Here is a 72089-nt window from a genome sequence, read left to right on the forward strand (position 1 = left end):
CTGGTATGACTAACACTATAGAGTTTTTGGAAGTGTTTGGGAGAGAAGGGCATGCAGTAGTATTTTGGCTGACAATGGAAGCCAATTTGTTGGAAAGGTGACGGGGGACTAGTTGGTACACAGTGGAATTTGTCACAAGACAACAGACCGGTATCACCCCAAATCCGATGGTGCTTTTTATAGAATAGGAGTATAAGCGATGCAATAAGTATGGCGGGTGTGAGATACAAGTAAGAGGCTGTTCTAGAAAAGAGGAAATGCTCCAAGGCTATCACCGCATGCGGCAAAGAGATAGTGCTATTTCAGTTCATGAGAGGGAGGAAGGGACACTTGCGTTTGTGCCACCCATGGTTGGGGTGAGCAAGAGTGGTGAGTGTGAACGTGGAAGAGATGAGGTGGAGGATTGAAAGTAGTTAAACCATGCTGAAGGAGCTGCGCCACAACAAGAAGGGTCTCAAGAACCTGGAACTAAAGGCTAGTGATTGGATCATAATTAATAAAGGTGTGGTACAAAGGAAAGGAGATCCTTTATACAGTGAGCCTATGCAGGTAGAGTGGGTTCACAAAGGGGCTGTGAAGATTGAAGGAGACCAGGTGTGGAACTTGAGTAGGGTTGCAAAAGCGGGTCCACTTTCTACATAGGTTGTTGTGAAATAAGCAAGGTGTATTATTTGTATTAAAGAATTGAGTCAGCATGGATGGAATGTGTGAGCATATGTGTATCCTCACAGAGTGATGGGGCAGTGGGATTTGAAGGGGGTTCCAGCCATAGCGGTTGGTGTTCAGCGAGGAGGGAGCTGGTTGTGGGGCATATTGCTTGTGTACTTATACATGCACAATACAGTAAAGCTAATGAATATACTGCATACATGCCTGTTTTACAACAATAGTCCTGGTCCAAACTTAATCTGGAAAGTTGTGGGTAGTCCTTGATCTAAAATACCTGAACATTTTCACTTTCAATAGGACTGCACATTTCAAGGTAGAAAGGTTAGAGAAGATCCTATCCCCAGTAGTAAAAAGTGACAGCCCAGGCACCAGAAATACCTCAGATTCTGCTTTTGAATGGAGCAATGTCCATACCAGCCAGGAATTTGGCAGAAATCCACCACTGGATTGTTAATGAAGGTACCAGCCCCACTGCTGGTGATTCTTCACAAGGAAGCCATATTGTTTATCATAGCTGATCAATTGAGAAGAATAAGGAATTGGGACAATTGGTTGAGGAGCACCACATCAACCACAAACCTGGCCAGACACCTGCTCTCCAATCACAGCTTTTTCATCAGCTAGACCAATTCTAATCTGAAGCCTTCATAGGAACTGGCTTTCTTAGGGGCTGAGGTTCTATATGAAATCAGGACCACCAGTTGCTTTGTCTCAGGTCAGCTCTGACTTCCTTGCTTACCACACCAGTTTTTGCAAAACGTCAGTGGTTAAAGGTACAAGGAGATACGGCAGTGTGTTTTTGTGTTGTTATGGTCATGCAACTATGGTCATGTATTGGAACCAATGTCCAATAGGTTTTCTGATCAATATGCCAATGTCAAAGAAGGTAACAGAGGGCCTTCAACCAACGCAAAGAATCTTCTTCAAAGGCAGTGCAGTTTGCCATGCTTTTTCCAGGATGATCACTACTGATGGCAGCTCACTGGGTTGGAGAGCTTTGTTAGGGGATGCAAGAAGACAGCAGATGGAGCCACAGAAAACAGGCCCCACTCAAACAGGAAGGAATTAGCTGCTGCATTCAAATCACTTTGGGGGTTTTACCCACTTATACAAGGTCAAACAAATATCAGAAGAACAAACGACTTGCCTTTCTGTAATGTTCTTTCTAATGGATGTTCCTCCAACAGATTTCTCCGCTCTGATATCCCTATCCCAGCGCAGCCATTCTACAGAAACCTTTTGAGCACCAGAGGGGTGCAGCACAGCTCCACATCAGTTCCGTCTGACACCTCCACACACCGGATAGGACATAGATTGTGGTACCACACACTTTGACCTCAGTTCCACCCTTTTTCCCTAGCACTCCGATACCGAGGGACCATAGAACTGAGAGGTATGTTATTTGTTCTTCTAATAGATTCCATCCTCCCACAAATTCCTTCTCTATGATAGACTCCCAAAGCAGTATGTAAACCTGGAGGAAGGAGGGAGCAAGACCACCACCTAAACCAGAAACCTCTGTCCTACTAAAACAAGCATCCTGGCCCGCAAGGGAATCCAAGCAGTGATCCTTTGCAAATATGTGCAAGGATGCCCACTTTGTCACCTGGCGATTATCCAGGCTTGCAACTCCCCTTTGAAGGGCGGAGGTGGCAACTGCCGCCACCCCTGGTAGAATGGGCCCCGATACCTTCAGGCACATGATTACCAGATCGTAGCATTTTGAGATGCAGAGAACAATCCACCTGGACAGGGTTTGTTTGGTCACAGCCATACCAGCATGAGCACCAGGGTAATCAATGAAAAGCTGATCAGCTTTCCTAGCCAACAGACTTAGAACTCAGCGCCTGTACCAGGTCTAGCCGATGGAATCATTCCTCCACCTTGGAAGGGTGAGGAAAAATAATACAGGAAGATAGATCAGAGAGATGGAAATCCGAGACCACCGTAGGCAAAAGTAAGGTCTCACTCTTGAGTACTCGCCCCTCCGATTTGAAAAGCAAGTCGACTCTCCTAGGGAGACACCAGGGAGGGCAGGCGGTCATGTCCAGCAACTCAAGATACCTCGTTGTCCAGGCCCAGTCCAGCTATCCGGATCATCATGGTTTCAAACAGGAGCAATCTCCTGAGAACCAGCAGAATAGCAGGGATTGGCAGGAATGCATAAAGGAGGTTGAAAGTTCACTTGGCTATCAGTACATCGTTGAGAGCTCCTTGACAATGGAATTCCCTGAATCAGAACAGCTCACGGTGCCGGTTGATACTGGAAGTGAAAAAGGTCAACTTGAGGAGTCGCCCTCCAGAACATCCTGACAGAGCTCTCGCTTGTGGAAGGATGAGGTCTGTCTGTTCAAGGCATCCTCTGCGACATTCTCACGCCCGGCCGAGGGGCTGCCGTCAGAGACACTGTTCTCTAGAGCCCAGAATTACAGTTGCATTGTTTCTCTGCACTGAGGCAAGGACCCCACACCACCCAGTTTGTTGAGGTAGTGCATGGCCACCAATTTATCCATCAGGATCTGAACAGTCTTCCTTTCACAGAGGGGAGGAAAGCTACCCGGGCCAGCTCGATTACCCTCAACTCCAGCAAGTTGATGCATTTCCAAGACTACGTGGGAGATCACAGTGTGTTCACCATTACGTCTGATAGGTGAGTGCCCCAGCCAGACAGAGATGCGTCTGTGACCACCGTCACCTGGGGCTAAGGTTAGCAAAATAACGCACCCCTCAGGAAGTTGTCTCACACTGCCCACCACACAAGATCATCAGCCACCCGTTCGAGACCTGTAGAAGGTCCGGCATATGGCCCTGGAACTGAGACCATTGGCAACAGAGAAGCCACTGAAGTGATCTCATGCACAGCCTCGCTTCTGGAACCACAAGGATGCATGAGGCACAGAAAAGCTGAGGCACAGACTTGTTCTTGTGATTGGAGGACATTGACCATCAGAAAGAAATGTGCCAATCGATCCTCGGGCAGGAAAGCCCTGCCCAGCGGAGTGTCTAAGACTGCCCCCAAATAAATCAGAGAGATTGTAACACTGAAACCTGAGACTTTTTGAAGTTCTTGGAAAAGCCCGAGCTGTGAAAAAGAGTACATGTACTGAGTAGGTGCGCCAATACCAGAATGCCCACCCTCCTGAGGCGATCTGCTACCACTGCCAGCAGCTTCTGAAAACCTTGGGAGCCGAGGAAAGAACAGGACCTTGTACTGTTAATGGTGTTGGCCCACTTTGAACCTCGGGTACTTCCTGTGCTTTCGATGAATCAGCACATGGAAGCAGGCATCCTTAAGGTCCAGAGAAACTAACCTGTCCTGCAGATCGAGGGTTTGCAGAATCCAGGCTAGAGGAACCATCTTGAACTTGTCCTTGCATAGGAACAAGTTCAGCAGCAGCAGATCCAGAATGGGGCACAAGCCTCAATCCTTCTTCGGCACCAGAAAATAGGCAGAGTACCACCCCAATGCTCATTCTGAGCATGGCACCAGCTTGATCACACTTTTCACCAGAAACCAACAGCTTCTGTTGACAAGCCCGAGGGCCATGTGCAGGGGGCATTGAAGGAATGGTAGGCAATATCCCTGTGGGATGACCTGTAAGGCCCAAACGTCAGACATAGCCTTTGACCATTTCAAGCTGAACAAGCAAAATCTCCCCCACACTAGAGACATGTGGCAAAGCCGGTCACAGAGTTTTAGCGCCCTGGGATGTGGCAGGGACAACCTGGTCTGGATTTCAGCTGCAAGCCCTGGCATCCTCAGCCACCAGTGTCTCCTGGCTACTGTGCCAGTGACCATGGACCTGCCCACACAGTCCAGTCTGAATTGTAGCATTTGGCATGATGCTTCATTGTCATCAGGGACTAAGGACAGGAAACCATCCCTCGTCTCTGCCTCAGGGACATACTCAGCTGCATTGGTCACCAAAGGCCGAAGGAGAACTTCACCATGGCTCAAGAGGCATTCACGGCACACAGTGCAAGACTGCCCAACACAAACACCTTCTTGACCCATGCGTCAAACCTCATACTCTCCCTGTTCGGTGGAAGGAACAAGAAAATAGACGTTTTCAGGCTAATCATTTTGGCCTGAACCACCATGTTTTCGGGAGAAAAGGACAGGTCAGACGGAGTGGGACAGCGTTTTCTCACTAGATCTCGGTCAACTGTAGAACAGAGGCAGGTTTCCCCCACACCTCCAGTAAAGGGGCCTCCACTACCACATAGAAGTGCAGGAATCTTCCTTTCTTGTGGGCATCGTTCCAAATATCATAGAGTTTGTACTGAACCTTGGACAGAGCAGATACCTCCAGAGTACTGGCCATGTCAGCCATCAACAACTGGAAGGCAGCTTGAGGCTTTACCGGGGTGGATGCTGGCAACAGGTCCATCTCAGGGGAGGTGACATGGCCATGGGCCTCTTGCAGGTCATCCGTGCCTAGCATGTCCTCACCTTCCCTGCAAAAATTCTTCAAGGAAATCCCTCACTTCCCTAGGGCCTAGACCCATAGTGTCTAGTCCAAAGGGGATTTGCTCACCTTCCTCATCATAGAGGTTGTACAGCTTTGTGAAGCACGGTCGTTTGAACGGGTGCCTTGTGTTGACCATCAAATACCACCATTGCAGCCAGCAGGCCCCCAGTGGGTTCCAGACACCTATGGTTGGACAGTGATCTTTACTGGCCCACAAGTTGTAGTGGCTGGACAATAGGTTTATCGACACCAGCACTGTGGACCAGTATGTACAAATGAATATGCACCAAACCACGCATTGTACACATCGGCTGGGAAGCATGTTCTGATTTGCCTTGAGAGGAGGTCCCCAGGCCCCCGGCAAGTATCTTTTCCACTACTGACAGCATGACGTTTATTCCTCTTTGTTCACCATTGTCATTTTGTCACTCACATGTAGCTCACTCACCATAGTAGCAGCTACTTTGGCCCTGAAGAAGGCTTGGCTAATCGGAGTAGATTGAGCCCCTTCAGCCGTAACTAGAGTAGGCTGGTTTTTATTTTCAACCAGGCTGTCAAAAGAATATTCAGCATTAACAGTCAGCTATAATGTGGAAGCTTTGCTCTGTTGTATTGGCATGCTTAAAAGTCACTTGGTAGTAGATTACACTACACGAAGAACTGTATTAAGAATTATATAGTCAGTCCATTGCAGGCTCTATGTATGACTAATTGTGCAAAAAGCGTGTGCTGCCAACTCTCATCTCGGAACAGGTTGTCATGCCATGTTCCTTCTGGAGAGGAGCGCCTGCTACCTTTTTTGAAGTATTTGCAAGGAACTTGGGGTTGGTCACCCCGAGTTACCTGGGGGCAACCAGACGTGAACTCCCTGCTCACTGTGCCCAGAGAGGTGCAGCTTCACCTCACTGATGAGGCCCAACAAGGCTGAAACACGTGTATGGGGTTGCTGTTGATACTCTTATTCAGAGAGGAATTGCCATAGCAATTTGGTGGTCGACTGCCCATGTGGGCGGGACAAAGACTGTTATGCAAATGGATATTTCCCATCTGTGAAAGGTACAGTGAGCAAAACGCGTGTGCTCTCATCTCAGAACAGGTTATCATGCCATGTTCTTTCCGAAGAGGAGCGCCCGCTACCTTTTTTGAGGTAATTGTGGATATAATTAGGTTTTTTACTGTTTCTATACGAAATTCCGACGACTTGGATGCCATTCCAATTCAGTGTGTTTCTAGGTTTTATTTTGGTTGATGATGTGTGTGGACCAGTAATGAGACTGGTTTTATGCATGAATTCGAACGTGAATGAAAGAATACGAGTTTGGATATGCCGCTATGTTAATTTAGCTCATGGTATTCTGATGTTGGTGGTCACTTTAAGCTCCATATGCATGTATATGCATGTACCCAGTGTTTGTCCCACAACTGAGGCTCAAACCAACCTTTGGTAATTTAAATTGAAAAGAATATTTCAGGTGAGATTGCATATATCATGAAAGCATTCTTAGGAATATTCCTGCAGAGCTGTGGTCTCTATGACTTGTCGGTGCCAATGGTACACGACAAGTTGCCAACGGTACACTCCCAAAGGCGGGGCCTGTCTGAGCAGAAACCTTGGTCTCGATCTGATCCAGAAGCGAGCCCTTTGGCATGAAGGAGTGGTTTCCAGAGGGTACCGTGCCAGTCACAACAGACACTGTGGGACCCTGCAGTTCCATAGCTGAAGCAGACACAACTGGCACCAAGGTCAGAGCCGCCAGCACCATGGCAAAGATGTCCAACATCTTCAGGCTGAAACTTTCCCATTCCTCTGGCTTGGAGGTTTGGGTCGGAAAAGGCACCTGTGCTGGCCGCTTAGCAGACTCCTGGAGCGGTGGCCCTTCTTCTTTGAAGTGGCAGACTAATGGCGGAGAGAGGACTCACCTCGGGGAGTGGAACCTCTTCTAATGCCGCTCCTTTTTCCTTTTGCCGAGCCTCTCCTTCAGAGCATTGTTCCACGTAGTGCGAGCACGACCAAAAAGCCTCCACTTCGCCTTGCAGACCAAGATCTTCACTGCCCTTTCCCTGAAGGCCTTCGGGGGCATGAACTGGCATGACCCGCAATCCTGGGTGTCATGAGCCTTGCCTAGACAAAGGCAAATCCAGTACATATCCGAGAAAGACTTATGCCAGCTGTAATCCACACACCATACAAAGCCCAACGCCTTCGAGTGACTAGCTAGACAAGCATGTTCCCAATAGCAAACAGAGTGCTCGGAAAGAAGGAACTGAGGTCACGGGGCAGGGCGCGGCATATATACTGGCCCCAATGTCCTATCCAGCACAGGGCACGTAGAAGCAGCAGGCGTAGCTGCGCTTGATCTACTGGAGGCAGAAAGGTTTCCAAAGAACAGCTGGTATAGGGATATCATAGATGAGGAATCTATGAGAGGAAGAATCCATTAGAACAGACAATCTCGTGACAATAGCCTACCACTGTCAAGGGAGTACCTGGCAGAAATGGCTTCAACTGTGGTAGCAGAGGCACAGAAGCATCTCCGATCAATGTCAGTATCCCACATATGAGTGGAGAATCATTAGGTAGGCCATTTAAGCTGAATTCTCCCTTTCGTCCTGCACCCTTACCCCCAAATCTGGACATATGTTCAGGGGATGGAGCTGGTAGCATGGGAGACAAAGCCCTGTCAATAACATAGCAGAGGCATCCACTTTATGCATTTCCTACATTGGCCACTTAATGATACTGGTTATCATTCCTAGCCACAATTGTCATTTCCCACAGATAATGAAACTGGCCATGGCACCATGCATTCAGCTGCCACATCTGTAGCTGCAGGACCTTAAGGTTCAGGGATTGGTGACTCGCGGAGGGCTACTCCAATTAGCAGCATGGAAATTGAGACTACACCTATAGAATTAGAGATTGTCAAACCAGGTAGCCTCCTCGGTACAAAGGTCTACAAAACCCTAAATGGACCAGTCATATATGATGCGTTGGAGGAAGTCTTTGGGAAATAGGTTTACAAGACACTCGCCCCATCTTATCATACCGCTCCGATACTGCAATTATTACTGGACAGTTTGTTCATTTCAGTTTCACACCTGAGAAGGCAGTTGGAAGTCATTTGGACTTACAGAGATCCATGGGGTTGGAGGTCAGAGGCTTCTGACTTGGTGTTGCACCTACTGAACAGTTTCAAGTTGCCTAGTCATCCAACAAGTATCCATTCTCTTACAGGATCTACGGACCACCCCCACCCATTGTGTTATGGGTTCTCTTGCCACCCCCCATCCTTCGAATCCTCAGACATGGAAGGCATAAAATGCTATAAGGCCCTCTGAAGTAGCAACCCCTTTGGCATGCAGGATTAAGGAAAAGGTTGGTGGGAAAACAGACCAGATACTACATTCCAACTGGTCTGCTCCACTTTCCGTAGGTTTGCAGAAATCATTTTACCATCATATCACACCTCCCACTCCGCAGAGGATGAACCGGCAGCACACTATTGGATGTAAAAAAGGGTGGTTGTTTATTTGGAAAGAAAAGCAAGCTTCAAGAAATCTCAGAACCTCTTTGTGACTTGAGATTACAAGAGGAGAATGGCAACATGTGCATTGCTGAGTAGGTGGATCACGGTGTCATATACAGTACGTGCTTCAGCCCAGGTTCTCCTCCCACAATGTCGACTAGAGGCGAATCAGCTTCCTGGACAGAGCTAAATGGGGTGCCTCTGTCAGGCATGTCACCACGGCTGTTCTGACTATATTGATTTCGCACTTCCAACTGCACCTAATGGAAGAAAGAACGGTTGGGGGAATTGATACCTGGCTTATTTTCCCCTCCAATGTTCAATAAACTTGCGTTGCATTTACCTGACAGTAATGCGTTGTGATCTGTGTGCGGAAAGCTTTTGCTAGGTTATTCCTCAGATAAATTAGGCCAAGGAGTAAGAAGAGGAGCATCAAGGTGATGCCACAATTATGAGTGTCAATCTCTACGCCCCCGCACTACTTCTCTTCATCATCAGAGCTCCACCAACCCACCCTCACTTCTCAGGGAGTCAGCCTTGGCTACTGGTTAGTCTAGGTAACTAGAGGGGAATGTATGCATGAAGCTCCTTGTATCCGAAGAGGAGGAGCCTATGCAACAACAACCCAGGCAAGAGCAATGGATTAGGATCATGCCTGTTAAATTAGGATTGGGGCAAGGAACGTGTGGCTAATGCAGCGTTGACCATTGCACCACAAGTATTGACATAAATATAAATGTGGCAAAGAGCGAACCCTTTTCATGTACACCAAATAATTTTATAAAAACAAGAGTGAAAGGTTACTCCCAAAACATAAAAGGACCAATACCATTACAAGGAGTATTAAGTTGTGGCTGCCCTGCAAACGTGCATCAAGACTTCAGCACCTGGCACCTACTGTTGAACAAGGCTATCAATTCAATAGTAAAAATGGGTTTATGGTCTTTGCATCGAATGCCTTGCATCGACAAGCATTTATATCAATATGTTTCCATCTAAAACATTTCCATTGAATACTTTTTTTGTGGGGTCACCCCCCTAAAACCCCGTTTTAACCCTTTAAAATGCACCTCAACAAGAACCCTTTACCCCCCAAATATGCATTCGATGGACATTTTTTAGATGGAAAAATTTCGATGCAACAACCAAATACCGTAAAAATGGGGTAGTATGCTTTCCAGTTAAGCCCTCCTAGTGGCCATTTAATTGTCCTCAATGCCATTAATTTCATTTGAAAAATGGAACATGCACAATAATTCACATCTACCTCTTCTACAACGTTTGGTTCTGTGTTATTAGGGGCATTTGCTTGTGCGTAGACATTTTATCTTGAGGTGATGCTCCCCTTTAAGTTTAAAATAGGACTTTGTAACACCCCCAAAAGAGATCACATCTCTGAGGCCAGAAGGAATGCCCACTGACTGCCAGTTAATGATTCTCTTTTGAACTCTCTCGATCACACACCGATGCCCATCGAACTCTGCCCCACTGTACCTTGCCCAAAGCTTTGTTAAAGCACAGTCCTCCAGACCCATCAGAAAAGCTTACGTCCACACTTGTCCTGCCTTAATCTAAGCCAGCCAGAAGTCAAGGTGCCAGTTTCCGCTCCACAATGGAGCTCTCCCTCTACACCAGAGGGGGCAGAAAATCTCTGAAAACTTTGCTCTTCACCTAGTGCCATGTACACTACATTACCAGTTATGCGTTTCTTCCTTCCCAGTACCTGGCTGTAACAGTGCCTTGATGCCCCTGGGTTTTGTGGACATAAACTCTTGTTTTACCTTTGTAGATATTTAATCCAAAGAAGATTTTATGTGCAGAAATGACACATGGTGGCGATTTCATTCTGGTCATTTCTTCAGTGGTCGAAGTGAGCGGGAACGGTCGGGAGCAGTGTCCCACTACTTTTATTTTTTACTGTTAATAGCTCCACAACTTTTTGCAACCATTTTCACCAATCCGGAACAGTTTTTGGTGACGTTAAAGCACAGGTCTCCTCCATTTTACCACCAGACAGCGGTGTTGCTAGGTCTGGAAAGGATCCGGGGCTACGCTAATGTCGGGATTGGGGACTAGCTAGCCTTTTGGCTGTAGCTCCTGAGATTCTGTCCGGGTCTACAACCAAAAGACCTGGGGCTATAGCCCCCTTAGCCACCCTCCTCCCCCTAGCAACGAATCTGCCACCAGATATCAGTTATAGCTAAACTGAAATTTGTTTTAACTCAATTAGGTGTCAACCAGCATGACGGCAACCCTTGAAAAATGAGTTGCATGTTTCTCGCTTCCTTCCTACTTTGCCCCCCTGCCGGAGTCACAGTTCCACTACTTTTTTATTAGTAGGGTCGCATTCTTCCTGCTCCACCTTCAGAAAGTTCATGATATATAAAATGTCCCAGATGATAACATTTGCAAGAATTTGATGTTTAGAAAGGAACGTATGGTAATCTAGTTTACCATTTTTATATCATACAGGAAAATCACAGTCCCTCTGTTTTTTTATTGGCAAAGTATGCTGTTATTCAAGCATATTTTTATAATTACAAACAGAAATTTGTATGACAGACAAATAAATTTCCTTTTTTTAAAAATTTGGGCTTGCTCATGAAGGTTGAACCGTACACAGGTTACTATAGGGAAGAAGCAGATTGAACATATCTTTATCTAAATTGGCCAGCAGACTTCTTTAGGTCAATATCGCCGCTTATTCAGTAGCACCAGATTTTCCAGCATAAGAAAATTATAATGAAGCAATATTAGGCATTGCCAGCATTAAAGTTACTCTTCAGGAAATCATTTAATTACGATGTCCATTTGCTGGTACTGCAACCTGTGAAGAGGGGAGGGGGGGGCGGGTGGGTTATATGGAAGATGAGCAGACAAAAACAGAACAACTCGCTGTCAAGGGGTGCAGAGTACCAACACGGCTGAGCCCACATGTCCAAACCACCCTTTGATGAATGTGCGATTGGAGTGGGGTTCATATCCGTACAGGCTATGACTCAACGAATCTGTGCGGACGTTGAGGTCCCCCATTGTGCAGGGCATTGGTGATTATGACTCATACACATGACCTACAGTTTTCCTAAAGTTTCTGAGGAGGTTCTCTCCTAACAAGGTTATCGTTTATCTACACACAAAGCCGTGACATAATATCTTCCCAGAGTGTAGCATCAGTCATTCCATTTAATACAAATTTTGTTTTTTATTTATTTTTAATACCAATAGTTTTGCCAGAAAAAGGGGAGTTTGTGTGCAAGTCTTTTTCTAGATTTATGGAAAATCACTTCATAAGAGCCAAACAAAGCCAATTCAGGAGTGAGCGTGATGAGTAATATAGCAATAACACTCAATCTGGAGGGTGGGATTAAGTGTTATTAGCACCCCGGTTTGTGGACAATCTACTTGTTTGAATGAATGGGACACGCCCACGGAGTCCCATTCATTGAACCAAAAATACTCACCTAAGATGGCCACCATAGCGATGAAAGGTGGGGGGGGGGGGGGGGGGGGGAGTCCATGCAGAGCCCTTATACCATTTCCACGGCAGCCCAGGATGTGGCACCAGCGCCAGAGAAATAAGGTAACTTGGTTGGGAGGGGGGGGCAGGAAGTGGAGAAAATGGCAGGGCCACCACTTACCAAGCAAGCCGATTGACTGCAGCACCCACCCTGGGTGCTCATTTTAGATCCTCAACACCAAACAAAGCCGTTTCTGGTGTAAAATTGATGGGACATTTGAAAATGCAGCCCACTCCACCTTCCCCCAGAACCAGCCACTTTCTTCCTCCTCTAACACAGTGCTGAGTCTCTAAAGCCCAATCTAAATAGCGTATTAATCAAGAGTGCATGTGTGATAAGTTGGCTTGCCCAGTTCCCAATATTAGATCCCATTAAGAAAGCATGTCAAGCTCATCAATTGCAAAGTGCAAGTCCTCCGCCCAGGCTGCTGCTCGAGACCAGTTCCTGGTATCATTGTCTGGGATAAATGGCAGTGGTGCATGGTCTAAATCCCAGTACCATCATCAGGCCTCTGTCGTAATCTTTCTTCCCAGCAAGTCAGTACCGGGAATTGGGTTAAATCAAAAACGAAATCTAATGCATCATGATGTGCTTTAGCTATAAAAATAGCATAAATAGTAAAAACAAACAAATCTGAAGGGGGAAGCATGGAACATATTTTCTTGATGAATTTTAATGCTGAGAATCAGAAAATGTATAGATAAGAATTTAGAAATACGGTTTAGAGCAATTTTGTTATCTATGTTGGTAAGACAAAACCACAAGTGTCACTCTTGATACCGCAAAAGTTTAAGAACTAGCAGAAGCCGACAACCGGTATGTTCACAGAATACACATGGAAACACTCATGCTAAGGCATACTGTCAACTGGCACCCTTGCCATTAAACACTGTGCCTTGTTAGACTTCATCCCTTTTCATCGTGGATTTCAAGCATCCTCTTCTCCTTCGTCCTCTTCAAATTCGCCCTGCTCATCGGCAGTGGCATCTTGATACTGCTGGTATTCCGAGACAAGGTCATTCATGTTGCTCTCTGCTTCAGTGAACTCCATCTCGTCCATCCCCTCACCGGTGTACCAGTGCAGGAAAGCCTTCCGCCGGAACATGGCAGTGAACTGCTCCGAGATCCTTTTGAAGAGCTCCTGGATTGCTGTGCTGTTGCCGATAAAGGTGGCAGACATTTTGAGGCCTCGCGGTGGAATGTCACAGACTGCGGTTTTCACATTATTTGGGATCCACTCCACAAAGTAGCTGCTGTTTTTGTTCTGCACATTAAGCATCTGCTCGTCTACCTCCTTCATGGACATCCTCCCACGGAATATGGCCGCAACTGTCAGGTAGCGGCCATGCCGCGGGTCACATGCCGCCATCATGTTTTTGGCATCAAACATTTGCTGGGTCAGCTCAGGCACCGTAAGGGCACGATACTGTTGGCTGCCACGGCTGGTTAGTGGCGCAAACCCTGGCATGAAGAAGTGCAGACGTGGAAAAGGCACCATATTAACTGCCAACTTCCTCAGATCAGCGTTCAGCTGGCCAGGGAAGCGAAGGCACGTTGTTACTCCACTCATGGTGGCAGAGACCAAGTGATTAAGATCCCCGTACGTCGGCGTTGTGAGCTTTAAAGTACGAAAGCATATGTCGTACAAGGCCTCGTTGTCTATGCAGTAGCTCTCATCTGTGTTTTCGACCAACTGGTGGACAGAAAGGGTGGCATTGTATGGTTCCACCACAGTGTCCGATACCTTAGGAGATGGCATCACACTGAAAGTGTTCATGATGCGGTCTGGATACTCCTCCCTAATTTTGCTGATAAGTAGGGTACCCATACCAGAGCCAGTGCCACCTCCCAGAGAATGGGTCAGCTGGAATCCCTGTAGACAGTCACAGCTTTCCGATTCCTTCCGTACCACATCCAACACAGCATCCACCAACTCGGCGCCTTCTGTGTAGTGGCCTTTTGCCCAATTATTTCCAGCACCACTTTGACCTAAAGGAACAAAAGAAAATGGCATCTTTAAAATTATGCAGTCAAAGAAAAGATGGACTTCTGAAGTGCTCAGTGTATTCAATCTTACAGCAAATTACAGTGCAAGAAAACATTTCAGCTCAATGGGCCACAGAAACCGATAAGAAATATTTCATTGGAAATGACCTAGGATTAACATTGTTTTATTATATAATTTGCATATATGCCCACACCGAAAGTGCTGGATAGAAGCTATATTCTTGACTTTAAAAATATCAACTGCCTGGTCTGCCCCCCACACCTGTTAAAGTCAGTGGCATAGCACAAAAAATATCCCACTCCGCCCCCAAGCTCGGCAAAAAAAAAAAAAAAAAAAAAAAAAAAAAATAAAACACACACACAAGTCGCGCCACACTCCGGCCCTGCCTGGAACACCACGAATGCGCAATACACACGATCGTGCTGCTGCAGGGGCACACCACACAATGCTGTAGGAAAAAGATACATGTGTGCGTTTTAATCGAACCTTAAATCTTTCACCTAGCATAGAAACAAGTGCGGGCAGTACAAAAGATAAGTTTCCTCTTTTAATAACCTTGTCCACCATTCGTTAGAAGACATCCTGTTCCCTTCGTTTACAATTGTCTCCAAGTGCCAAGTAGGCTTTTCTGTAGTGGAGCTATGTTCCCTGCTGGCCTGCACCCAGTCCCCACAAACCACATCACCACGCACCCTCCCACACACAATCCAAATCCCCAAACTCTTGCAGCTGCTGTTTAAGGGAACGTTCAGCTCACTGAAAGTGCAAGCTGCAACGTCTTCCTACACTTTTATTTTAAAACGAAACCATTCTGGAACGGTTTCTTTTTAAACTAAAAGTATAGGAGCTCTAAAACAAAATTTAAAAAAAGTAGAGGAGCACCTCTCCCGCTCACTTCGACCACTGCTTTTCTGCGAATCCAGTGCAAAATAGCAATATATGCTCCAGTGTTAGCCTCTACAAACCATCTCTATGGATCCTTTTGTTTTCCCTGCTACCAGGACTTTTTTTGTTAAATACAAGTTAAAACAAACTTAAAAACTGATTTTCTATACACCGGACTGGGAAATGTTGACAAATACTGCTATTCACTGCTCTTTCTTCATGTGCCAATTGCTGATGAATTAGCTCCCTCTTGGGTTGCTCTCCAGTCCATTCTCAGTTTTCCTTAACCTGATTCTAGATTGGTTACCAATGTCTCTTCATCCACGTCAATCTCTCCACAGCTAGTTTCCACTCTACTAATATTCTCTCTTTGGCCCGTGTTACTGACTCTTAATAAATTATACATAGATACAGTTTGATTCAACCCCGATGCGTAAGAGGAGGGTTGGCATAATGAAGTTCGATCTAGATCCTGGGTGTGGTTTGGCTGCCTTGCGTCAGTTAGCAGTCATTTTAGGGACAAGCACTTGCTATTGGTGCAGTTTTTTTGTGTACAGCCAGGCAGTAGTGTATATTCAGGCTGGCTGCATCACCAAGCTTCATGGTTCACCACCGGCGGATGATGGACAGCCATCGCAAACCAGAGTCAATGATCACCAAATCACCAGACCGTGGGCGAACATAGTCAAATGATCTCTTCAGGACTCATGGGGGTGCACGACCAAAGCAGTTCCCTTCGTAAAAAGGGCAACGGCTGTCTTTGGCAAGACCTGCTTTTTTCTCCCTCTGGCGTGACACAAAATTGCTCCTAAACAGCTGTAATGGGGAATTTCTTGGGATTAAATATAAAAAAATCCTGTTTCTAGTTTTTATTGCTGTGTTAAGATATGGCACTGTTAGACTGCTGTGGGCCTACGTTAGACCATTTTTCTCTTTCAACATGCCACGCTGCAGCTTTTACTTGCTTCAATGAACTTTAAAAAAAATAAATTAAAAAGAAAACCACAAATACCTGCGAATGTCTCCCTGGCTAAAAAGAATGCGTTATTCCACCAATACTGGCTTGAAAAAGCTTGAAGTCACATTTCCAGAAAAAACATTTTTTGTAAAAGAACGTGGTGGTCGTCGACATTCTGCATACTAATGCGAGTGCATTTCATTCCCAACACCGAATACAGAGGTAGGAATACGGTTTTGGCCAAACAACGCAGGATTCTGTTTTTTTTTTTTTTAAACAAGTGAATAAAAACCCAGATTTGCAGTAACAAAAACACCTGCTCTCAGATCGGCTATAAAACAAGTCTGCATTCAACGTTCGCGACTGCAATATTCTTTTGTTCTTATGCATAACAAAACACTATGGTTTGGAACAGTAGCATATACATCATCCATAGGTGCCCTGGTGGAATATAGAGACCCAAACAGCAGTGTCACCAGAGTACAATACGGGGGTTCTACATTTTGTTTGCTCTGCAATTTTTGACATTCAGATGTGTACTGGCCCATGACTCCCTTTGTCTTAGCGGTGTAAAGGGCCGCCAAGTGGGGGGGGGTGAATGTTGGAGATAATAAAAAGGAAGTTAGGGTTGCCAATTAGCTATTTACCAACACATAGGACATTCAACATTGAGGACGTACAGAGTGTAGTACCCGAGTTAGAACAATCAAGTAGTCAATATTTGAGACATCTAATTTTTCAGTTTGCTCATTCTCTATAGGTTCCTTGGGAAGAAAGCTTAGAGACTTCAGTAGAATCATAGGAAGGTAGCCCATGGGGTGTGGGCACAATCAAAAGTTGACCAACAACAACAAATGTCAACATGACAGTGTTTTGGCCATTTTGCGTGGAGCTCGAGGAGCTCTAATGGTGTAGGCCTTCATCGGGACAGGACTGTCTTTAGAGTGGGGAGTCCTATGTGGTCGGATCCGAGGAGCTCAGTGGCTCAAACGTTGAAGTGGAAAGGTCCACTTCCACAGGATGGATTCGTCCTCGTGTCAAATAACGCGGTCATGCCTCTCGCGAGCACGTAAAGTTGCCGAGATGGTTCTTGCAGCGGTGCGGTGTCTCGGAGGCGCAGGATGCACTTGCGTGGTCGTGCCTGTACGTCCTCAATGTTGAATGTCCTATGTGTTGGTAAATACCGGTGTATTACTACACCAACTGCACTTTAAATAAAACCTGTGTTGCAGAAAAACAGTTTAATGAGAATTCTGTGTCCACCCACACATGGGGTGACCCACTCAGGGTTGTAGCAGTGGGCGCTCCACAGCAGACAGTTCTACCTGACCTTGCTCATTTGTTTGTTGATATTACTGTACCCACCTGGGCAGAGCAAGGCAGTAACCAGGTACCCTTCTGAAAACTGGTTAAATACGCTGTTGCTTGTGGCCAGGCATCAAGGCGTTTAGTTCCTTTCCCCATCACCCACATAGGAGCACTCTTGAAAACATTAATGCTGGCGCCTTCCATCACATTCCAACTAATCCCACGCACATTAGACTACGCCCATCTTTCTTAGAGGGTACATTTAGAGGTCCACCAGACAGCACCCACAACTCTCCACCCGGTCCTTTCTTTCTGAAGACCAAGGTTTGTATTTCCCCCCCCCCCCCACCACCCCAACCCCCTGGCGGGGGCCCAATACACCAGTTTCTAGACAAGGCTCGGCCTTTAATTTTTTTTTTTTAAACGACAAATCACAAAGCAGTTAGCACTAAGCGAATTCATGGCAGAGAGACCTGTCCAAAGCTGTGAAGTAGCTCTCTGGGTCCCGGTCCCCTTCTTCCAGCTGAATTATTCAGTAACCCGCATTTTGGGGTCCAATCCCCAGAGTTTACAAGGCTGAAAATGTATGATGTGCTTTCACAGGGGCTCACGATCGTTCAACCAATTTCCTACAGGTAACTAACCAACTCTGTAGGATCAACAGTTTAGGGCTACTTGATCTAAAATATTTGACCTTTTCCCATTTGACCCATTTTATTTTGGTCGTTTTTTGGGTCGAAAATGCAGGACACCCCCTCTGCCCCCCTCACACTCCACCTTAACCTATTCCCTTACCCCCTCCCCATATATTTAATGTTACTGAAAAAAAAGATCAAAACAAGTCAGTCAAATTGAAAAGCTCAAATGTTTGTTGATCAAGTATGCCAATACTGGACCAACAGCATGGCAGCAGCATTACACTTTTTGGGGGCACCGTGGCTCTAAGAATACAAGTGCTCCCAGGAGGTGTACCCCATGTTTGCTATGAAGATGGCCATTATAGTGCTGGAGCTGGCCTGCCTGCCTGTTGCAGATCAGACCTGGGGGGGCAGGAGGGGGGTGTTGCTGGTCACAGATCAGTGTTCTTGGTGGGACCCACGTACCAATTAAAGCCAGCAAATAGTAGAACGTCTGCTTTGTTTGAACAATATTGCCCGCATCTGGTTGGCTGGCAGGCAATGCATCATGTGCATTGGAGCGAATGCACCCCTATGACAGAGGCAGAACATGCGAGCCTTCCCCCCCCCCCCATTTCCCCTTGAAGAAAGGAGGCTTTGCACAGGTCCTCCTGTGGTGCCCCCTGAGGGCAAGGACTTTTAAAGATCCTGGGCGTCCCTTTGGTCAGAGGCATAGACAGGATAGGTTCTGATCGGGCAAGGCCCACTTAAATCTGTAAATGCCCACAGCGCAGTGCTGTGTGGACATATGCAGATGTTAATGTCACTGCAGCGGGCTCAACTACATTAGCTTCAGACCCCACTTTTGACAAACCTGGCTACGCCTCTGGTCCCTTTCGAAGACGTTTTTCAGCTTCTCTGGCAGCAAAGGAGCAGTGTATGGTGCCGAAATACACTATAAAATGTTGAATATCAATTAGCGTTGGTATTCCATGCACAGTCCGTGTTCCCCTTACCACTAACTTTTCTGGGTCAGAACTGGTGAATGATTTTTAGTTACAGACTCAGAATCACCGTTTTCCCCATTTGTTTTGCTGGTCTTGGGTGTGTTCATGAGGAGATATGTCTTGCAAATACCTCTAACTGGAAAGTGACCGTTTTTGCCTGCAATAAAATCATTTCACAAACCTTTGCACTGGAGCAAATCAAGAGTTGCCTTGAGAATCTCAGATTTGCTCCAACTAGCTCGTCCCTGCCTCTCCAAAGCCAGAACTGCCAGGAACACCAGAGATGCCCTTGAGCAACTTTTTGTGAACCATCTCAAAGACGCTCCCTCGCCAGCTCTAGATTAGCTTGGTTTTAGAATTTCTGAATAAGGTATCAGCAAGTGGGGAGAAATCTGAGATGCACCGGGCATTTGCTCCAGTGAACATGTGAATTGGCTCCCTATGTCAACCATTTTCTGATTGATCAGGGTCTCAATGGTTTGATTGGCGTGATCTCCGTGGGTGAAAGGATACAGATGGGCCCAGGGGCTGGCAGTTCTCCTCACCTCCGATCTCTCAGCACTGTGCCGCATTCACTGGCAGGAGTTTTCAAGTCTTCTATTACCATCCAGCTCTGGTCTGCTCTCCACTCCAGCCTCAACCATGCCCAACGCGGGACTGTTCAAGCAAATTTCAGATGACGAACATCAGGGCGAAGACCGGCTTGGCATTTAGTGAAAATGCTCTTCTACCCAGTTCTGTAATGTTGGGCGTGGCGAGGAGGACAGCGGGAGGGGGGCAGGGTTGTTTCTGATTCTAGACATCACCCCCACCTCCATCTGGTCCATCACAAGTTAAACGGCCTGTGAATACTAGGGGTGTCTCCGAAAGGGTGGCTGCAGAGCTTGGTGTAAAACGAGATGGGGGCTGAAGGGACTGCAGTGTTCCTCCTCCCTGTTCTGGCATTTCATAAAGGACTCGAGACTCCTCTGGCTCATCCTAAAAGCTCCATTTAGTTAGTATACATTGCAATTGATTTGCTTTGTTATTTGGTGGGTTTTAGTGTTGTTGGGGTACATTTGAAAATTGTACAGCACGCAGTTAGCCTGGGCCAGGCAGCGCTTCAAAAATAACATTTTAAAAATATTTATACTACCTCCAGGGGTCAATATCACGTGGTTGCCAGGAGAACCCAAGCAAGGCCTTATGTAAGGCCCCATGCAAGGCCCCCTCGGAAGTGATCACAGGTCTCATTCACAACTCCCGAGTCAGGATCTGCACAGGAAGTCACGCGCATGGTCTGTGCTAATGACTACTCGCAGTGTCCACTGGAGTATGGCAGCTTCACTGTTGCCAGTGTAACTAGAATGCTACTTCATGTATTGAGCGCAGAAGAACGAAAACTGCGCTGCCACGTCTTTTGACCGGCGACTAGCACTTCTTTTAATAACACTTCAGCTTTTCAACAAAACTAAAAATAGTGTTCGATTTGAAAGTTTATCCATCAATCATAACCAGTGGCATTGCACCAGGCAAGCCTCCCAATCAATGTTTTAGGCTGGCCTGCGCCATTGTAGAAGACCCCCAGCCATTGGCAAGCCTGCCCTTCTCCCGCCACCAACAGTCCGTTCAGAGCCGATGGGCAATATCGCCCTCTGCATGGGAACACAAGCAACTGCAGCGCCATGTGAATATCTCGCTTGCAAAATGTCGTCGGGGAGGCGATTTTTTCCTGACCCCTAAAATACTTTCCCCAAATATTCTAGGAGGGGTATCATTTACGATTCTAAACTCCAATACTAGAATACTTGAGGAAAGTTTAATTTTAGTCAGGGTGCAAATTTGGAGAAATGTTTGCCACGCCCCTGACGAAATTTTCCTTGATGAGATCTCCACCGAATACCGCAACTAGCGAGAAGCTGGAGTCCTGGAGCAGGAAGCTAGGGACCCACGTCGGAGCACACACTCGCGCTCTGAGCGAGACCATCCAAAACCAAAAAGTGATGGAAGGCTTTGAATCCATTAGTCATAACCAATGGCTGTGCACTGGCCAGTCTTCTGTCGCATTGCGTTCATGCAGATGGCTCCTTTTGATGACAACCATCAAGAATCATTTGTATACGCCTGGTCCATTTTTGCAACGGCACAGGTGTGATATTTTTTTTTCTTAAAGTAAAAGATGGTTTAGCAAGGCTGCCTTCATCAATGATGGGGGTTTTGATTCATTGGACTCTTGCAACCTCCGCTTTCTGATTTTATTCCGCCTTTTCCTACAACTTATTTTCACCCATCCTTGAAATAGGTAGGCACATAGAACATACAGTATGTATATCATGGGCAAGGTTGCAGAGATCTGAGTACAAGCGGAAAGCCGCATGTTCATATCCTCAAGGAGCCAGCTCCCCATTTCATCCTACGGCTGATAAAGATCAGTAACCTGGAGTGGTCTCATGAGCCCTGTCTAGGGAAATGGAGAACAGCAACCAGATCAAAGGGGGGGAGGGGGGAGGGGGGGGGGGGAGAGATTTCCCTACTGCCCAATAGGCACTAGCAGGAGCCGTCACCATACAAGTCCTGGATAGTGGGTGAGAGGAAGAAGTACAGCAATTGTTGCCATGTGGCAAGGATCCGATCCAGGCAAGCACCCCCCCCCCATGCTCGAGTCCAGTGCACTCCTTACCACCCCACTCACAAACTAGCTCTAGCAGACTCCCTCCACAGTCGAAGTCTATGCCCTGGGCAAGCCCTCTTGCCCACAAAGCACGCTAGTGCAGCAGAAAACCAGGACTCACGAGCTATGGTGCTATGAGCAGGCTCAGGTGCCACAGCCTCTTGTGTACACTATATCAATGAGCCAATACATTAGTGCACTAGACCATTATTATTAATATATGGGGCCAAACACTGCAGTCTAATCAACCATGTATTAAAGGATATGTGTGTATTTTTGCAGCCGAAGGGGGAAAAAAAATCTGACCAGTTCCGTTGGAGCGATTTACTAAGGATCACATGGCCGAGATTTTACTAAGGATCACATGGTCGAGATGGGACAGTTTTTATTGCACAGTTGCCAGTTTTTGTTTAGGTTTCAGGCTACATATTCACGGGTTGCGTCGTTAGTGTCCCGGAATAGTAGCTTGGTAAGCGTTAAACCATTACCTGTATACATGTTGCAACCTTTCCCTGCGCCAGACAGGAAGGGGTGACCTACCCGCAAAAGAATGGTTAGGCCCCAAGTAGGCAAACTACAAGTTCAGTGCTAGACTTCATCTGATGCACGCCTGCCACTGCGAGTTCGAATCCCGCAGCAGGGCGGACATAGCCCTTCCTCCGACTGAGATTAATGGAGCACCATGAATTGCATCTATTACTGTCCTCAGAAGATGGAGGACTCGGCCCAAACCACTAAATAAAAAACACAAAGTATTATTTTCAAGGGGTGGGTAGGACAAGTGGCTTGGTTTCAAATGAGTGTCTTTTTAGACTGGACATACACACGCTCGAGTCCTCCATCCTTTCTGTCTTAAACAGCAAAGTAGTCTGGAGGAAGAGAAACTAAGGATTTTTGTATTTAAAGCACAAACACAACTTTAAATAAAGCGTTCAAGTTGTTCTGGGTAACGGATGAGATATTTAACATGCTCTGTCTTTTAGCGCACAACATTCTGTATCCTTGGACAGTGTTTGCGCCCTCAACCCAGATCTAGAAGCACCAGAATGCACTGCGAAAGTAGGCGAAGGGAGCTCCAAAACTAGCAGGTCTTCACCCTTGGGGGCTTCGATGCTGCAGGCCATAAAGGAGATGGCCCACTCGTTGAATAGCCAGTCAACTCTGTAAGGCTCCGACTGCAAGGAGTCCTTCACAATGGAGGCCATGTCTAAACCAAAGCCTGGGAGCCACCTTGACGTTCTCTAGAGCAACCTGAGATGACCACATCCTTACACTGCCACCCCCTTTTCCCAACCCGGTCACCAGTGCACCTGATCGAGAATGAAAGGTTGCACGAGGTGGAATTCTGAGGCAAACCATGCTTGAGCACGCAGTTATTGGAATAACCTGCACACTGAAGTTCGGAAAATGGCCTTCCAGCAGAGGATCAACGCCTGGTGGCAAATGATGAAAGTGTTGCCTGGAAGGATGGCAGATCGCACAGCGAGGCCCACAGGATCCACTATCCGGTAAATACTATTTCCAGTCATATCTGGAGCTCACAAGGTGTATTATGGGGAAGGCACGTGACAAATTCCTCTGCCCAGCGTGGGTCAGACATGGGCCCGCTCCATTCTACTGCTATGGCAGGGGTTCTGGTACCACCCAGGAGGTTCCAGGCGCACGAAGAAGCAGAGGTGTAGCCAGGATTGTCTAACAAGTGGGGCCTGAAGCTAATACAGTTGGGCCCACCGCAGTGACATTAACATCTGGATATGACCACACAGCACTTCTGAGTGGGCATTTACACATTTTGGGTGGGTCTTGCCCACTCAGGCCCTACCCGGTCTACGCATCTGCGAAGAAGTGGGGCTACACACGTCATTTTAATAGTTTCATGGCAAGATGAAAGCTCCTTGGCAAGGAAGGTTAATGGTGCTGCGATTTCGAGGGTATAAATTGAGCATTAACCCAGATTTGGGGAATGGGGGTGTTGAGGGTGGGGGCATTACTGGGTTACGGGGCCAGGTAATGCCCCGAAGCCAAAGATGTGCAAGGGTCTTAATGACAGCCCCAGGGAATTACATGAACCTGGTAATACCCCCATCACCATTGAGGGGTTTAGTGCTATAAGCATCCCATCATGTTACATGGAGAAAAAAAATGAAAACAAAAACGGGCCATGTCTAGTGCAAGGCAACACAGGCCAAAGGCAGGGGTCTCCACGTCTGGTTTTCAGTTGTCGAAATGCATTCTGTTTCTGTGGGGCAATTCTGAGAACACTTGAGCCATTTGGTTTTTGTGAACTGGAATTGGAGACCCCAAGTCTAGGATGTCACAAGCAGGGGGGCACCTACGGGGGTGAGGTGGTAGACATGCGCCAAAGACTGCACATAGCCTTGCATTGGGCCTCTGGGCACATCTCCGAAGGTTGGAGTAGTTCCTTGAAGCAGACAACGGTAGCGTTCACTGGAACATTAAGGCGCTCCAGCGCATTTTCGACCAATCCACCACCGGTTTGCAAGATTTAATTTTTCGAAAATGTGTGGGGGTGAGGGGGCAACTACATTCTGTGGCCACACTGTTACCTTAAGTAGGGATGACCCTTAAATGTAGAAGGCTCCCATGTCTTGTCGCACTGCCACTTGGAGGGGGGGGGGGGTAGGGGAGGGGGGGAAATCCAGCTTTTATCTCCTTACAATCAATGGGCCCAAATAGGCATGTCGGTATTTTCTGGGTCCACAGTAATCACTATTCTGCACAGATTGGGGGTGGTTATGTTTTCCTGTCCCATGCGTACCTCTAGTGAAGGGGATGGACGCAGGTGCCCAGATGCAGGAGGGTTTGGAGATTTGGGCGATGGCCACTCGTAGTTGAAGGTTGTATCCTATTCAGCGAGGATTGCGTTTGCTATGGTTCTCAAGCAGTCCTCATTAGAACTAGGCTAATATATTTCATTATCATATTTGGAATATAACTTGATAATGGATGCTGTATTGTGTCACCCACGTGGGCTTTGTGGCAGCACCTGAGGTGGAGTCCTGAAATACATTGCCCATTAATGGACAGCCAAGGCGAGCATGCTTTCCATGGGCCAGTCAATACCATCAATATACAGCTAGCCATGGTAGGTATTCTAAGCGCTACAACAGGCTGCTGCAAACTGCGACTCCCCAGATGTTTTAGACTCCCATGACTGCACACCATTCAATATGCTGGTTAGGACTGTTGGGAGTTGTAGTCCAACAGGTAGAGAACCAAAGGTTGCAGACCTCTGCACTAGAACAGGCGTCAATATGACCCAATGTAATTTCGAAGGGTGAAGGGCTGGCCCCTGCCAGGATTCAAATAAGCAAAGTACAGGGCAGCCACATGTCCGAGGTGCGCATTGAGTTAATACCCTGTCTGTGTGTGGGCATCAGACTATTTGAGGTTGGAAGTTAGTGTATCAAAATTTTGGGGTAAACATTCGGGAGAGGGAGGGATGCGCTGGCATGTCACAGAAATGATCGGGCTTAATTTACTGAAAACTATAGGGGTGGTTTGTGTGTATGCAAACAGTGAGTAGAACATTTGGTAAAATTACTTCCGAAATTATAAGAAATACCAGCTTTGTGTGAATACATTAACCTGGTAAGTTGTGGCAGACAGTGTTATACACAAAAGGGCATGTGTGAACTGTGTCAAAGCCAATACGAAAAGGTGGAAGGCTCAGTTAGGACACATTTCAGTTGAAGAAAGTCTTTTCACTAAACTGCGTCCTGAGGAAGTGCAAAAATGCATGAGAAACACGCATTGCCTCATCCTTTCTCATTACACCTGGAAAACGATACTCAAATCAATCCTTTTGAAGGTGAAATGGTCTGGATGTTCCCATCACTTGAGAAGAAAATCATTTGTGGTAGCTTGTCACCAGATGCAGTGTGGTGACGGGCAACTCAAGAAGTTACCTTTAATAATAAATAAGAGTGGGCACCAACGCCAAAAGTTAAAAATTGGCTACCATAATTTAGGAGGGTACCGAGGGAGATGAGTAAGATAAGAGACGTCGATGTTTCTTCCTTGATTTTTCTTCTCTGCCAAGTGCTAATACTCGAGGTGGAAGCAAAAAGTGCCATGTTTAGCTGGTGAGCACCAATCCATGGTGGAGAAGGAAAGGAAGCCGACGAGAACTTGCCTGGTTATTCACCTGTGGGCTAATGGCCTACTGTGTCCGCTGATATCATGGCACAAGTATGTGTCTAGACACACATGGGATTATGACACACATCAGCAACTTGGGGGTCTGGCGCGCTCCGCCTCAAATATTATTTACAGGGCCTTTTAGATCATGGTCATGACCCTGTGGTCTTGAGTCTCTCTGAGTTAAACAGAGCTATATTGGAGAAAGAAAACCGCCATTGGCTAACGCCGTATTGTGCAGGAATCGCCCCACTTGATCCATGTGTAGTGTATGTGGGAATGCTTTTTACGCATAATTGCTAAAAATCAAACGAGGTGGAGTCTTGAAGCTTTCAAAAAGGATTCAGTCAAGGTGGGTGCACTGTGTGTGTGTGCTCGGCAAGCTGGGCGGCATTGCAAGCAATTTTTAGGAAATGGCAAACACAGGGAGGTAAAACGCAAAGCCTACCGAAGACAAAGTTGTCTGGTCTGAAAATCTGGCCAAAGGGCCCCGATCTGACCGAGTCCATTGTTCCAGGCTCCAGATCCACGAGGATGGCGCGGGGCACGTACTTGTTACCTGTGGGTGAAACAGAGTGGCAAGTTAGTTAAAATGGAGTCAGCACAGACACACAACAAGGCCCTCGGGGAATGAAAGGGTAGGGTGGTTACATTTAAAACAGGCATGCATCTTTGTCAATAAACATTTCCCGTCTGCATGGCTAAATGCAACCGATTTACTTGCAGAGGTGTTCACGACATTGTCTTCCAAGCTCATTGTGCTTCTACTTGTCTTGCCGGAAACCTAGCTGCGAAGTGCCCGAAATAAAAGCGCTACATCGGCCCATGGCCATCTATTCATCCACCAAGGACACGGGCGTCTTACAGGGACACCGATTGGCTCCTCGAGGGCAGTCTCAGCCTTGCAGAGAAACTGTCAGAAGTAGCCTGAACGGCCGTTTAGGGGAGTTCTCCGACAAACGTGGCTGGAGGAAGAAATGTCCAGTCTGTTTTCGTGACCTCCATCAGTTGGGGACTCACAGTTTAACACAATGCATAGTGTTGTCGAGTGTATTTAAATAGATCACGTTTGTTTAGGTTTCCAAATAAAAACTATAATTCACTGGGATGATGTCATAGCGGGAAGTTCTTTCCTGTAATTCACTACAATGTCATCATTCCTGTGATTTTCAACCAATGGGAAGCCATCAATCTCAAACTGGTCAACTAGAATCAATGCCCTCCAAGCACAGCACCACCTTACATAGTCCACACAGAGCAGCGCAAGAAGAGGTGTGCAGCGCGCTGGCCCGTGAAGGCAGAGGCGGTGAACCAAGGCTGTTTAGTTGGAGACCCACCTTGTTGAGTGTACGAGCCCCTAAATCTACTATATTACACAAACCTAAGGTGGTATCCGCAGGGAGGTGTTGCGGAGATACCGCAAAGTCACAACCAGGAATTCAGTCTACACTAGATTGTGTCTGAGCAGGGGTCTGCAATATTTGGCTCTCCGTATATTTTGGACTGCAACGCCCATCAACCCAAGGCAGCATAGCTATGGCGAGGGATTATGGGAGGCCTAGTCCAAAATATCTGGAGAACCCTAGGTTGCCCCCCCCTTGTTTTTAGAGATTTAATTGCACACGTTTCGTGGCCGAAGAATAAAATGGAGCGGCTCCTGGAAAAACATGGCTTTAAAAGTGGAAGGAGCCCTGTGGTATGAGTCTGTGCATCAACACAGATCAATGTCATGTGCAGGGAGAGCAGGAGGCACTTTAGAGCGGCGACTGATTATTGTGTTGGGTAACGCGGACTCACGCACCGTCTTCCTATAGATGCACAATTAGTCTCATGATTGATATGACATCTCAAAATTTCTATTTCTTAAGGCCCTTCTCCTATAGACAGATTTCTTTATGGGAGGGCAAGAGGGGCACTTGCCCCGGGCCCCTACCTTGGAGGGGGGCCCCAGAAGGCTGGCTTATTAAATAAAAGGCAGTTCCCATTAGTCACCACATTTAAATATCACACCTCGGGATTTTTATGGTGTGCTGCTCAGAGGCTCTAAACCCATTGCCAATCTGCTGTTAAAAAGTACTTTCTGCTCTGATCTTTCATCCTCTAATGCTATGTTCACTGTGGTTTATACAAGGTTTGTGTGGTACAACACCTGTAGCATTCTCACTGTTCTGTGGGGATTATATTGATCATGTGCAATAGCCATATTTGAAATGGATATTGGTAAATATGAGTGCCCCCATGGTTCAGAGGATAGCTCCGTGTGTTAAGCACTCACTGCAGAGATCTGCGTTCATAGGCAATTACAATACCAAATTCCAACAAGGCCGACTCGCATTTACAATGTATGAAGTTGTTATTCCTGCATGTATATGTACTTTGTTTTTTAGCACTCCAGGTTTTATCATCACCAATGTACCTGCAGAAGATAGTGGGTGCAATAGAAACGAACATAGCGTCAGTATGGTGAAAGTCTAGAAATGAGTTTGTTCAGATGGGGAGTTGTAAAACCTACGCAGGCACCTCCAATGATGACAATAAAGTGTTGTTCCACAGAGGTGTTTATCTATCCAAATTCCAGACTGTGGAACCAAAGCGTTCATGCTTGGATGCTGGTTTTGCCAGCAGGCAATACAGTGATCCGAAACAAATCTTATATTACTGACATTACTGTGCTGCCTTCTATGGAAAGGTTTTCCTTCTCACATACTCGTGGCATTGTTTACCAAATACCTGATCTTTCCTAATATGTAGGCCATTTGAGTGGAAGGAGTTCTAGACAGAGAGAGCAGACTTGATATGGCAAGCATATTGCAAAGGTCTGCTTATGTAATTACAAAACAGTTTTCTTTTTTGTACAATTCCAAGGTTGTTCTGCATATTTTTAAATACCATTGCACAAGGTTTTTCTGCAAGTTTTTAAAGACCATTGCACAATCCTGTGTTTGATGTGTATTTAAACCTTTAAAATATAAAAGAGAACCTATATGAAATCTTTTAACACCACAACAGTTAGTATGCTGGTACTTTTATACTTCCCTTGATGATGGAGTCATTTAAGCTAGAATCATTCCCATTTTGTAGAATATGCTTCTATAACATTTTGCTTTTAAAAATGTTTATTTTGGGTTATGTGATTTGTATATTTGCCAAGTCAGTTCTGGAAAATGGGATTATTTTAGTTTGGGGTAAGAACTAGAAAAGAAAGTCGTAAAGTGCAGAAATTGCAGAGTGGGTGCGAAACACAGCTTCACCTCCTAACCAATGCGTGATTCTGGGTCTCTAATTTAACCTTATATTTCCCTGTCAAAATTGCAAGTCCCTAAACCTTTCAAAATTGTCAGCCCTTCAAAGTGATTTCGTTAAAGACTCGCTCATAGTTTCACTTGCTAGATATAGTGTTGCTTCCTCTATAATAGTGAGCATTGATATATTGCACACCACAACCACTTCTTTATTTGCTCTCCAATGGCAGTATGGACACATTCCTGTTAGCTTCTAATCTTCATCCACTATGTATGCTATGTGTAGCTTTTTCCTTGCTTCCGATTGGTCCTCGGTATCCACGCTTGAGCACTTTACATTCTGCGAAGCAGCTAATCTGAGTGCACTTTTTTCCTACGATCTGTATCCTGCATATATACTATGGCCGGTGTACCTTCCTTGTGGCTGCTAGTGATGAAAAGTGCCCCGTCTATGCTAGCTCCCAAGAACCATTGTCATAGGCTGCTAATGTTGCCCTTTAAATGCTACTTGTTTATTATTTTGATTACAAGAATGAAGAGGGTAAGGAGACTGAAAAGGAGTATCCATGCCTATTTTGATCACGGCAAGGCAGCATATCAAGCTCTGGGTTGTGATCGTGACATTGGGGGGGCGGTGCACTACATATTCTATATCCCTTAATTCCTTTGGTCTGGTGGAGGGCCCCCCCCCCCAAAAGGTGTCCATGCCCCAGGCCCCAAAATTACTTAAGAGGGCCCTGCTTATAGACTAGGTACACCGGCCGTGTTAATCAATTGCTGTCACTAGATTGTTGGGCAGGGACTAGAGCTAATGCTGAGAATTTTGAATATTACGGATGCACCTTGTATCTTGCACATCTTATTGTATTACATAAGGTTGCGTCTGCACTGTGGTAACGTAATACGTTGATAAATGATTCTCAGCAAAGGGATGAATAAGTCTGCGTCTCCATTAGCAGTTTGGAGGCGCACTTATTCATCCCTTTGATTGGAACATTTACATTACTACAAAGCAGACGCAACACAATAAGACGTGCAAGATACAAGGTGCATCCATAATATTAAAGATTCTCAGCATTAACTGTAATCCCTTCCCAACAATCAAGTGACAGTAATTGATTAACTTAGTCGGTATACCTAGTTTATAGGAGAATGGCCTTGAGATGGATCTCTGGGTCGAAACACATGTTGGCTGACCATAGCAGGAATAAATAGAAATTTTGAGATCTATTTGGAATATCTTAATTCAATCATGAGACTAATTGTGAATCTATAGGAAGACAGTGTGCAAGTCACCATTATCCAACATAAAACAGTTTTAGTATTACCTTTTCAAGGCCCTGCTTGGGTGGGCCTTGTGGAAGGGTTAACGCTGCCTGTCGATAATTCAATCACAATAGAGTGGTTATAAGTGCACAGGTATACTTCAAATCCATTCCAGATATTTGCTTGCAACCCAGGGCCATGTTCACTTGCCAATAGAGCCAGTTTGCGCAGCCTTTGCACAGCGAAGCAGTACCACCTGTGGCACACTGCTCAAGTCAGTGGGACAGTGAGACCCTTCATTGCCTTGAGCGTTTTGGCTGTCCAGTGGGTCAGCTACTCAAGGTTTTGGATACAGGACAATCGAGGACTGTGGCTGAATATTGGCTTCTTTCAATATGGACACTGCCACAGCAGTAAAAGCAGGAGCTTGATTATTATTAGGTAGAGTTATACAGGCTTAGGGTGTGGGGGCTTCCCGATGCCGCACAAGGTAATAGGCCCAAGCAAAGCAGACTGGAGGGGCTGGGGGTCATTACCACTTTGACTAACATCTGCTTGGGGTCTCTGGGGGCGGGCAGTACGGGTCAGTATTTTGCGTGAAGCCAGAGATGGCTGCCACTAGGGGGGCAGAGCATAAGGAGCAGTGGGCCGCTTGCCGAGAATGTTAGCTTTCATAATTTGGTAAAGGAGCGTTCTGAACTACCCAATTGGCTGCCACATTCATCGAGGGCGCCAATTAGGAATCTCACTTGGAGGAGCATAGATTATCACACGCACTACTGTAAACATACAGCAAATGGAATTGTAGCTATGAAATCTCTCGACTATAAATACAGCTCGCTGCCAAAATCTGGACCACCGAGTGGTATTCATAAATGCAGCAGTGGAGTGGTCCAAATGATCACAAATAAACTAGGGGTGTACCAAACTTCGAGTAAGTATTCGGCCGAATTCCGGCTGAAAAAAAATAGCTTCTTGCCGAATACTTTGACATTCTCATTTGAATACAATGCAACATGAACTCAGAAAGGCAAATTTAGACTTCAGTTTGCAAAACTGATTAGAATTAGATCAGACAAAATGCAATCACACAGCTGAAAAATATCTTCTATTGTAATCTGCTCTTTAGGGCATGTCTTGCTACAGATTAAGACAAAAAAGGTGTTCATCTTATATACTTAGCCTGTAACAATACCTGAACATCTTTTCTTTTGTCAAGTGTTTTATATACAATGTGTACTTTTTTCAGTTGGAAAAAATAAACTGAAATAAACGTGCATAGATACTTTCAGTTCCTGTCATGTCACTTCCCATCGTGTACGTCCTAGTCCCCCCCCCCCCCTTTTCTTTTTTAAGGACTTGAGTCCCGAGTTTAACATTATCTGATATTTTATCAGGAAATTATAAGTTGCATACGTTTGTGTATTGGCGAGAAAAGAGTGGCTAGGATAATTGAAAAGTGAGCCGCATTTGTTTGGGTGGGGTGAATAGTTGTGAGATGGAGTTCACGCATTTCAGATTTCCTCTTGACTTGTGTCCTGCATGAGCCATTTAATACATTTCTATGTGAGCTGCAAAGAAGTTTAGAAACTCGACCAGATTGAGTTTGAAACTGGATAGAGAATTCAAAGCATCTGATTCACAAAGGTAGTCCTTTTGCATTTGTGAAGCCTCCTACTTTAACTGGCACTGAATATGCAACAATCGGCTGTACATTTGGTCCCTTCATTTTGGTTAAATCTGCTTTATTTCTAGCTTTTATACTTTAAATAAAGATACTACATTAATTACAATGAAGAGAAATAAAAGTATAAAATGGTGCTTGATTTGTTTTTTTTAATAAGTGTGTTTTTTGAACTTCGGAACATGATTTATTAAATAAAAGCAACTATTCGGCTTTGGCTGAATAGTTGACAAACTATTCCAATATTCGGCTGAATACTAAATATGCTATTCGGTACAGCCCTAACATGAACATTTATTGTGGGTTGCTCGAACCCGCTTGTGTCTGGACAACTCACTCACGGTTGAAGGAATGGAATTAGTTTGCAGTCGTGATTTGTGGAACGTTATTCACGGGTATGACTTACCTGCCAGCAATTGACAACTTAAAAACGAATGTGAGGTGTATATTAAAAAAATATCAAATTATGAAAAGAGTACCACTGTCTCATGACGTAATCTCGGAGCACTGGTGACGTGGGAAAAATAAAAAAACTCAAAACGTCAAAATGGCTCACAATGCACATTATGCGTATACATTTTTACAAAACACGCATTTTAAAAAATAATGTTTCCCTTTAACTTTCAAGCTTCCCACTGGCTGAAAATCTATAATTCTCTGGTAGGACATCAGCCTATGAATTGCAGCCTACACTTGTGTACGATGTCCTTCCTACAGAAGCCAGACTTGGAAAAGCACTGCCGAATGTACAAGAACATGAGCCAAACATTTGGGACAGAACTGCTTACATCCACCCAAAGGTAATCGCCACCAGAGCAGGGGCTGTTCCCTACGACAGCAGTGTCCAGGCCGCCCCGCAATAGCCTCGCCCTGCCCCAATGGCCACCCTGTGACTGCAGTGTACAGGCCATCCTGCGATAGCCTCGCCCTGCCCCAATGGCCTCCCTGTGACTGCAGTGTACAGGCCACCCTGCAATAGCCTCGCCCTTCCCCCAATGGCCACCCTGTGACTGCAGTGTACAGGCCACCCTGCAATAGCCTCGCCCTTCCCCCAATGGCCACCCTGTGACTGCAGTGTACAGGCCATCCCGCAATAGCCTCGCCCTTCCCCCAATGGCCACCCTGTGACTGCAGTGTACAGGTCATCCTGCAATAGCCTCGCCCTGCCCCAGTGGCCACCTTGTGACTGCAGTGTCCAGGCCATCCCGCAATAGCCTCGCCCTGCCCCAATGGCCACCCTGTGACTGCAGCGTACAGGCCACCCCGCAATAGCCTCGCCCTGCCCCCAATGGCCACCTTGTGACTGCAGCGTACAGGCCACCCTGCAATAGCCCCGCCCTTCCCCCAATAGCCACCCTGTGACTGCAGAGTACAGGCCACCCCGCAATAGCCTCGCCCTTCCCCCAATGGCCACCTTGTGACTGCAGTGTACAGGCCACCCCGCAATAGCCTCGCCCTGCCCCAATGGCCTCCCTGTGACTGCAGTGTACAGGCCACCCTGCAATAGCCTTGCCCTGCCCCAATGGCCACCCTGTGACTGCAGTGTACAGGTCACCCTGCAATAGCCTCGCCCTTCCCCCAATGGCCACCTTGTGACTGCAGTGTACAGGCCATCCCGCAATAGCCTCGCCCTTCCCCCAATGGCCACCCTGTGACTGCAGTGTACAGGTCATCCTGCAATAGCCTCGCCCTGCCCCAGTGGCCACCTTGTGACTGCAGTGTCCAGGCCATCCCGCAATAGCCTCGCCCTGCCCCAATGGCCACCCTGTGACTGCAGCGTACAGGCCATCCCGCAATAGCCTCGCCCTGCCCCAATGGCCACCCTGTGACTGCAGCGTACAGGCCACCCCGCAATAGCCTCGCCCTACCCCAATGGCCACTGTGACTGGAGCGTACAGGCCACCCCGCAATAGCCCCGCCCTGCCCCCAATGGCCACCTTGTGACTGCAGCGTACAGGCCACCCCGCAATAGCCTCGCCCTTCCTCCAATGGCCACCTTGTGACTGCAGCGTGCAGGCCATTCTGCAATTGCCTCGCCCTGCCCCAATAGCCACCTTGTGACTGCAGCGTGCAGGCCATCCTTCAATTGCCTCGCCCTGCCCCAATGGCCACCTTGTGACTGCAGCGTACAGGCCATCCCGCAATAGCATTGCCATGCCCCAGTGGACACCTTGTGACTGCAGGGTACAGGCCATTCTGCAATAGCCTCACCCTGCCCCAGTGGGCACCTTGTGACTGCAGCATACAGGCCACCCCGCAATAGCCTCGCCCTGCCCCAGTGGCCACCTTGTGACTGCAGCATACAGGCCACCCCGCAATAGCCTCGCCCTGCCCCAGTGGCCACCTTGTGAGTGCACTGTACAGGCCATCCCGCAATGGCCTCACCCTGCCCCAATGGCCACCTTTTGAGTGAACTGCATAGGCAATCCCGCAATGGCCTCGCCCTGCCCCAATGGCCACCTTGTTTGTGCAGTGTGCAGGCCATCCCGCAATGGCCTCGCCCTGCCCCAATGGCCACCTTGTGAGTGCAGTGTACAGGCCATCCCGCAATGGCCTCGCCCTGCTCCAATGGCCACCTTCTGATTGCGGTGTAGGATATTTCATAGGCACATTTTTGAGAGAAGAACAATTATAGCAAACTCATTCAGCCAATATAGAAATTTCGCTAAAAGGGGCAGACAGTTTATTTGGGCTGGGGTTTGGTTATTGGCTTATACGTGCCCTGTGGGGCCTGAAGCTAATGTAGTTCCCACTGCAGTGACATTAACATCTGTAAATGCCCACAGAGCGCTGCTGAGTGGGCATTTACAGATTTTGGGTCGGCCTTGCCTGCCCAGGCCCTACCCTGTCTACAAGCCAAGTGCACAGGTGGATCTGAACGAGAAGGGGGTGGGTTAGATTAATTGGAGAGAAGAAAAATGCAAGGTAGCTTTGATGTTGCGTTGATGGGTGCAGACCGGAACTACCCGGAGTTCTGCGTGTCAGTTTCTAGGTGTCCTGGCACAAGAGCACAGACATACGTGTCCAGAGGGGAGCCCTTGCATGCCCGTGGCGCTAAGATGCATTGGCCGGGTCTGATTTGTGCAAGTTGATGCAGAGGTGTAACATTCGGTTGGGAGACTTATCCTAGAACCTCGAAGTGACAGATTCGCAGGTGGCACCTTATAAGCAAATACTCAATTTGTGTGAGTGGCTTAGTTGGAATGCATACTGTATCAGCGTGGAGGCCGAGAAGGTTTATGGAGGTTCTGGGGGCAACTTGGCACATCCACTCAGTGTGGCCACGGCAACCTCTCTGCAGTGGTGCCCTTCGGGTGCAATACTTTCGAGGATATCTGCATGGGCACACTGGAGTGCGCTGCCATGTCTGTGCAGCAGCAAGTTCTGGGCAAGGAGAGCAACGCAGGGAGGAGGAGTAAACAGCAGTGGGCGAGAATACTTCCCGAGTGATGCAGGTATTCCAGAGAGGGCAGAGGATGGGTGGGGTCTGTAGGAGCAACTCAGCATGCTACGAGGTCAAGGTGCGATATCCAGGAGCCAGTCATGAGAATTCTGTGTGCCCGAGGAGAGCACAACATCACAGTGGGGGCACCAACTCTGCTGGGAACTCAGGGGGCAAAGGAACACCTCCATTCGGAACCAGAGGAACACCATGGAGCAAATCCTAAGCGGGGCAACAGGACAGTGAGACACTTCGGGAGAAATCCCAGCGAGGAACCCAGGAGCAGTAAATATACAAACTAGAAATTAGAATGATGTACAGGCCGGGAAGGGGGCGGGGGCAAGCCATGTAGCACGTATAGCAAAGCAATTGCTTTGCTGTATGTGGCCTACTAGTAAGGCATGACTAGAGCAAGACCAGAAGACGAGGGGAACAGTTTGAGAGCGACCGATTAGCTAGAGGTCATCATCCAGCTTTCTGCAATGCTGTATCTATAGTCCAGGTGTCTCGGGACTCACTCTTCAGTCTGCTCCTGGACAACACAGATACTCCTTTTGAAGACTATCAATTCCATAGTAACGTTTTAAAGTTAAATCAAAAAGAGTGGTGCCCACCTATTGGCACACCCAGCAGGCGATTGCCATTTCCCTTGCTCACTATGCCCCCTAGCCATTTCACACCCTCTCTGAAATGGATTCATTGTGTACAATAATGGTGTGGGGATTGGGAGATTTGGGGAGTCTGGTGACTTCACTCAGCAGAAGGCTAAGGATTATGGGAGGCAGAAACCTTAAGCTCAGAACGGGCTGTCCGAGAAATGGAAAACCCAGGCCTACACTTCACCTTGCTTCCTATTGTAGTTGGCAGGCGGAAAACCATATCTGAACTCACGAACACAGGTGCTGCACTCAGTGGGCCCTGCTGGGACTTTTGCCCATCAGGCAATGTTCAGCTTTCGTCGGGCAATCGGAGTGCGCACCTGGAAATCAACCCAGTTTCTCCAAAATGCCTCAAAACCCATCTCCCAGTGCCCATGCAGCAACAGGCCAGAAAGGAATCCCTGCACCTGCCCACCTCCCAACCCACACACACACACACACACACACACACACCTCCCCCAGCACGAGCACCTGGTTTTAAGGCAGCTCCGACCGCAATTTTCAGAATGATACTGAAACCCTCTTTGGGAGGAGATGAGGACATGCGGTGCTGGCAAGATGAATGTGGAGTGTGGATTCCTCAAAGTGCCCCACAAAGGTAGGTGCGACATCCCTCTGCCTACAGCGGATGCAGAGGCCGGGAGAAGAGAAGCATGCTGGCAGTGGAAGAATGGCTGTGGGGTGGGGAGGCTGGACTTGGATGCCAAATCCTCAACCCTACACTCTGTTGGCAGGCATCAATGGCCACTTGTTAGGCATCGAGGTTTGGTAGACCATTGGAAGGCTCGGTGCACGAGCTAGAGAAACAGGCAATGGTACAAAGCACTAGGATAGAGGGCTGCATTGTAAACGAGAGCAAGATGCGTCAGTCAAGAGGCAAGACCGTGTAGGCTGCCCACACCATGCGTCCGTTGGGGGGCTGTGTTGGTGGGTCTTCAATGTGTCCCACAGGCCTGGGTGAGTTTTTCCCCCCTTGGCCCAAGGCTCCCCAGGTATCAAAAGGACCATGGAATCTCAAACAGGTGAAGTAACCAGTGTGTATCCAATTTCCTGAGGGGCGGTCCTTCTAGAAACAGGGAGGGGCTGACAAGCATTAGCCTCTGCACAACGTTCACTCAGAGGGTGTCCTGGAACCGGGAGGGGTCAGTCTCTCCCATCAACAGCTGTTCACGCTATAAACAAAGCAGGGAAAGGGGGCTGCCTTTCTGGAATACGCTGATGTCCTCTTGATTTGCGTAGTTTTGAAACTAGCACCAAAAGCAATGAAATCACATGTCCTGGTCATTTTAGAGTTGTGGGGTAGCGAGATGTTGCAGGTGTTCAGCATACTGGGGAAGAAAGAAAGAAAGAAAGAAAGAAAGAAAGAAAGAAAGAAAGAAAGAAAGAAAGAAAGAAAGAAAGAAAGAAAGAAAGAAAGAAAGAAAGAAAGAAAGAAAGAAAGAAAGAAAGAAAGAAAGAAAGAAAGAAAGAAAGAAAGAAAGAAAGAAAGAAAGAAAGAAAGAAAGAAAGAAAGAAAGAAAGAAAGAAAGAAAGAAAGAAAGAAAGAAAGAAAGAAAGAAAGAAAGAAAGAAAGAAAGAAAGAAAGAAAGAAAGAAAGAAAGAAAGAAAGAAAGAAAGAAAGAAAGAAAGAAAGAAAGAAAGAAAGAAAGAAAGAAAGAAAGAAAGAAAGAAAGAAAGAAAGAAAGAAAGAAAGAAAGAAAGAAAGAAAGAAAGAAGCGTCGACACAGATGGGACCGTTGCATGCAGTGTGCTCTTTGCCCATGCAAAGGATACAGTTTGCCATATTCAGGCAATGCCAAGCAGGACAATAGCAGTTGGGTGTTATACACTGTCACAAAACCTAGTGGCATACGGCAGATGTTCCTAAATCAACGGAGTACATATTACATGTACTATGTGAGCAGTGGTGTTGCTGGGGGGGGGGGGCGAGGCCAGCCCCCCTGTGAAACCATGTGCCCCCCTACCTAAAACGAGCAGTGACCATGTTCTCCCCTTACTTTGGTCTTTGGCCCCCTCCTAAATTTGATTCCTGGCAACGCCACTGTAATGGACCAACCATGTCTGCATTGTGACGTCGCAAATATGGAACCTGGGGGTACGGTCCACCGACCCATTTCTACTCATAGGACATGTATAGTGTGTTAAGATGGGGGACACTTAGTGCTCAGAAATAAAGGGTGGGTTACCGGAGGCTTCATTGTAGTAGACGTTGATGCGTTCCAGCTGCAGGTCGCTGTCCCCGTGGTAGCTGCCCGTGGGGTCGATGCCGTGCTCGTCGCTGATGACTTCCCAGAACTGGGGGAGGGAGAGAGAGAGAGCAGATGCAATTAGGCGCAGGTGACGGGCGGCGTGCGTCAGCGCCCAACTCGTTACAGGCACTCAGTGCAGCTGCAGCCACAGCTGATCCCATTCCTGGGCGCGACTGTGTAACGCCCAGCCGGCTGCTGAGAGCTATGCACAGCCCGCGGGTTACTGGACACTGGTGACTCAGCCTTGCATCGCTTTCTGGTCAATAGAAACAGAAACGTCACCTTGGGGCAGCACGCCTGTGGTGGCAAACCCCAGCAATGACGTCATTTTTATTATTCACAAAAACTGATTTTTAACCGATGGTACATAAGAGCAGTGTACGGGCGGCCTCTCGTTAGGAAGTAACCATGGCCATATTAAAAAGGACTTTTCTTGCTCGTCCACATCAGCTATAACCGGGCTCTGCCGCCAGGGACCCGCGTTGAGGGAGTGGAAACTCACAATTCACGCATCTGTGAAGGTTCACCATTTTTATTTTGCCAAATGATATTGGTCTAATTTTATTTTGACAATTTTACCACTTTAACAGCAACATGCAGGGGAGGCAGCCCCAGGCCCTCTCCTTCCAGCCCCCACTTTTATATACCTTACCCTCTATACATTTTCAGCAACAAACATGCAGCAACAAAAAATACGGTGAAACCGTCATTCGGCAAAGTGGGTAATACCGAATTCGTCAAATTCTGAGGGCAAAAATAAAATAAATAAATAAATAAATAGAGTGCCTACCTACCTACATCCCCATTTTGCATTCTTGGGTGCATGAAGTAACAGTGGCTAGTGGAAAAACTTGGAATGGGAGTGGCTGGAGATTCCGAGATGGATGGGAGCTTGGACTAGAAGGATGCTTACCCCTGCCTCTCCTGTGTAGCCTGTGACCTGAAACACATTTCCTTTCGTACTTCCCGGCTCCTGTGTGCCACAACGCCTTTGTTATGCAAGAGTAACTCAGATAAAAAAAAGAATACATTGCGCCACAAAAAGCATTTCTTGTCACAAAATGATATCTTATTTCAGAAAAGAAAATCTCGCCTCGAAATAGCACCGGCCCCAAATACATCACTGCAGGCAGGGTGGACTGAGAACCACAAGAGGTTCAAAACGTCCCCATATCGCAAATGTCCAGCAAGCCCAACCCTTTTCTTATGAGTCTTTGAATTGAATGAGAATTTGAAAACAAAATAGGGTACCACAAAAAACAGACCGATGGGGCAGAGGCCTACTGTGATATTCCGAGAGGCTCCAATAGGCCAGGCCACGCCCGATGCAGGAATGAAAAAAAAACACCTCCGACAAGTCGGGTCCTGACACAAAAGATACACCATGACGAAAGAGCGCGGCAAGCGGTGAAGACATGGACCCTGGAAAAACAGGCAGGTGGCAAGTTGCAACCCATCGTTGACCGCACACCGAGTCGAGAGGGCTAGAAAATGGGCGGTTGAGGACCGCGCCCATGACCCCGCAGCAGCCATACGTCACCGCCCTGTGCAAGGCCACGATGGAGCATGGGTGGAAATATATGTGCATTGTGCACGTTGCAAGTGAAAATCGGCGAGCGTTCTGTGCTCGCTAAAAGAAGAGGATTGAGCCTTTTGTGGGCTGGGCAGGGGTGGTTCCGCCCTGCGGTGAGATAAAGGACCTTCCCCATTTCTGGGCCTTTAGCACTCTATTGACGTCCCACGGTTGTGGGGAAAAAATTACACTTTTCCAGGGGGCGTCATATGTTTTTGAAACGAGTGGGCGAGCCACAATTTCCTGCCTGGGCTGCCCCTTGACATGGATGCACAGGGCGCCTGCTCCCAGTCACAGGCGGTGACAGACCCACCCACCCATAGTCTACATCACTGCCTACGCAGCGCAGCATCACTGCGCTCATCAAGAAGCAAAGGGACTTAAAACGAAAAACCTCTCTTGGCGTTTGATTTTAAGCATTGTACAGCCAACAACCCATTTAAACATTTCTATTCCCGCACTTTATCAATTTAAATGTGTTAAAATGTGTGGGCGCACACCGCGGCACCTGCCATTGGTCACTGCCTATTCGTAATGGTTGCCCGTTATATATCCCAATGCTAACAATCACGCCATTTCTTTGGCGTGTGGATGCCTCATGCTGCGTTACCTTGGCCCCGATCTGGTTGCCGCACTGGCCGGCTTGGAGGTGCAGGATCTCCCGCATGGCGGCTGCTGTGGTGGTGTGTCGGTGCTGGCTGGGGCGGGTGTGTGCTGCGCGGAGGTCAGCACTGCTCTGCGGAGCCGGGGCCAGGAGTGGAGGGGGGTAGTGAGCAACAGGGCGCGGCCGGGGCTGCGTGCAGGGGAGGGGGCACGAGCAGGCACGAATCAGCGCCCGCGGTGGAAGACGAGGACCGCCTTCACTGTGTATGGAAGAGAACAGAGGGATGGGGCGATCGGTGGTTCAAGAAAAAAAGGGTTTCCTGGTACATCTAGGAATTGAGTGAAGGGCTGTGAGTGTTGCTGTGCTAGTCCAACGACCCGCCAAGTGAAGCATCGTTTTTTTTTTATGTTGAAACCTTTATCTGCGGTCCACAGCCCTCAAGCCCCACACCCGTGGTGTGACATTACTGGAGACGAACACATGTTGCAATGAGCGAGACCCCATTGAAGTCTATAGCATGCATTTTAAGGTGTGAGGCTCAATGGAACGTTAGCCACCTGCAGAAAAAAATGCGGTTTATTGTGTGAGACTCCATTAAAGTCCATGGCGATATTAAGACTGCGCAGGACTAAACTGCTTATACAGGCGTGAGACTGTTGAAATACATACGATGCACTGACAAGAGGGGCTCTATTCCAAAACAGAGACCGAACATGGGGACTGGCAGCAGGGAACCTGCCTACCAGGATATGATGTGTCCTTCAACGTCAATGGGAGCGTTGAGGTTAGGGAGAGGCGAGCATGCAATCGAAGATGTGATGGTTCCATCGATGTCAATGGTAGCGTTGAGGTTATGGAGGGCGAGGCTGTGTTCGAACATGTGAGAGTTCCCTCAACGTCAATGGGAACGTTGGGGCTAGGGAGTGGCGAGACTACATTCAAAGATGCCAGATTTCCACCAAAATCAAAAGGATTATTTTGGCTAAGCAGGGAGAAAGGCTTCGGTCTAAAATGTGACATTGCCATCAACGTCGATGGGATTATTGTGGCTAGGCAGGAGCAAGACTGCCTTCGAAGATGTGAGATTTCGATCAATGTCAATGGGATTATTGTGGTTAGGCAGGAGGAGTGAGGCTGCATTTTGAGGTACGGCTGGCTCCCTGGGTGTCCATGTATTGCACCTCTCGAAATCACAAGCCTACATTAGACCCGTGGGAAGGTCGACACTCTGAAGCGTTGCTAGGTGACTAGTGCACCTGTTTTTGCAGACGCAGTACTGCGTTGGTTCTTGCTTTTTTTTTCCTTCGCCCTGTTTTTTTGTGGTACCACAGAGGACACACATCAACCTCTGAGACGGAGCTGCCCTGAATTTACATCATTGTGTGATGGTACATAGACACCAAATGTATACTTTCTAGCAACTCGAAACAATGTTCTTTTCCCAAATGTATATTTTGTCTACAGTTCAATATACCCCCTCTCTGTCACACGCGCCAAGGAACACGGGGATCCGGAGATACCAGGAGAGCTATATGTATTCCCGTTTGTCAGAATGCACATACATGAAAAGCATGCTGGCCAGAAGCAGGGCGGGGGGATGGGCGGTGCATCGATCCCCCCCACTGTCCTTTGTCTCTGCTATTCCCCCGTGGGTCCCCTTCGCCGAATAAGCCAATGGATATCGAAAGCCTGCACGGTATACATGTAATTGTTCACCTTAAATATGCTGTGGTCCAACGTCCGAATATTATGGTCCCCATCGTGAGGTATAGAGTCAGTCAGCACATTTTTTTTATTGCAGGAACGCAGTAGTCTGACTGGGCGAGCCTTTCCTGCGCACGCTGCCTGCGAGCTACAGGGGTATTGATCCTGGCGGATGGGACCATCCCCAATGTGTCAGTGAAACCTTATTAAGTGACCCCCCCCCCCACGGGCCGTTCTATGTGGGCTGCGGCCGGACTGCGCCAGATGGCGCCCTGCCCTGCCGGCGGACGTCACGTGCTTTGGAAAGCCATTGTGCGAACCGCGCTCATCCTCTCGCGTCTAACACACGAGTCTGCGAGGCATACACCTTACATGGTGCACCGTTACCGGGGCCTGTAATGCACAGTGCCCCAGATGTGCTGTACTGTGACTTGGCAGCAGTGCAGCGCCAACACCGCCAGGCAGCGCGGCGAGTAGTCCGCGTGCGGGGCGCTTACTTCTGCGTCCGCCATTTTGCGTTATGCGGCGGCACAGATTCTCAAATAGAATATGTGTGAAGAATTGTCTGCGGTGGACTGTGCTCCCACAGTGCAGTTGGGGGGGTAAAACGATGGAATGGAAGTTCCCCCAAATGAATTCCCAGTGCTCATGAATCATTCAAAGCTTGCCATCGATCACTTTTGGTGCTCATGTGTGTGTGTACATTTCAGCTCATTAGCCCTTTCTTATTGGGAGTGGCATCGTATGAGGACGGCTTTGTTCCCCTTGGAAATTGCAGGCATCTGTTGGCTAGGATTCAGCGGGTTGGGGTGGGGGCTAGTCGTTTCCAGATACACGAGGATCTAGCGGCTATCATTTCCACTGGGATGCAGGTTTAAAGGTGCATGCGTATTTAAAGCATTAGAGGGGCACAGAGCTCCTTCCAACAGATTGCTGCCACACCCGCTGGTTCTAGCCTCACTGCTGGATCTCAAACTGTGGAAACGCGGCCCTTAGGGAACCTGGACATACATTATATACAGTAAATAATATGCAGACTTTTATTTGTGTTGGCAATAAAAAGGCCGTGACTTTTTATTAAACATAATCCTACTAAACCAAAACAGGAGTATTTTGTTTATTTCCCAACAAACCAATGTGCAGTGTTATCATAGTTCTGTACTTTTGGGCACTTGGGCCTGGAAATGGAAGTTGCCCTTATTAGCTCACTGGGTGCCCCACAGTGTGGTGTCCCAGGTCCGTGTGTTTGGGACCTGTACATTTTCTGGTGAGCACTCCTCTTGCCTGTTGGCATCGTCCATCCAGGCCCATGCCGCCACACTTCAGTGGGTTCACGACCATTCCTCTTGTTGCTAAGGCGTTCGGGGTCCAAGTGTGGAATAAATCTATCCCTTTTACCAGTGGAGTAACTTTGCTGAAAATGTAATGTTGGAGGAGGGAGGGGGGGGGCATGACATCTGAAGAAAAGGGGCCCCAGCCAAATGAATGGGGACAAAATATTGTGCCATGAAAGTTGGGGGGGGGACAAACACCCCTGCCCCCCCTAAAATTAAGCCCATATCTTTTACTGCCAGGTGGATTCCCTCTCTGTGGATTAGCTCCTGGTCAGAAAGACTACATTCCTGTGCCTGCTGAACTTCAGGCCTCTGCTTGTGAAGGATTCTCTGCTTTTGCTCAGCTTTATCCTAGTTATGTCAGGGTTTCTGTTTGACAAGCCCTGTGTCTTAGAACTGCCCCTCTAGGTGGGGCGAGTTGTAAGCAAGTCATTTAAATTATGCAGAAATAGCAGACAGGCCCCTCTCTACAATGCTGCCTAGGTTGCTAGGTAGATAAAGCTACCTTTTCCTGTTTTCTTTATTCCCATCTGTCATGCAATCCTTTCTCTTGTGTGCATCTAACAGGGCCACTCATCATTGGCCATTTGTCTTAGAGGCTATCAGCTCACTGACCCTGAGAGCTCTAAAGTAGGCCAGCGCAAAGCTGCCCAAAATACTTGTTCTCATATATGTGTGAACATGTTTTACCAAGTTTTATTATTATTGTTTTTATTTTTCCAACTTTCAGGGGCTGTCTTTTGTCTTTCGCGGGCCCCTGTATTTCGCCCCACCCCTTGAAAGCATAATCTATCAGTGTGCTGGGCAGTAGGTTGTTCCCCCGGCTATTGATTTACCAAATATGCTATGGCTGATAGGCGCATCCTAGCGCATGCTTTATTTTTACTCTGGTTGAAAACCCATGCAACAACTTTGTTGACCTCCATTATCTTTTTTGTCTTCTGTGCTTGTGACATTTTTACCTTCTATTACCAAGGCCAGGCACTTACTGTATTGTTTGGCTGTCTTTTCTGCCAATGCCTTGCTGGCCAGCTCCATCGAGCCCCTTGTGAAGGATCAGGGAGGCTGACGGGGAGTGGGCCTCGGTAGGCACCTTGCTCTGAGGTGCGTTTGTTGCCCACTGATTTCATCTCCTGGCCTCAGCTATCCGGCATGTACCATCAGCTCATTTCATGAGTTCCCTGTCAGCACCTGCCAAACTCTTTTGGCACTTCTGTCCTCATCTGGTCTGCATCTGGTCGGAGGCGCCTGAATGTCTCACATTGTAAGCGAGATACCACGTCAGCAACCTTCTTCCCTGCTCCTGTGATGATGTTCTTTTGTTGCTGATGCTGACCATTGCCATATTATCTGACCAGACTACCAGTTGTGTGTTGGTTACATCTGCGGCCCCTAGATTTAAGGCATGCCTGTGGCCAAGGGCCACCTGACCTTTGGCCAAGGGTCAGCAGCAGTTCTAACCGATCTTTGCTGTTTAACTGTGTGACCCATAGCTTTAAGGCAATTTATGTGGAGAAGGTTTGTAATCTTGAACTCTTCTTCCCCTCCCGCCTATAGCGTATTTCAATGGCATGCGTCATATGCCTGACCCCTTGAAATTCTTGGCATCTACTCTTATTCTTATATGTGTATTTATGATTTTCTACCCTTAGATTTTAGCTCAGTAGTTTTTGGAATAAAGTGTGTCTGAGTGTCCGGTGTGGCCGCACAGACTGTCAGATTGCAGCGAGATTTGGATTGTGTCCCAAATTACGGGAATTTGCTACTCGCAACTACGACAAGTCTACGAGGAGTCTGCCTTCAGCTAGCAGGACAAGGAGTCTGCCTTCGCTTTCCGCCATCACTGACGCTCTACCTCCCTACGCCCACCTGCTTTCAAAAACCGGAAGCTAAGCAGAGCGTAGCGGAGTGTGTCTGAGTGTTCGGTGTCAGGCGGCGGGCGGTGAGCGGAGTGCCAGACACTACTGTTGTCAACATTGCATTAGAAGAAAATAGAAGGTAAGACTTACTCGCTAGATTCAACTTGACTAACAAAAGTTGCACAAAGAAATGATGTTCTTAAGGAGAGAACAAGAACAGGACAGAGAGGAGGAGGGAACAGAAGGGGACACAGATTTAACCTGCTCTACGCCTTCCTGGGCAGTGGAGGCAGAGTTACAGGCGGCGGCCCAGGATCCACAAGCCAACCAAAGTCTGTGCCCTTTTAACATACAAGTAAAAATTGGAGCAAGTACAGCTCAATACATAGACAATCGGTTGGAGGCACAGAAAAGAGGGGAAATACCCAGACTTACGGAGCCAGCCATGGACGAAACAGAAATAGTAGCTGGCAACCTACAGACAGACGTACAGCACCTGTCAAAATAGGCACAGCAAGTGACTGTACACAAGAAAATGGAAGATCAGATACAAAACCTAGTCAGCTCACCGAATCCAACACTGACGGAGTTTCCAACATTTGAGCACTGGGAAAGTCCAAAGGAGGTGAGGACAGGTAACAACGAAAGTCTAGCGATGGAACCAAACACGGCAGAAAATCCGACCCCTTTAATAAACAGGGAGCCTTACAAACCGAACGTCCTGAAAAGGAAAAACTCCAACTCCATGACAGAGGACGAGGGGCTGCTGAAGGAGCCGGTAAATACAGAAGGTCGCGAAGGGGCAAAACTGAGGATTCAGACTAGCCCCTCAGCTGGATACACAGTTAAAAGGACTAAATACCCGAACAACCAAAAGGAAGGAGCTGTCAGTACCGTCACATGGAGACCCTTCACGGCAGGGCTAGTGCCAGTAATCTTAGTCACTGGGGTCCCTACGACCCCAAACACAATACATGGAGGAAAATCATCATCTTCAATAAAAGCTCGGCCAACATCAAGTTTCACTTTTGGCTGTGGAAGTTCGGGCAGTTCCCTCCAAACAAAAAGAACAACTGGAGTTGAAATATCAGACGCAGTATTGTTGGAGACGTCAATGGATATAGAGAACATCATAAGAGGAAAGATCACAGGAACTGCACAACGTGACAAGTGGAGAGGAACGAATGGAAAAGTTGTTAACCATGACCAAACGACGCAGACTACACCTTCTAACCAAGTGGAAAACAAGTATCCGGTGAAACCGGGTCGAACAGAGGAAGAAAATTTCCTAATGGTTACGGCATTGTCAGGAATTCTAGCCCTTTCATGAAATTGTACGAGGACATTGCGGATAGCCTAAGAGATCACTCTACAATACTTGCAATGGTTCATACCTAAACAATATTTGTGGAAGGGTTCATCTCAGCAATCCAAAATAACTTGGACAACAGTACAGCAAACGTTACCCAACTATTGCATGACATAATTGAACCCATATTAAATGAGAGAAAACTAGGGAGGTCAAACCCAAGAGGAAAAGACTCCACAAGTAAAGAACCTGGCACGGTGACTGTACAAGAAGTAAGTGCAGTAACAGAAAACCCAAATAACGCAGGAACAAATGAGCAAGAAAATAAAGGAGGGAGCCCGCCAGTACTATTGGCAAGACAGCAAGAAAATAGAGAAATACAAAGTGAGACGGCAACGAGAACCCTAGCTGTGCATAGTGATAACCGGTGGAGGCAAAACAAAGTGAAGATAGAATCCCAGTAACTGAGGAAATCACCTGCAAGGGACTAGTGGGAAAAGAACCAAAAAGCCAACCCAACGTCTCAGGATCAGTAAAAGAGACAGTGAAGTCATCCGAGATCGTGGCTAGAGAAAGATCCCTAAATGGACCCGCCTGCAAAGGCCAAAACAACATGAGACAGACCAGGAGGAAACAACTGGTCAAATAACAACAACAGGTATAGAGGATCCTAACAACATGGATAAGTGCCGGAAGAAAGAAAAGAAGAACGGGAACGTCTGTGAGATTTTCAAAATAAGAGATATAAATACAGGAGACAAAAAACAGGAAAGCCAAACAAAATTGAAGAAAAATGGGACAGTAGAAAGTAAATCAGGTGGACACCAAAAGAACAGTGTCACAACCAAAAAACAAAAAAAACAACAGCCATCAAAAACACCAAGCAGCAGTAAAGGTCGGGCATGTATCAAAAACTTGACAATACCAAAAGAACAGCCGAGCATAATAAATCAGTTAATAAACAACAAGAAAAAGGTCAGATTACAACAGAAAACTGAAGAACTGGTGATCCCAGAAACTGGATATGATGAATGCTCCGAAGACGATCTTATGGACCTCTCGACATACACGGTATCAGATGATGAAGAGAATCAGGGAACAAGAGCCCACGTCGAAGCAAATACAGAGGCTGACGACTCCATGAGAAAGGAGAACACAGACTATAGTGAGAGTGACACTTCAACAACAATGGTAACATTGACCGAAAAGGAGAAACGAAGAGAAAGTGGAAGAACAACGAATACACAAAAAGAACAATTGAGAAAAACTATGGATAAAAGAGACAGGGTTCAGAAGAGTGAACATCGAGTGCAAGGAAGGAACTCGGGGTCGCCTAAGAACCTAAAGATTGTAAATCGTTGGGATAGAGAAAGGAGAAATAGTAACAACCGACCTCAGATGGAGGACAGAAGAGAACAGTTGAATACAAAAGAGGTGGAAAAAGAACTTCAACACTGACCAGCACATAAAACAAGTGACGTCGACACCTACAAGCAACCAGGGCTTGTCCTGGAACGTATCCTCCACTACGAGGACGGGCTAATTCTCAATAGAACCAACGTAATAAGACTTTTACATCATATCCCGGCACTAAGATTAATCACTACGGATGACTTAGCAATTGTGGAGTTTGTCGACAAAGACCGCACCGACAAGGTAATCTTGCACACAAGGTCAAACCTGGTGAGACAATTGCTCTTGGAAGAAGCTCCTCAGTTGAGACCAATGGGTTTTGACCTGCAAGAAAGTGACGAAATTCTAAAAACGCAAGAGAGAGTAAAGAAACATTCAGTAAGGCAGATTAACAAAAAAGAAAGACTTCAGCAGCTTCAGGACAGATATAGTAACATCAGAGAAAAGTGGCAACCAGAGTACACGAAGTTCAAACAACAGAACTAAAAAACAAGGAGAAGAAAATGAAGCAGCAAGGTGGAAATGGTTGAAAAACCCGATTGACGACAAAATGAACACTCAATAACATAAAACTGTAAAAAGTGTGGGTTTGTGGAGCCTTGGAAGCTGGAACACAAGAGGATCCAACCAGCTTTTTTTTTTTTACTAACAGTGTGCTTCAAAAAGAGAACTTTAAAGTGTTGTGCCTACAGGAAACATGGCTGTTGCAACCAGCTACACTAGAAGGATATGTTGTACTACTAAATCCAGCCGTAAAAGGCTTAAGAGGAAGACCTATGTCAGGTCTACTAGTAGCCATTAAAAACGACCTAAACTGGCAAGTGCTGGAGGTGGTAAACCCAAACCCATTTATCCAGATGGTAGTGATACAGCCAGATAAAGAAGTCAAGAGAGTACTAATACTGATCAATATATACTGGAATCCAGCCAACACTCTAAATGAAAATTTGCCGGATGAAATAGCAGAACTAATAGATGAACAGAGAGAGAAGTGGATTGAGCCATCCTACATATTAGTTGGTGATCTAAACTGCACCTGTTTGAACAAGGAAAATCAACCAGAGCACGATACACTAACAGCAACAGTGAAGGAAAAAAGAGGAACAAGGTGGAATTGTATGTTGCAATCAAGAGACTGCGTCATACTAAACGGAAAGGTGAAAGGCGATCTCCCAGCGAAACCAACTTGGAAGGGGGTGCAATCAACAGAGATCCTGGATTACATTTGTATCTCAAGCAACATGTCAGACAACATCCAGACCTTGGAAGTAATAACAACAACAGAAAGTGACCATAACTTGATGAAACTGACATGAAAAACATCAGCAACAACAAGATCAGTACTTACAACCAGGACTTAGTCACAGACCAAAGAGGAACAAAACTAAAGATCAGACCGGAGAAAATTAAAGAACTAAACCATAAACTAAAACATATGATCTTGATGCTCGAAAACGAACAAGATCCACAAAGGATTGACTACACACCACTCTTTAGAGCTTTTATTATAGAAAGAAAGCTTGGAAGCAACCACCTAACTAGGAACCACCAACATAAGTACAACAGTAGAATACGAGAAAAGAAAAAAGAATTAAGGAGAAACATCAGACGATTAAAAAAGATCAAATTCAACAACCCCAGTAAAGAGATAAATAAACTAAAACAGAGGTACCGAAACTGGCTCCACTTACACAAGAAGACCATGCTAAACCAGGACGCAGAAAGAATGTTAGAAAAAATAAGAACTAAAAATACCGCAGAAATTTGGACAATTATCAATGATGTGGAGAAGCCTCAAGAGATAAGCCAAGTGAATCCAATAAGCGCCACAACATGGTGTGAATATTATACACAGCTGTAAGGGGAAGTCTACACCGAACCCAAGAGGAAATCATTGACAAATAAAAAAGAGGCAATAATAGACATTAGCATTGAGGCAATTGAAAACATCTTAAAGAAAATAAAAGATTCAAGAGCCCCGGGCCCCGACGGGCTGACGGACGCATCATTAAAAAGCAATGTATGTGAGTGGGCAAAGTTTCTACATCACTTGTTCAAATACATATTACAAACAGAAAAAATTCCGGACTCCTGGAGGAAAGCGGTAGTGGTGCGATCTTTAAAAAGGGTCTCAGAACATCAGCAGACAATTACAGACCGATTGCACTACTGGACGTTGTGGGGAAGGTCTTTGCGTCTACACTACTGAAAGCTTTGGACACCTGGGCAAAGCAACATGGACGTCGTGACCCCTGGCAGTCGGGTTTCGTGAGAGGGAGAGGCACTGCCCTTAACATCTTCCTGATTAACCTAATGAAAGCAAGAACACAAAGGAATAAAAATCAAGAAATCTACATAGCTTTTGTCGATTTGTCAAAAGCCTTTGACACAATAAAAAGAACTAAGCTGTGGGAGAAATTTGAGAGTTGGGAATGTCTGCAGAAACTGGTGGAGAACATCAAAGATCTGTATACAGATACACGCATCAGAGTCAGGCTGGACAAAGCAGGAACGCTAACAGACCAAATTTCGATAAGAACAGGCCTAAAACAAGGATGCCCGCGGGCCCCAGAACTTTAAAACTTGTTCACGTCAGACATTGACGAGTCCTTTAAGTTTACTCGCTGCTTTCCACCTAAAATCGCAGGGACTCCGATAGGGAGACTGCTATACGCAGACGATATTGTCCTGATGGACCAGACTCAAATTGGTTTGCAAAGACAGCTTACAACATTACAATCGTATGTGGATGCAAACGACCTGGTAATAAATCCAGAAAAATCCAGGATTCTAAATCTATGTCCAGGAGGCAGAAAAAACAGACCTAAAAAATCAAGCTGGTCACTGAAAAAACAAAAAAATCTTGGAAGTGGAGGCATTCACATACTTGGGAGCATGCATTGACAACACGAAAAACAACGTGCCAAGAATAGAGGGGCTAAAAAGGAAAGTAAACAACTTATCTACTCAAGGGAAAATACTGCTCAAAAGATGCAGATTTACCTTAACACCACTAGTAACCTTTTACACGATGAAAGTTGTGCCCATACTAATATATGGTGCGGAATCACCAATGCCCTAAACCTCAAACATGGTCAATTTTGGAGAGCCTGTTTTGGCGGAAAGTATTACAATTGCCCAAATCGGTTCCAATACAGCAAATAAGGAGAGAGCTGGCTTTAACCTCAAGTAAAACCATAGCGGTATGGAAAATGTTAAGCTTCTACCGAAAATGTCTAGAGGAAAACGCAACTGGAGGATTCAGTCTGCTGAACAAAGCCTTAAAAGAACAATCCGACGCAATCTTAACAGAGTGGCAAAAGATGTGTCGAGTGATGCTAGCGAACCTTAACGAGTCAGAGGACGATCTATGGATGAATCCAGACAAAACCAAAAAAAAACTATACATGGCAGACTGAATAGAAACCCAGGAAAACAATTGCAAATACAAAGGCTACGAAGACTTCTGGGCACAACCACGAAAACTGAACCAGATCCCGAGTTATCTGACCTTATTCCTGAACTGGTACTTCCGAGACTTTTTTCTGAGATTCAAACTGAACATCTTACCGACGGGAGAAATATCGCAAAGGAGAAAAAAGTTGGAGAGTCACGAAAGCTGCAGAATGTGCAGGATAAAAGGAGAGAAAGAATCTCTGAAACATCCTACACTATATTGCGCCGGATTAAGGGAAGACCGTGCGCAGTGCTTGGGGGAAGTCCTGAGAAGATTCACGACAAGGAGAACTGAAAAGTGGTGGAGGACTCTAGTGGAAGGAGAAACAATGAAGACGAACATAGCGCTCTTAAGACTAGTGATTTTAATACTTAAGAAATTGGAGGGGCTCAAAAGCGGGACGAAGCTCGAAAAACATCAACAGGCCCAGAAACATCAGACCAAGCCCGGCGAGTCGGACAATGCAAATCAAACTGTTGATAAACTATGGAAAACTGGACATGATCAGGTTAAAGGGTTCAAACATGGAAACCATACAATCTGTGTAAATAAGTAAAAAAAATAAAAATAAAAAATAAAGTGTCACACTCACCTGTGTCTCTGCAGGAGCGATGGACGAGCCTCCCTTGACCCGAGTCTTCACTTCTCCTGTTTCACCCGGAGGAATACCTGTCAAATACAAGGTGTACACTCAGACCTTAATTCACCCGATTCCCCTGGGCCCTTCCCTTCTCTTTACTGTGTGCTGTGATGTCCCCCTATGGGCTTACCTTGATCTTTAGTAGGGTGTGCATTCCATCCTGCATTTGCAGGGGCGCAAATCACTCATATGATTGGTGACAATGTCTGTAGGCTGAGTTCAGATGCCAAACGCTGTTTTATGCCTTCACAGCGAGGCCGAAAGTTCAAGGTGCCAGTTTCTTCACTGGCTAGAAAGTCCTTCTCGCAAGTGAACGTTGCGCGGAGAAGGTTGAGTGTCCAAAATTGTCTGTATTGTCTTTGTTTGCCGGTATTTTTGTGGTTGAGAAGCACTGCGTGTAGAAGCTAGCTGCTAGTAGGTTTGCGCAGCGCCTTCAAATCGAGCGCGCCTGGTAATGTCTCTCCCTTTACCTTGCAGGAGAAATTATGTGGTATTAGCGCCTTGAGTCCAGGTTCAGCGCTACTGGAGACTTGGTGGTTAGGGAAGTTTGCACAGAGGCTTTTGGTAGGTGTGCACCGCGTAGAGAGAGAGAGAGCGCAGTGAAATAAGTGCCTGTGTTATTGGAGCGAGCGCAATGAATAATGTCTCTTCTTTCTTACAGAGGTTTGTGCGCTTGTGCAACTAACCTGGATTCCAGTGTTGTGGGAAGATTCGGTGAGTATGCGCAGCGTTACTGATGTGTGCGTATTAACGCTGTTCTTCTTTGTTCTTACAGGTGCCGGTGTAGAAGTCCCCTCTTGACTGGAGATAGCTGCGGCGTGGAGTAAGAACCAGGTAAGCTAAAGCTGAATGATCCAGAGCGGGTAAGCAGAAGTAGGATGATCCGGAGCAGGTAAGCAGAAGCAGGATGATCCGGAGCAGGTAAGCAGAAGCAGGATGATCCGGAGCAGGTAAGCAGATGCTGGCTGATCCAGAGCACTGCAAGTGTGTTGCCAATACAGCTCACAGTAAGCAACACGAAGCACTGGAAAAATCTTGGGTGTGGCTTATATAGCAAGCCACACCCAAACACTAGAGAGCTCATGAGTTATCATGCACTTCCTGTTTGGCAACAGGAAGTGGTAACCAGGAAGTTACTACAAACACTAGGAAGGAATGAAGGGAGGAATTTGTTATGGGTTCTGGGTGTGCCTATGCCAGGCCTGCCAAGCCTCCACCCAGCTTGCCCCAACTACCTGCCTGATGCCCATGACAGTCTTCCCCCTCAATACCCTCCCATTGGTGTGTATGAGGGCTTTGGTTTCTCAGGATGGTCCAGATGGAATTTCCGCACCAATCGGGGGGCATGCACTTGCGTGCTGGGTTCCCATGATCTTTCCTGGGGTCCGTACCCCTTCCAGTCAATCAAATAATATAGGGTATTTCATACTTGTTTGGAATCTAATATGTTCTTTACTTTATTTTCTGGAGCTTCTTCACCCACTTGTATGGATGCACGAGGTGTGGAAGTTCGGGTTCCTGGGTGTGCTGGTTTTAATAGTGACACGTGACATACGGGATGTATACGCATATGTTGAGGTAACGCCAGTCTCATGGCTGCTGGATTAATTACTTTTTCTATTGTATACGGGCTGATGTATCTAGACTGAAATTTCTTGGGACCCTTTAAAGCAATGTGTCTAGTTGCCAGCCAAACCGAGTCTCCCACTTGATAATCTGGGGCTTTTCGTCGATGGCGATCAGCGTTTCTTTTCTGTGTTTCTTTGGCTTGCTGTAGGTTCCTGCTGGCTTCTCTGGCTGCTTTCATGATGCTGGCAGAATATTAGGCAAGCAGTGGTCAACATATTTTCTTTTATTGTTTCCTGCAGAGTATTTAATGGAGATGGGCCGATTATTTATTTATTTGTATAGCGCCGACTGCTCGCAAGCATCGGGGAACATAAGTAGAGACAAGAACAGACGAAAAATGACGAACAAGTGACGGGACAAGTCAGAATATAGTAGTATTAGGCAAGCAGTGGTCGAGGAATCTTATCTGGAATTATTTAAAGAGCATGGTTTTAAGTTTTTTGCGGAAAGAATAGAGGTTTGTTTCCAGCCTGAGACAGGTCGGCAGTTTGTTCCAGCTGGCTGCTGCACGGTTGGGGAAGGCTCTTCCTAATCCAAGTGCTTTTTTATGTTTCAAAGTTGTTATCAAGCCCTTAGCCTCAGATCTTAGTGTCCTGGTGGGATTGTAGGGTGTGAGTTTAGCCTTTAAGTAGGCGGGTGCTTTGCCATATAGACATTTATGGGTTAGGCACAAGGACCTGAATTGTACGCGGTCTTCCATTTTCAACCAGTGTAGGTCACGTCTGGCTTCGCTAATATGATCTTTCCTTGATTTTTGTTTAATAACTCTTATCGCGTGATTTTGAATCAGTTGGAACGTGTGCAAGCTTTGCTTGCTGGTACCTTCAAGTAGTTTGTTTCCATACTCTAAAGGCGATAAAATGGTGGCTCTGGCAATAATGGCGCAATTCTTTTCACTGAGTAGGGGTCTGATTGCTTTAAGAAGTCTAATGTAGTAATTACAATTTTTACTAACATACATAGCTTGAGCGTTAAGAGATGCTTCAAGGGTCATGCCAAGTGTTTTGACCTTACCAACTACTTCAAGGCGGGATTCGTTGATTTGAAATGCCTGGTAGTTGGACGAAAGTTTGGTGCGCGCCTGGGTGGATCCAAATATCATTAACTCAGTCTTATTGCTCTTAAGGCGCATCCAATTGTTGTTCATCCACTCTTCAATATTCTTGTAGAGGGTGTTCAATGTCATACTGTCTTTTACATAGTCCCCGCTCAATTCTATGACCAGCTGGGTGTCATCAGCGTAGTTAGTGAAAAACACCTGGAGTTGTTCTAATAGTTCACACAGGAAGTGTATGTAAAGATTAAACAGCAGAGGTGACAGGCTAGCTCCTTTTGGAACTCCACACAAGATGTTATGTTCAGCGGAAATTAGTTCACACAGGAAGCGTATGTAAAGATTAAAGAGCAGAGGTGACAGGCTAGCTCCTTTTGGAACTCCACACAAGATGTTATGTTCAGCGGAAAATGTACCTCCCCAGTGGACACGAGAGATTCTATTCTCGAGGAAGGAGGTGAGCCAGCTTATTGCTTCCTTGGAGCAATTTGCACTTTTAGCGAGTGCCTGTTGTAATAGCTGGTGGTCTAACAAGTCGAACGCGGCACTTAGATCTAAAAGCACTAGTAAGCCGGTTTTGCCCTTGTCCATGATTTCCAACATTTTCGTTTGTAAATCTAGCATTGCTGTCTCTGTACTATGTGCGGCTCTAAATCCAGATTGTTGTGGATGTATTCCTGTAGTTGAGCTGTAGCGATCTTGTCCATGACTTTAAGTGTGAAATTGTAATTCGTGATTGGCCTCAGGTTGTTAGGGTCACATTGGTCTAAATTGGTTTTGTTTTACAAGTGGGGTAATGGTGACTTTTTAAATGTTTTCCGGAACAGTTTTTTCACAGAAAGATGAGTTTACAATTTTAGTGAATAGTGGAGCAAAGATGTCAGGGTGTTCGAGTATTATATTGGGGGGGAGCTTGTTTTCAGCGCAAGACGATGGTTTCATGGATGCCAATGTTTTCATCATAACATCGACAGAGATTTGATGAAATTGAAATTTCTCTTTTCCCTTGATAGTCGTCAATTCGACTGAGGGGATAGGTTGGGATTTAGTCTCAAGAGCAGAGGCAATTCGTTCTATAGCTATGGTGATTTTATTAGCAAAAGCAAAAGAGTGTTTTCACATTCTAATTGCGATGGAGTGAAATTGGGGTTCAAAGCCTGTGGTTTATCAATAGATTTCAATATGTCGAAGAGTTCACTGGCTGAATTCGAGGATGCTTCAATTTGACTATTGAAGTAATTCCTTTTGGTTTCGTTAATGCTTTTCTTATAGGATGTTTCTAATGGTTTCCAACTGGTCTTATTGTCGTCTGTTGGATTTGTTTGCCACTGTACTTCTCTGAGTTTCTTTTCCTTTTTTAAGTTAGTTAGTTCCGGTGTGTACCATTTTTGATGGTTGGAATTAGGCCTGACTGTTTTTTCGCAATTAGGAGCTTTCTGGTTTATCAAACTGTGCATCTCCGTAATGTCAGCAAGAATACTATTGATGCAAGATTGTAAGTCTGCGCTTCCAATATTTTTAAAGTTTCTTGAGAGCACTTTCCTTGCATCGTTAGCAGGTTTTTTTGCTAACTGGGGGGTAAGTAGATTAAAAACTACTTTATAATGATCCGTCCAGATGCAGGGGGTAGTAACAACATTGTCTCAATGTTATTGGAGATAACCCAGTCCAATTGGTGACCATTGGCCATAGTAGGGTCGTGGTTCAACACATTAAACTGGATCTTTTGAAGATTTTTTTCCATTTGGATTGCTTCCTTGTCTTTTGAATCATCACGCCATCGATTCAAATCTCCAAGGATGATCGTGGATTTGTTCTGGCCTATTAATGAGTTGGCGTGGTGTATGAGTTCATCGTTCAACTCAGATTCAAGTGAGGGTGGTCTGTAAAAAAGTAGAAAATTAATAGTTATTGACTGCGGGACAATATTTTAGGTGTAATGTTTCACAGCCTAAGCATAATGAGGTCGTAGGGAAAACAGGTATCGAATCTCGTGATATTATGGCTACCCTGCCCCCTTTCCCACTGTCTCTGTTGGTATAATGAATTTTATAACCTGTGTGGACTGCTATGGAACATGTCGGACCTATAGGGTCCTGTAACCATGTCTCAGTAATGCACATGATGTCTATATTATCTGACAGTATCAGATCGTGGACACATTGAGCATGTTGATTAAGAGATCGTGTATTCAGTAGGCAAAGCTTAAGTTCTTTCAAATTTTGAATAGTCAGATTTTTCTCGTTTTGTTTGTGTATGATTTGTGCCTTGATATTCTTGTTAATAGTGGGTTTAGAATGTGCTTTATTTGGAATGATCAGGGATCAGGGTGCTTGAAGAAGTCGAACTGGTGTCTGTAATGGAGTCCTGATCAGAGCATGCCGATTTGCTATGGGGTTTGTGAAGAATCCCTAAAATTCGTGCATGTATGGCTTCTGATTTTTGCAGCTCTTGTAGCTTTGAAATAAGTACATTCACTTCTGCAATGCCCATTCTTACCAAAGATTGGAACTTGATACAGTGGAACCTAGTAGATGCAGGGTTTCTGGTCGAGGGCGACGGGCTCGGCGAGGAACGTCGCAGACCGGCTTGCCTCAGAAGTGCCGGCGCTGAAGCGCCTGACGTTTCTAAAAATAGGCTGTGGTGCTCCTGGGAACTGTAGTTTCCCTCCGGTAACGCGCACACAGAAATCTAGGTACGAGTGCTTGCTCGTTGTACAAAGGTATCCCAAACACAATTAGGTACAATGAAAATGCACAATGCAGAATGATAGCATATGTGCCCTGGAAAGGTGAAGGAGTCAAGATGTCAAGCTAACACACAGAGAAAAGTAAGCAGTTCAAATGCCATTAAATTACTAGTTTCTTGTTTCTTCTCCACCCTGAACTGCAGGGTGACTAACCTCTAACAGGATCAGCGGAGAATGGGGGTTAATGAAGAATGCTCGGCGGGACCGGCGCAGACCGGCTTGCCTCAGAAGCGCCGGTGCTGAAGCGCCTGACGTTTCTAAAAATAGGCTGTGGTGCTCCTGGGAACTGTAGTTCCTGTTCGGTAAAGCACACACAGAAATCTAGGTACGAGTGCTTGCTTATTGCTTGTTGTACAAAGGTATTCCAAACACAATTAGGTACAATGAAAATGCACAATGGAGAATGATAGTATATATGCCCTGGAAAGAGGCCGAGAATTTTATGGCTGGGTATGATCTCCACCGGGTTAGGGGCATTGTAGACTTCCTCTCCTGTGCCAATGCGTGATAACGCATCCGCTTTCCTGTTCTTAACTCCGGGGCGGTAGGTTATTACAAAGTCGTATTCCATTAAGGATAGGGCCCAACGGAGCTGCCTAGAAGACCGAGCTTTTGCTGAGCGTAAGTATTGCAAGTTCTGATGATCTGTTATTATTGTGATGGTGTGTTTTGCTTCTAGTAAGTAATGTCGCCATTCACACAGTGCACTTTTGATTTCTAGGAATTCTTTCTCAGAAATTGCATAGTTCAATTCTGCTGGGGAAAATTTCCTTGACCAAAAGGCAATGGGGTGAAGGCATCCAGTTTCAGGATTTTGTTTAGACAATACGGCCCCCCCATGGCAATGCTTGAAGCGTCCGTTTCCACGATGTACGGTAAATCGGACTGTGGGTGTTGCAGAATTGGGACTGAGGTGAATTTTTCCTTGAGAGCTCGGAAAGCTTCTTCCGCCCCTGGTGACCATTTGAACTTTCGGTGTTTGCGCAGCAAGGACATTATTGGATGTACAATATGTGAGAATCCTGGTATGAGGCGTTGATAAAAGTTTGCAAACCCTAGGAAACTCTGTACTCCCTTTACAGATGTGGGTGAGGACCAAGTGAGGATTGCCTCCACTTTTCTATTGTCCATCTTGATCCCCTGCGGTGTCAGTACATATCCAAGAAACTCCACCTCGGTGATGTGGAAGGAGCATTTTTCTAGCTTTGCGTACAGTTGGTTTTCACACAGTTTGCGGAGTACAGCTCGCACGTGGGTTACGTGCTCTTGGGGAGGGGTGGAGTAGATCAGAATGTCATCGATGTAGAGGACTGCGAAGACATCGAGGAGTTCCCTTAACACATCATTCATAAAATGCTGGAACGCAGCCGGGGCATTGCAAAGCCCAAAGGGCATGACCTGGTATTCGTACAAGCCATAGCGGGCACGGAACGCAGTCTTCCACTCGTCCCCTTTCTTCATGTGTACCAGGTGATATGCGCCGCGTAAGTCTAGCTTGGTGAAAATCTTTGCTTGTCTCGCCTGGTCTATGAGTACTGGTATCAGAGGTAATGGGTACTTATTTTTTATGGTGACTTGATTTAGGGCCCGGTAATCAATACACGTTCTTAAGTCCCCCTCTTACTTCGGTACGAAGAAGAGTGGGGAGGCGGCTGGTGACTTAGATGGTATAATAAAGCCGTTGGCCAGGCATGGATCCAAGTAGGTCCGTAGATGAGTGTTTTCTTCCTCGGTTAATGCATAAATGCGGCTGCACGGTACTTGTGCCCCTGGTTGCAGGTCAATCTGGCAGTCGTAAACTCGATGTGGTGGTAGAGTATTAGCTTACTCCTTCGCGAACACATCCTGGAACTCCTGGTATTCCTCTGATAAAGTGCCCACCAAGCCTAAACCTGCTATCTTTTCCTCTGAAGCTAACAATGGGCTTCCTTTGATGTCATAACAAGAGGCGCATTCCGTGGAAAAGAGTAAGGTTCGAGCTCGCCAATCTATCTTTGGGTTGTGCATCTCTAGTCACGGTATCCCAAGAATCAGCTGGAATTGGGGTGCAGCGATAAGGTCGAATCTAATACTTTCTCTGTGACCATCTTGGCAGATTAAGGTGATGGTGGAAGTACACTGTGTTACTGGTCCCGAAAGGAGTTGTGTGCCATCCACAGCTGTCACGCTTTCTGTGGTGTCCTTACGGTGGAATGCTAATCCCAAGGTCTTTGCAGTGTTTATATCCAGGTAGTTCCCAATAGTCCCACTGTCTATGAAAGCCTTGAGGGCATGCATTCGGGTGTGCTGTGAAGGGTCTACCAAAACCACAGGAATACTGAAATGTGAGATCTGAGTGCTCCGTTCTTGGCTTGACAGACCGACCTCTAAATCTGCCGGGCGTTGGAGTTTTCCGCTTCCGCACCTGTGTCTTCCCCTTTGTTATCTAGTACCCCCATTGTCTTCCGTGGGGGTGTAATCGTGCAGTTCCGGAGGAAGTGACCAGATTGGCCGCAATATAAGCAAAGAATTTCCTGACGCCTCTTTCTCTCTCCGCCTTGGTGAGTGGTCCCCTGAGAACACCCAATTGCATGGGCTCTGAGTGTATTTTTGAGGCCTGTCGATGGGATGCTTCCTTTGGTCGGACATACACTGGTCTATGCTCTGATCTGGTTCGGTCGGCCTTGCGATCCTGTAACCGGAGGTGTAGTTGCATAGTTAGGTCGATGTTCACTGTAATCTTCGGGAGGATTAACTACTTGCGCCAAGACATCTTTTAATTCTCCTCTCAGTCCTCGATAAAATAACATTATTAATTTCTCCTCTGGCCAACCTGATTCGGCTATTAAGCGATTGAATGTGGCGACATATGAGATTAGATCCTGACCACCCTGTCGCAGAGAGAGTAGCTCATCATCCAGGGCCTGACTTCGAGTCTGTTGGGCAAATAGTTTTTCCAGTTCACGCTGAAAACCTCGGTAATTTCTCAGTAAAGGGTCGTCCCTAAGCACTAACGGGACAGACCAGTCCGATGCGTGCCCTCCTAAATAGGAGAGGACAAAAGCTACTTTAGCTTGGTCGTTCAGAAAGGTGTCTGGTTTGCATATGAAATGTAGCCGGCATTGATTCATGAACGCTCCAAATTTCTTGGGATCCCCAGAGAAGCGTTCCGGGGGTGCTAAAGGGATGTTGCCTGGAAGCAATACCTGAACGGGTGTGGCTACAGGTGCCATGGTAGGCTGCCCTTGTGGCACTACACCTGGTAGGGGTGCTAGACCTGCTTGGGTCTGTAGGAGCTGTCTTGCCAAATCGTCTGTTTTGTCCCTGTTGACTACCAGTTTGCGCCTTAAGGCATTTGTCTCTGAGCAGGCTGCATGCACCTCAGCTCATAGTTCACCTAACAATAGGGAAAGCTGGTCTACCTCAGAGGTTTCCATCGCTCGGGCAGAGGTTTTGAGGATGGCTTCATGTTCTGTCACACTCACCTGTGTCTCTGCAGGAGCGATGGACGAGCCTCCCTTGACCCGAGTCTTCACTTCCCCTGTTTCACCCGGAGGAATACCTGTCAAATACAAGGTGTTCACTCAGACTTGAATTCACCCGATTCCCCTGGGCCCGTCCCTTCTCTTTACTGTGTGCTGTGATGTCCCCCTATGGGCTTACCTTGATCATTAGTAGGGTGTGCGCTCCATCCTGCATTTGCAGGGGCGCGAATCACTCATATGATTGGTGCCAATGTCTGTAGGCTGAGTTCAGATGTCAAACGCTGTTTTATGCCTCAGCGAAGCCGAGAGTTCAAGGCGCCAGTTACTAGCTAGAAAGTCCTTCCCACAAGTGAACGTTGCACGGAGAATGTTGAGTGTCCAAAATTGTCCGTATTGTCTTTGTTTGCCGGTATTTTTGTGGGTGAGTAGTGCTGCGTGTAGAAGCTAGCTGCTGGCAGGTTTGTGCAACGCCGTCAATTCTAGCGCACTTGGTAATGTCTCTACCTTTCCCTTGCGGAGGCTTTTGGTAGGTATGCACCGCGGAGAGAGAGAGAGAGAGAGAGAGAGAGAGAGAGAGAGAGAGAGAGAGAGAGAGAGAGAGAGAGAGAGAGAGAGAGAGAGAGAGAGAGAGAGAGAGCGCGCGCAGTGAAATAAGTGTCCGCGTTATTGGAGCGAGCGCAATGAATAATATCTCTTTCTTACAGGGGTTTGTGCACTTGTCCAACTTGTGCAACTAACCTGGATTCCAGCGTTGCGAGAAGATTCGATGAGTATGCGCAGCGTTACTGATGTGCACGTGTTAACGCTGTTCTTCTTTGTTTTTACAGGTGCCGTGTAGAAGTGCCCTCTTGACTGGAGATAGCTGCAGCGTGGAGTAAGAACCAGGTAAGCTAAGGCTGAATGATCCAAAGCGGGTAAGCAGAAGTAGGATGATCCAGTGTAGGTAAGCAGAAGCAGGATGATCCGGAGCAAGTAAGCAGAAGCAGGATGATCCACAGCAGGTAAGCAGAAACAGGATGATCTGGAGCAGGTAAGCAGATGCTGGCTGATGAAGAGCACGGCAAGTGTGTTGCTGATACAGCTCACAGTAAGCAACATGAAGCACTGGAAGAATCTTGGGTGTGGTTTATATAGCCAGCCACACCCAAACACTAGAGAGCTCATGAGTTATCATGCACTTCCCGTTTGGCAACAGGAAGTGGTAACCAGGAAGTTACTACAAACACGAAGAAGGAATGAAGGGAGGGATTTGTTATGGGTTCTTTGTGTGCCTATGCCAGGCCTGCCAAGCCTCCACCCAGCTTGCCTCAACTACCTGCCTGATACCCATGACATAAAGCTTTCCCTGGATACCACCCTTGCTGATAAGTAGGGCCTGTCATTCTCTGCCTGTTTCTTTTTCTTTTGATTTTAGTACCTGATTACCTCCAGTAGGTATTTCTTTTACCCTTTAGGGGAAAAAAAGCCTTCTCCTATGTTGGTGTCTAATTCTACCAATTACTCCTATATCAAACAACCAGACCACGAGCTCCTTGTTGCTCACCTCTGCGACCCATAGCTTTAAAATGGATCTTGTGGGGAAGATTTCCAGCTGCGTTGTGTTTCCAGTTACCCCATGTTTGTGCCAAACCTTTGGCCAAGGGCCAGACCCAATTTTAGTAGATCCTTGCTGTTTAAATGTGTGCCCCATAGCTTTAAGGCAGTTTGTGTGAGGGAGGTTTGCAGTATTGCAGCAAACGTTCTTTGGGTTAACACCTTATTTTGAGAAATAGGTCCAAGCCCGCCAGAGACTGTAATTCTTCTGACTGTCCCTTCTCTTTCTGTTTTACAATGGCTGATTGTTTTCTGGTAGTCCTCCTTCTATATTGGTTTATGGAGTCTTGCATTCCCCTAAGATACCCTTCGAAAGGCACGTCCCAACATGCACTTGTTTTGTTTGGTTATTTGATCTTTCCTGCTTGACCAGGTGCCTGGGGCATGGCCTTTTGACACCAAATGTGAAAACATGCATTTCTACCTCTTACTAATCTACAGGTACTGCTAGTGTACCTTATCTAACCCCTGTAAACAGGATTTTGAAGTTGGGGGGTGGCGGGGGTGCATTGGGAGCTATTCGGCTCCTTCTTTAGGTGGTCCTAGTTGGTTTTACCCCATGCCTGCCCAGAACTGCTTTTGGCTCTCCTAGGACAGCTACTGCTGCAGGAGCTCCCTTATGTTAACCTGACGCATGTGCTCTTGTAAAATTTTTATTGTGTGCCTATGGGGTCGGGTTGGGTGGGGATGTTCTTGGGCCCTCTTTCTCGGTTTATGGCAACGTGCCATAACAAAGTCGTGCCACCGACTACTTATACCTGCCCCTTGGTGGTAGCTGTGCATGGTATATCTCAATCATGGCATACCAAAAAGCACCCCTTTTACTCCTAAATTGGTATGTTTGTACTGCCACCAGATGGCTTGTGGGGCCAAACATTTGTCTGGTGGTTGTTGGTTGTAGGCTAACCTGGCAACCCAAGGCTAAACATTCAATCTCTGCTGCGGGTGCACCGTCCCTTCATCTGTTCCTCCGTCTTGCCACTTTAGGCACGAATAGTCGGATTTTAAGGTTTTTCAGTACTCATTTCTTATAGAGTTTACTTACAAAATACCCACTGCCTAATAGAGTTACATGGAAACATACTGATCCAGCAGCCCTTTCTTTATAGGGCTGCTCTGCCCTTGGGCCATCACAACCCTTTGGCCCCTGTGCATTAGATAGGCCGGCATATGCCGATGGCCACTTAGCACCTAGGTGCGTGGCCCTCCTGAAGAGAGGGTCCCTGGAATGGCTCTCCTGTCCCTTATACACATGCCAGCCTGAAGACTGAGAAACGAGAGTTGGCAGTTGTTGTTTGGCCAGCCTCCAGGTGGGCCACTACGTCCTACGTATGCAAGCAGATATTCTATTAGACAACCGTTGAAACCTTATCTTGTTATACCGTAAATTAAATCGCATAGCCCAAACTTATGAATAGTAAGTATTTTGTCCAGATGCAAATCGCATCATGTGACAAACATTGCATCCGTGAAACCTGAATGTGGCCATTGGGAGTCCATTTGGTAGATGACGGCCATTTTGTGTTTGTGACGCTTTGCAAATATATTCTATGCTTCAGATCCACACACGGTGCGAGGCCACAGCTTGAACTCTGGAAATGCTAACATAGACAGGAATGTAGAGCCGTACAGAAATACATTGTTTTTCTTTTATTGAGGCCTTGAAGCTGTGCAAGAGCCGCGCCTAATCAGTAGCCCAGGTGCCGGTTTATCTTGCAAGCGCTGTTGCAAAAAGCAGTTAAATGTGAATTATATGCAACTAACGGTGTTCCCTCATGAAGGATGGTATTTTCTCTGCCTCAGAACTGTCTGACCGTTAGCTCATGAGCCGCAGCGAACAGATAATGTTGGTTGGAATGTCTCCCTGCTAGAACATGATATCCTTCCCTGCGCCAGTGCCCTGTGTTCCCCATAACAGAAAACTGTCTCTGCAGCCACTGCTAGAATACTGTTTAGACTGAATGAAGACCTGTCATAACTGTCAATTACCGAACCCTAGCTTGTTCGTCATGCATAAGGGTGGGCCGAATGATATTGAAAAAGGATGATGTCATATGTATATATATGACTGCTTTGGCACTACTCGCTCTCTCTCATCTCACAGTGACTGGGAACACACGTCGTGAGGCGTTGAGAACCGGTCGGCCGACTGAGTTACTTTATGAATAAACCAGACTTGTTTGGAATTCGAACCTCACGACTGGCATGTCATTTACTATATGGTTATTGTGCCTTTATTCCATATGTGGTCTAACAATCCAGCCGATGTCTATGCAGATACAGGTGCCACATCACTAGACCAGGGTAACTAAAGATATATATGCAACCGTGCTGATGTCCTTAGTGACACCACGACATAGTAACATTAGTCACAAAGCAAACTTGCATCCCTGCACGAAGGTACACAGGCACGCACATGCACACACACAAAGAACATGCATACACAGTTCTGTAGACAGAGGACAGATACATGTGCATACTATCAGAAGCCTTTTTCCTTTCACTAGCCAAACGCAGAAATGCAAGAAAGCAAGAGTCACACGGAGCAAGCTTGCAAGCACTTATTGCAACTAACCATATGGAACTTCAAGGACGTATGAGGAACCTGGAAGAGCCAAATACTACTAACCCCTAAGGAGAATACGAATATATAAAAACCACAGAATTACTGTAGTGAAGTTACATGAAGCCACAGGCCTCAGCATAAGGAACAAAGAGAAGCAGATTCTGTAGCACAGAGCGCAGGGCCAGTACTCGCAGCCAGGGACAAAGGCCGGGGAAACATTCCTGAATCCAGGGGCAAGGAGCCACTTGCAAAGTAATGGAATAAATCCTCACTAACTGCAGACAGAAAAGCTCAGTTTTGCAGTCCTCCGCAACGTGATGCGGCCGAGCCAAACAATAGACATTTACCCGTGGCGGGCAAAGGAGTGGTTCCCAGTGAAGCAAACAAGAACTGATACATGTTTTGCCCAACAAACATTGCAATCCGTAGGCCCTCTCTCAGGCTGGGTGGCTGTACCAGTGGCAACAATGGGGACATGCAGTCTCTCTCATTACCGTGAGAAGGTATACTGAGCGCTGTGAAGAGAGCAGGATCCCAGGTCTGGGGGAACCCGCTCCAGACTATCAGCAAGCTCAAATCCTGGGGTGGTGTGTAAAGGGCAAGGGCCAATGGCAGTCCTGTGACCCTGCAAAAATGTAATAGATCATTTTTGGGGAAGTTTCAGGGAAGGCCACCTGACATGGAAGGACCAGTTAGGCCATTCATATAGGCTACTTCCATAGGTAATACCAACCAAACCACCCAATAGAAGGGGCTCTTAGGTTGTTGGGTAGAGGTTAGCTTTTGTGATGCCATTGTGTAAAAAAAACTCACGACACAGGCTCAGGAACTGTGATTGCTGGAGAATGTTTTTTCCTGTATGATATCTCTCTGTTTTGGAAAATAAAGGACAATTCTAATTTGCCCTTGGCTGAGTCCTCTGTCATGGCTGGGGGAGGGTTTGTTGGGCCCTGGGTACTCTGCTGAATGGTGACTGTGTAGCACAAACCCCTGTCCTCTGGCGTACCTTTACAAATTGGTAGCAGAGGATTGTTCACTATGCTCGTTCGGCACAGGACCGCCTCTTCCGTCGCAACACCTGACAGGCTGTGGATTAGCCCACGGAACGTGAGGACCACACAGATGTACACCCTGTTCAGAAGTCATCAGGAGCCACCTTGGAGAAAATCCTGGCAGCAGTCTGTGAGAAGCCCAGCAGATCAGAAGGGTCTGCGGTGGCAGCTTTGGGGAGAGACAGTGGCCGAGCAGCATCAGCAGATCACAGAGTGCAAGTATTGACTCAGCCATATGGCAAATAGGGGAGGTGGTGAAGATCTGGTGGGTGTGGGGTGGTGTTCAGTATTGTTGAAGCATTGTTCAGTATTGTTGAGCAAGGAACAAAGGTAAATGTCATTTGTTCGTGGTAAGGGAACATTCGATCTTGAGGCGATTGTTTGAGCCAGTTAGCGTAGACGATTGACTCAAGGGTACGGATGACAGAAGTTATGTAAATATTGGATTTCCTGTGGATTGGGCATTGTAGCTCGGGTCATGGATGATGAATCCCCGTGTATAGGGCTTAGCAAGTGGAGCTAGCTTGAACTGTGGAAGGTGTTCTTCTGGTTAAGTCTTACAGAGGCATTTTATCTACAAGGCGATGCTGTAGGTACAGATAGAACACGTGAAATATTGATATTCCCCTGTTAGGAGGCAGGACGATGGCCATGGGTTATGTTGTTCGTAGTTGTGTCAGTGGAAAGTGTTTTTTAAAGTTGGACACTGGGTGAGTATCAGCAGGGTTTATTTCCTTCACTTATGCATTATACAGGTGACGTCACCAGTAGGGTTTCTGTATAGGACTTGATGAACACAAGAAGGTGCAAAAGAGTTTTAGTGTTCTGAGGTGGTGCGTGGAAGGCGCATGCGCAAGAGAAGTGGATGAGCTTGAAGAGACAGAGGGTTGTAAAGGGGAGGTGTGCGGAGCACGCCCAGGATATTGATTGGGAGCCGGACAGGTGTGCGAATTTGTAAAGCGTACTGTTACCTGACATTTTAAAGGTGAAAATGAAGTGTATTTGTAGAGTAACATCGGAAGTGTCCAAAGCCCCAACTTGGGGTTAAGTAAGTATCAAGAATAATGTATCATGGAAGTAACATGGGGGACTCGCCCCTGCAGAATATGTGCTGGTCCCTTCCGTGATATAAGGACAACATTTGTAAATATAGCGCAGAATGGACTCGAAGCACAGAGGGTAAACTGCCAAAGCTATGGTTAAAGGGTGGGAGCTTCTCCAAGTATGTGCAGCAACCATTACGTACACATATGCAAGAGGTCTACAAAGGAAAGAAATTTAGCAAGCGAATAGTAATATTCGAGTTATGGAACATGTTCTCGGATGACGGAGGGTATGTGGCACGGAATCAATGGATGCTGAGACAACAGAAAGAAGGGGCAAAAGCAGGGGCCCATCGATTATATCCAGTGAGGGAATTGAGAGCAGCAGCAGGGTATACAAACCCGATATTTGCACCTCCACCATACAGCAGAAGGTAGGGGCAAAACAAGGCCAGAAAAACAGGTGCAGGAGGCGAAATGAGAGCGTGCTGTGAGATCCAAATGCGCGTCAAAGAGAACGACCTGGGAACAGAGGGGAGACAGGAAGCACTGGGGAATATAGGATCGAACGAGTGGGTGGGAGGACAAATATTGCTTAAATTAGATGGGAAGACAGTGGGAGAATCAACCAGAGAGGCAATGGGCTGCTGTCATGATGCCCACTCCCGGGGAGCCGGTTCAAGCCCGGCGTCCCCGAAAGCGGACATCCAGTCCCCAAGGAAGGACCCAGCAACCCCATATAGGGGCCCTTTGGACAGTGTCCTGGCGCCTATGGCGCCAGGCTCATAAGGCTCATTATGGGAATGCTTGGGTGCACTTACCTGATGCAAACCATGCTGCAGGATCCCAGCCTCCTTGAGGCCTGAAAGGAACTACTTTACCTGTGGGACCAATTTACCATCCGGGCGTGGTCGGGAAAGGATACATAACTGATTGGAGGAAGGATGCATACCTGGAACTTCTTCCAAGGCTATTTAAACCCCACCCTAAAAGCCACACATGCTTCGCGTTGTTCTGCATCTAGCAGCTGGACACTCACCGTGTCTGCTCCTGCATCCTGAATTCTGCCACGCCTGCCAGCATCCTGGATCACCTGCAAAGGAAGAGAAGAAGAGAACAGAAGAAGGAAAAGTCCTTACCTGCTAAATCCGCATCCCGGAGACATCTTGCCGACAATCCTGAAAAGGAAGACTTTAATTTAAAAGCTCATCGCGTCGATCGCTGCAGCGCCGCATTCCACTCACCTTTACAGGGCGCCTCCATGTTCAGCAGCGATCATCCGGATTCGCAGTCACGCCCCAGCGCCTAGGGAGAAAAAGACCAAAACAAAAGGTGAGAGAGAGAAGGGAATAAGGAAAGCTAAATCTCCATGTTAAGACTTACCTGTTGATTCATTCCCTCTTCATTTCGGGTCCGCGCCGCATCCTGGCATTTCCGGACCCCGACCCCTAAGGGGAAAAAGAGAAATCAGCGTTAATGAGCGAATGAAAAGACATTACCAAAAAATGCTCATTAAAGACTTACCTGATTTCTACAAGGATTTCATCTCTCATCTCGGGTCGGTGCCTGTTCCCCGGCATTCCGTACCCCGGCCCCTATGGGGAAAAAGACACTAGCATTAGTACATTAATGCATGGACACAAGGGGAACCTCTTATCAAAAAACTTACCTGGAAGCCAAGCAAGTTTGGTTCTCACCAATCCGAAAATCCAGTGAAGTAACTGGATACCAACGCGCCCCTGCATCAGAAGCAGGATGGAGAGCTCGTCCTTCCAGACCCTAAGGTGAGACGCTACGAGAAATCACAGAAGGGTTTCAAGGAGGGTGAGAGGAGAAAGTGGGAGGCCGATTGCATTACCCCGCAGACAGTTAATCCCCTATTTTCGCCTACAGAAGGATACTTCTGCGAGCCAGACAAGCCAGATTTGGGGGCCCGGTCCAGTCCGTCTTCCGAACCCTGCGCATCAACTTAGAAGAGGTCACAGCAGCGCGAACCAGGCCAGCGCCTCCGTGGGAGTCAAGGGAGCGTAACAGAACGCAAAGCCTTCCTACAAATTCCCACCCAGGTGCTATGGAAAGTTCTGAGACTGATCAGTTGGCACAATTACTGGGGGAATTACGGGCCGAAGTACATGACGCTCGTCAAGAGACTAATGCCCTCAGGAGGGAATTAATAATATCAAAGGAAAGAACTGATGACCTGGCCAGACAGCTTTTGCCAGGTCAAGCTGGGCAAACTCCTCTACCCGGTTCCGGAGGGAACCCCGCTCCTGTGGTTTCCAGTAGCCCTGTGCAGATTAATCTACCTGGAAACATGCCGCTGGCCCCACCCGAACGCTTTTCTGGGGACCCCAAACGATTCGCCGTATTCATGAATCAGTGTCGCTTGCACTTCCTATGCAGACCTGGGGCCTTCCCTAATGATCAGACCAAGGTAGCCTTTGTATTGTCATATCTCAGCGGCTGCGCTGCCGATTGGTCAGTTCCACTGGTTACTCAAGATGACCCGATTCTCCGTGATTTTCAAAGGTTTCAAGCAAGCAGGGAAAGGTTATTTGCTCGACACTCTCAGGGGCAGGCTCTGGATGACGAACTTCTATCCCTGCAACAGGGCAATCAGGACCTCCTATCCTATATTGCAACCTTTAATAGACTAATTGTGGAAAAGGGATGGCCAGAGGACAAAAGAGTGACGTTGTTTTATCGAGGCCTTCGCGGAGAACTTAAAGATGTCTTGGCCCAAGTTGTAAATCCGCCCCAAGAATGCACAGAGTATATAGACTTAGTGGTCCAATTGGATCACAGACTTCAAAACAGAAAAGCAGATCGGTCCAGGTTTGAGACCCGGGTGTTGGTCAAGACCCATGCTAATTCCAAGGGAGTTGATGTCTCTGAGCCTATGCAAATTAGAGGGGTTAAAGGACCCTTAACTCAAAAGGAACGTGAAAGGAGGCGGCAGTTAAAACTATGTCTTTATTGTGGGAATTCTGGACACTTTCTACGAGATTGCCCAGCAAAACCGCCCCGAAAGGCGGTAGGAGCCGCTGATAAAAACCATGAAGACTCTGTTTCGGGAAACGACTCCGCCCGACAAGTGTAGGGGTCTGCTTGCCGAGCTTGAAAACTAACTCTCAGACCTCGCATTTCATTGTGCCAATGGTTCTCGTAGATCCAGAACAGCCTAAGCGGTTGCATGCAATAAAGGCATACATCGATAGTGGGGCTATTGGAAACTATGTGGATCGTGAATTGGTCTCTAGGATTAACCTCCCTCTCCGTCCTAAAACCAGCAAAGATGTCATCACCATAGTCGATGGAACTGAAATTGCCTCTGGACCGGTAACACATTCCACTACTGAGGTGACTCTTATTGGTCCCGACGGCCATCGGGAGGGTGTTGTGTTTGATGTAATCAAGGCTCCACAGTTTCAGGTTATTCTTGGAATCCCTTGGTTAGAGACACATAATCCTCGAATTGATTGGCGAGCTAAGAGAATAACCTTCCCGGATTGTACACAAACCTGCTACCCAGAAAACCTGAAGATTAATCTAGCATCTGTAACCTCTGCCTCCATGCAACTACCTCCGGAATACCAAGACTTTCAGGACGTCTTCCAAAAGGAACAGGCCAACACGTTACCTCCTCACAGATCGTACGATTGCCAAATCGATCTGGTGCCCGGTGCACAACCCCCTTGTAGCAGGATTTATGCCCTTACCGAACCTTAGAATCTGCATTTGAGACAATATTTGGATCAATACCTAGCTAATGGTTTTATTTGCCCGTCAAAGTCCCCGGCATCCTCGGCTTTGTTCTTCGTGCCCAAAAAAGAAGGCGACCTTAGAACTTGTATCGATTACCGCGCATTGAACCAGATAACGGTTAAAAACCGTTATCCTCTGCCTCTGATCCCTGAACTCCTTGACCAGGTGAAGGACGTTTGCATATACACCAAGTTAGATCTCCGGGGGGCTTATCATCTGGTACGAGTTAAAGAAGGCAACGAATGGAAAACTGCCTTCCGTACTAAATACGGATTATTCGAGTACCAGGTGATGCCTTTCGGATTATGTAACGCGCCAGCTACCTTCCAATACTTCATGAATGATGTCCTTCGGGAACTCATCGATGTTTGTGTTGTCGTATATATCGATGACATTCTGGTGTACTCCTCTTCGGAATCTGATCACAGAAAACACGTCAGGGTAGTACTTGAAAATTTGCGCCAACACAAACTATTTGCTAAATTGGAGAAATGTGTTTTACATACCACAGAAGTCGAGTTTCTAGGTTTCATCCTGACACCCAAAGGAGTCCGAATGGACTCAAGAAAAGTGGATGCCATCCTCAAATGGCCATCACCTAGCTCTGTAAAAGGGGTTCAAAGCATGCTCGGCTTTGCCAATTTCTATCGCAGATTTATCCCGGAATCTTCACGCGTGGTACAACCCATTACTGCACTCTTTAGGAAAAATAAACGTTTTGAATGGTCTGAAGAAGCCGAGCAGGCCTTTCAGGATTTAAAAGCTAAGTTTACCTCTGCACCTATATTGAAACACCCGCGTCCAGATCTCCCTTATGTCGTCGAGACTGATGCATCCAGCCTAGCCATGGGAGCTGTCCTGTCCCAAAGAGATCCCGAAACCAACCAACTGCATCCCGTAGCATTTTGGTCCAGAAAATTCTCAGCACCCGAGGTTAATTATGCAATCACGGACAAAGA

The 72089-nt window shown here is 46.8% G+C and overlaps 1 protein-coding gene across 1 annotated transcript; it reads right to left on the reverse strand.

Moving 5' to 3' along the window:
• Nucleotides 1–12841: 12841 nt before the first annotated feature.
• LOC138481381 (tubulin beta-2B chain) lies at nucleotides 12842–40662 on the reverse strand. The gene is made up of 4 exons (XM_069613514.1): nucleotides 40506–40662; nucleotides 38260–38368; nucleotides 26229–26339; nucleotides 12842–14175 (listed from the first exon to the last, which is right to left on the reverse strand). The coding sequence occupies exons 1-4, from the start codon at nucleotides 40560–40562 to the stop codon at nucleotides 13115–13117; spliced, it is 1338 nt and encodes a 445-aa protein (XP_069469615.1). The 5' UTR covers nucleotides 40563–40662; the 3' UTR covers nucleotides 12842–13114.
• Between the last annotated feature and the right edge of the window lie 31427 nt (nucleotides 40663–72089).

This window comes from Ambystoma mexicanum, chromosome 5p, assembly GCF_040938575.1.
Source record: "Ambystoma mexicanum isolate Mex_15411 chromosome 5p, UKY_AmexF1_1, whole genome shotgun sequence".
In the NCBI taxonomy this organism is placed as follows: domain Eukaryota; kingdom Metazoa; phylum Chordata; class Amphibia; order Caudata; family Ambystomatidae; genus Ambystoma; species Ambystoma mexicanum.

Bases quoted from the DNA above. Each gene is read 5' to 3' on its own strand.
- LOC138481381 (XM_069613514.1), bottom strand. From the start codon at position 40,562: ATGCGGGAGATCCTGCACCTCCAAGCCGGCCAGTGCGGCAACCAGATC. The intron at 38,369-40,505 runs GTAACGCAGCAT...TCCCTCCCCCAG, and splicing joins GCAACCAGATCGGGGCCAAG to TTCTGGGAAGTCATCAGCGA. The intron at 26,340-38,259 runs GTAACCCACCCT...TTTCACCCACAG, and splicing joins CTACTACAATGAAGCCTCCG to GTAACAAGTACGTGCCCCGC.